The sequence below is a fragment of the Benincasa hispida genome, chromosome 9, assembly GCF_027475165.1.
Source record: "Benincasa hispida cultivar pf3 chromosome 9, pf3_genome.v1.1, whole genome shotgun sequence".
NCBI lineage: Eukaryota > Viridiplantae > Streptophyta > Magnoliopsida > Cucurbitales > Cucurbitaceae > Benincasa > Benincasa hispida.
Window position 1 is genome coordinate 70175723 of NC_143486.1, and position 72089 is coordinate 70247811.

A 72089-nucleotide genomic window follows, 5' to 3' on the forward strand; every position below is an offset into this window, starting at 1 on the left:
TAATTAATTAAATTTTTTAATTATATTAATCAACATTCATTAACTGTGAGTCGCTCTATTAAAGACCCACAACTACACGGTTCGCACTGTAAATTTTTTCTTTATGTCTATGGATATAACCATTACAAGTAAGTCGATCCTTCATGAATTGCTTATAATTACAGCTAGGTCAAATTACGGTTTTATCCCTATAATTACCTCTTACTCCTTACGTCTCATTAATCATCTAATGAACAATTTGTTTATGGTCATATCATAAACAAAATCCCTCTCACGCCAATGAGAGAGAGGGCCTCATTGTTCAAGACTTGGAGTCAACACTTAAGGAAGCAATTCATCTACTTACCTTAAAAGCGGGAATGAGTGAGTTTCATCTTGTATAGCTATGTTGCCAGCTCCCTACTTGGATAAGTCCCCCAAATGGTAGACTTATTGAGTGGGCAGAGCCACTCTCACCCACACAAATCAAAAGACTATCTTTATAGATAGGAGTCCATAACTCACTTAAGATTGAGATCGAGTTACACATGATCATCCTATAAAATATCAATTTCTTTAGCCAATGGTGTTACAAAGAGAGATTTAATATTTCATGGTTCAGTCTTATACAAACTCTTTGTATAGGATACCTCTACTTGTATGTCTTCACTTAAACGATTTGGATCATATCATTTGTAATGATTACAAAGTGGGTTGTATCCGTAGTGTCATCAAGATAAGGTACACCCAACCTTATCCGTATATCACAAACCATTTAAGTTATTATTTGAACATTATCTACTTGCACAGTGGACTTCTCACGATGTCGTGGACAGTGAACCATCCACGTTGTCACGATCTGAACACTTCATCAAACCATTCAATCGATAGGAGCGACGGGTGGTGTGTACAAAGGGCAGGAGCGTTGTCAACGCGAGCTAATGACTCACACTTACTAGGAATTCTTCGTTGAAGACCAACAATTGTAATAATCTATTCCCATCACAATGAAATTTCAAGATTCCCCAGGCCTGTCGGCCAAGTCTATAGACTCATGGAATACACCAATGTAGTGATGGAATAAAAAAGCATACAACGGAAGCAATTGGAATAAATAACCACTCTAATTACACTTAATTTGAGTTCTAAAAGCATGCAAAACTGATTTTCAAGATAGAAGGGTTTCCAGAATATATACCTTTGAAGAATCCTCCAAATTCGAGCTGCACTCCACGAATTTGATCTTCAAATCAGTAGTAGACCATTAAGAGTGTCTTCTCTACTATTCTCAGTCTTGGATTTGAGTGGTGGAACTCAAAATTTAAGTTAATTGTGAAGGGAAATGTAGAGGGTCTTAGCAGAAACTATTTTCTATAGAAATTTTGAATTTCCAACAAGCATCAAACTCTTTCATTTTGTTGAGATTCTTAACTAATCTCTTAATCCTGTTGAGATTTATGTGACCGAGTCTCCAGTACCAAAGAAATTTGTCGTTTCTTATTTTGAGTTTTAGCTGGTTTAAACATCTCTATGTTCAAGATGACTTTTGCCTCAGTTGGTTTTAACATGTACAAGTTATTTTCTAGTTTTGTAGACCAAATTTTGGTATCTTTTGAAGTAATGAATACTTCATTATTTTCAAAAGAAACTTTGTACTTTTGTTCTAGCAAACATGAGACAGATATTAAATTCCTTTTCATAGAAGGAATGTAATAAACATTTTCAAGCAAAATGTATCTATCTCTTATGAATAACTTCATATCTCCCACTACTTTAGCTTAAACAACCTCTCCGGTCCCTACCTTAAAGGTTGCTTCACCTTTTGTAAGCTGTCTCTAGGAACTAGTTTCCTAAAAGAAAGTATAGATATGATTAATGGTACCTGAATCTACTATCCAGGTCTTTTTATCATTTTCAACTAAGCACGTCTCGATGACAAGCAAATCATATTTACTTTGTCATGCTACTTTCGTATTCTCATCTATATTGTTTAAGATCTTTTGATTTGTCAACGAGTTGGGAGATAGAGGACTTTCCTCTATTAAAACAAAATTTGAATCATCATTTGTTAGTATATTCACTGTTAACTAAACTGAAAGCGTGTAATCTTGAAAAATTCGACATGCTGAAATTTTAAACGAATTGTAATTAGTAAATTTCAATTAAATACAATTTCATTTTAGCAAAAAGTAATAATGTACCCAAATTTCATTATTTATTTGCAACGATACTATAGTGAATTAGAATAAGTGCTACCGAGGGGCAAACAAATACTCCTTCACTAAAGCAAGACATTCTTGACTAAATACTATCTCCAGAATAACTCTTATTCCTATAGTTATTTAGTTACTGTTTTTTGTCAGAACTTACTAACACTTAGTAACTCTGTAAGTGTAACCCTCGATTTTTCAGACTTTAGAGGTCGGCCCTAACGATGCTACCGAATTGGAGAGTCAAGGTTGGGAATGGACCTAAGAAATCCTATCTATTTCTGGAGTTTGAGTTGTTCTGAATCCTATATTACAACCCTTCAAGGGGATACCGTGGTTAGCGACTAGTTAATGCCGCCTAAAAATGATAACAGGCGCAACATAAGAATCTCATAGTCCAAACTAATGGAAGAGACTGCAGGACACGTTGACACATATCCTTCACTCACTTACTATGAACTACTTCCCCAATTCACCTTGATCTTGACCTATGCAAACACTTTTCGAATGGAGATCAAGCATGAATCTCACGGTGTGAACTTTTAGGGACGTGAGAGTTAAAATCAATATATCGTATATATTTAATTTTACTATGAATTACTTCCCCTATTCACCTTGATATTGACTCATATAAACACTTTTCAAATGGAGGTCACTCCCAGGGTGACACGAAGTGAAGCATGAATCTCACGATGTGAACTCTTAGGGATGTGAGAGCTAAGAACAACATATCGCATATGTTATTAATCTCCCACTGAAGTGTTGTAACAATATATCATATATGTTTATTAATCTCCCACTGAAGTGTTCTACTTATTCGGGTATACTTGTACTTAGGGTTATTCCGGCTAATTAAACAACCTAAGTTTATGTGGTTTATTCAAGTATAACGTTTATAAATGGATTTAACCTACGATGTCTAGGTGATAAATCGATTTTATTACCTCACATCGCTCATGCATGCTCATAAAATCGGTTAACAATGCTCAATTATTCGGTCATAATCCCCATGTAGAAGATCTTTCGTAGACCGTCAACTTAAATACCTCCAGCCTTAGACAGGATTATATACCGGTTGATTTTATAACCGTGTTTTATTAGATAACAACCTATTTTAACTATTAAAACAAGTGGTTAATCTATGTGAGCATGCAACTTATCTTTGTTATGGATTTTAATGTCTAATCCAATTTTATAACAACTTATAAAATAATAGATGTGCTTTGCATCCATAACATACATCAAAGGTATTCAAACTTTAATATAATATTTATATTAAATTTTAGAAACCATAAGCATGCAAACTATATATTATAACTATTTATAACATATATCCAATGCATGTAACATGCTCCTGTTGGGGTTTATGCCCTAAATCTCGTAGGGTTCTGTAGTTTATAAACACTTGTATGAACAAACATTGTGTGATGTATAATATATGATATTTTATTCACTTTAGTCTACGAAATATAAGATATTTTAGTTGCATTACCATAAATCAATAAACTAAGATCCTTGGTTATCGTTGTAACTTAAGCATGTATATGGAGACATACAAGTGGATCGTGCTTTAAGTGATAACCTAAATGGTCTGTAGTATATGGATAAAGGAGGGATACCTTATCCTGGTGACATTACGAGTGTGACCCGCTTTGTAGGTGTTACAAATGTTGTAAAGTACTACAAATAATCTGATCCTGATCATTCATGTATTAGACATGTGAGCGTGGATACTCTATACAAAAGAGTTTATATAAGACCAAACCACGAAATGTTTAGTCTCGTTATATAACGTCGTTCATAATTGAGACTTTCATTTCACTAGGATGACCATAGGTAACATGACCTTAATCCTGAGTGAGTTGTGAACTCTTGCCTATGAGGGCGGTCCTTTGATTTGTATGGGTGAGAGTGGTCAGATCGCCAACTCAACAAGCCTACCATTTTGGGGATTCGTTTGATTGAGGAGTTGGGAACTCAACTACACGAGATAGAATTCACTCCCTCCCCGAAGCAGGGGTAAATAGATAAATTACTCCCTTATGGGCTGATTTCGGGGCTTGAACAATGTGACGTCACACCTTCTCTTAGCCCAAGAAGAGTTTAATTATAGTGGGACTATGATGTATTGTTCATTAGAGGAATCAGTGGTACTTAAGAAGTTAGATGTAACTACAGGAGAAAATGGTAAATTGGCCCAGTTGTACTTACGAGCGATTTGTGAAAAGTCATCATACTGTTGATTGGTTATATCCAATAGACACAGAAATATATATGTAGTGCGAAGAGTGCAGTTGTCGATCTTTAGTGGAGTGCCCGACGGTTAATGGATGGTGGATATCGCGATTAAAGAATTTAGTTAGTTATTCACGTAAGGTTGGAGCTTCAAGTTAAAGGTCCCCTTGGTAGCTCAATGAATTCAAGTTGAGAATCAGTTTTTGGGTTAGTTTGAAATGTTCAAATTAACAAGAGGGAATTTGATTATATATGATATAATTAAATTAATTCAATTATATATGATATAATTGAAATGATATATTTGATACATTATTTGATTGGAGGAATTAATATAAATATGATTTATATTAAATGTCATAAAAGAGAAAAAGAACTATGGTTTATATGTTGCATATGATGCAATATTAAAACTATAGGTTAAATACAATATGATAAGTTAGTTATTGTATTTATTTATAATTTATTAATTATGAGATAATTAATTTTCTTTTTCTCCAAGAACCGACCTTAGTGGGTGGTTTTAGACGGTTTATGGAAATTGTGGGATAAAGATGAAAAATGGTTTTTCATTATTCATTCCAAGAGAAGTAAGTTATCAGATAAATTTTGAGAGATTAAACGATCGTATCGAGTTCACTATATGATAGTGCCTTTTACTACCAATCGAGTGTCGAGTCTATGCGATAGACTTCCAATTGCTACACGGTTGTTCTGTCCAATACTCGATCGTTTACTCCTTCCATTCTTCCTTCCCTCTATTCAAAATCATACATAGCTTACAACTTCTGGATTCTCACACCGAGAATACCAAGGTAATCTTATGGTGGTGTCGAGTTCTGTTCAAGGATCGAGGATCGAGTTTTACTCACTGGTGATCGAGGAAGTTCCAATTTCTCGTTGTGTTCATGACTGGTCGAGGGAAATATTTGAAGAAAGGGTTATTCAAAGGTATTGTTTTCTCGATCCCTTGCATTTACTTTGAAGCATGCTGTAATTTATGTTGGGTTTTATGTCCTAAAACTCGTAGTTTATAAAGTTAAACATATTCGATTATCAATAAAGTTGTTATTGAATCTATTAATTGCATTCATAAAGTCTAAATCCAATAAACTATTTTCTGCAGAAATTTTGAATTTTTAGCAAGCATCAAACGCTTCCATTCTATAATGAAGTATTGATGTATCTAATGCATGCAAGCAATCAGCCATAATGCTGATTGACACTTCAATTTGACCTTGCAAATGGGCTAGGTGTTATATTAGAAAGAATCCACTTCAAAACAAAGCAATTTGGAACTTTCCACTATCAAATTTAATTTTCTAATTTTCTAAATAATAATCTTCAATTGCTCTTTGATGAATTCAAAATTAATCAAATATAAAATCTCAATTTCTCAAAATTGAATTTGAAAATTTGAAAATTGAAAATAAATTTGATTTTTATTAATTAAACAAATTTAATTAATTAAACAATAATTTAATATCAAATATTAAATTAATCAAACACCTAATTTCAAATATGAATCCTATTCCTGTAATCAATATTTAAATATTTTAAACTCTTCAATTTCTTTTAATTTCGACAAAATTAAACGTTAATTATATTCGAATATAATTATCCAAACCCTAATTGAAAATCAGAATACTTCAAATTGAAAACCCTAAATTCAATTTGAACATTTCAAATTGAAAATCTTAAATTTGATTTTGAACATTTCAAAATCACTCAATTCACTCATCCAAAGTGTTAAAGTTTTATGAGCTAGTAGAAGGACCTTATGGACGTACAGATCATACTCCAACGATTTGAGTTTAATTTAGTTAAACTCTTTAGACCTAATTAATCAATAGTCGTTAACTATCGAGTCACACCACTATAACTCGATAGCTACACTCTCTTCACTGTAGATATACTTCTGTCTACTTAATTTAACCATAATCAGTAAGTCGACCATTCACAGGTTGTTTGTAATAACAGTTTTGTCAAATGTTGTTATACCCTCGAAATTACATCTTTCTCCTTAAATCTCACCGATCCTCTAATGAACAATTGGTTTGTGATCCAATCAGTAAGCCAAATCCATCTCGGATCAATGAGAGGGTCGGACCCCTTGTTCAAGACCTGTATTCAATATTTAAAAGAACAACCTTTCTCCTATCCCTAATTTGGGTAGGTGTGAATTCCGTTTTACAATCTATGTCCCCAACTATCTACTCGATCTTACTCCTGAAATGGGAGGTTTATTGAACTGAGGCTATTAAGCCAACTCTCACCTATGCAAATCTAAGGATAATCCTGAATATACAGGAGTTCATAGTTAGTTCAAGATTAAGATCGAGTTACCTAGATCATTTATTCGAAACAGTCAATCTTAAACAATAGACAACGTTTATAAAGTAAGAGTGACTCATTTCTTGGTTCGATCTTATACAAACTCATTGTATAGGACGCCCCCACTTCTCATGTCTCCATATGAACGATTCAGGATCACATCGTTTGTGTTATCTACAAAGCAGACCGCATCTAATAGTGTTACCAAAATAAAGTATTCAACCTTATTCATATACTATAGACCGTTTTAGCTATCTACTCGAACTTGATCCATCTTTATGTCACTACATAATGTTCAAGTATTCATATAATAATCATGAATGAATTTAGTCTTTATAAGTGCAATTTATATGTTCAACAACAATTTTGTTGAATAAACGTCAATAACATCTTTATTGATAATAGAAAATGTTTAAAATCATAAAAGTTTTAAGACATACAACTCAACATGTAGTGCACGTGCGATCCAGAACATCTAAAAACATCACAAACCTGTTATTACCTCAAACTTCCTTGGCAACATAAAACAATGATTCTAATAAGAAATCAAAATTTTTTTGCCACCTCCAACCATATAATTATTATTTTATAATATTTAATAATAAAATATTCATAAAATATCATTGATTATTTGAAAAACTATGAAACCTGTGATGTACACTATTTTGACCACGTACTATTCAAATTACATTAAATAATGTTGGATCTTATTTATTAGATTAAGTTACGCAATCTAAATATCAAATAAAATAGCTTCTTATTTTATTAGAAGTTATTTTATTAAATAAATAATTTATTTACTCATTACAAAAAAAAAAAAAAGTGTACAAATTAAATTCCATTCATATATTTCAATTACAACAAAATTTTAACATTGAAAACTCAATTCAAAAAATACAAAAGGCACTTCCAAGACGGGCCTTTTTACCCAAAAGATTGAAGGTTTGATTTCCATCTCCATCATTATTATACTAAAAAACACCAAATGAGGTATGCACAGTTGAATAAACTAAACAATATATATATAGCCATAAATAAATCTTAACCTAATTTAATTACATTGATGACTCAAAAGCTGACTTTGGAGTATACAATAATATATTGTTGCAAGTTGCAAATACAAGGGAAATATATATATTTTTTATTTAAATACAAGAAACAGACATTATGACTTGGCAAAATGTAGACCCAACCAATCTCTGAAGGTGATGACAAGATAAGAAAAGAATTTAATTCTCAAAACATTTCATTTACAAAGTGGAGTGCCACATTCCTCTGCCTACTCTTGCCTCTCAAAGCTGTAATAATTTACTAAAAGGAGATTCAGGATAATATATATATTCTACATATAACATTACCTATTTAGCTTACAATAAATAGCCTCATTCTGGAGCACGAAAAAATGTCCAACAAATATAATTACATGTACACAAAACATAGGAATAACTGCGAACTCCCGGAACAATTTAACCAGTATTTCGAAGTGATTAAGCGAATCTGACTTTTCTTCTAAGTCACCTCAAGCAGTATCCCAAGCAAAAACAAGCTCCATCTTACCGGAACTACCAAAGCAATTGATGTTGAACCAAGTAAATGATTGCAGAGAAGTCGCTAGAGACTACACGATGAAGGCCGAACGAAAAAACCTATTCGATTGAGCTGATTACATGTATTGTGCCAACCACTGCTTACACATATCAAGCACGGGGAGGGCGTTTGCGTGCAATGCCTGAAAGAGAAACGGACAGCTCAACTTGAGTTACTGTTTCTAAATCAAGCATCCAAAGCGCTATAATCTTCACATTGGTCAACATTCACATTAACATCACAAGGAAAAACAAAAGACGTGACGTTAAATTCATGTGAGTGTGTGAGAACAAGAAAAGGTGGTTGGTATAGTAATACAGACATCATTGCCACTAAGCCATATAGTCGATCAATTTACTTACCATAATGTATATATTGAATAATTTCTCTCTTTTTCCTTTGTCCCAAATCTATCTCAAACAATAAACAAATTCAATGCATTTAAAGAACTCACGTTTAAATAATAATAAAATCAAACAAGAATTATCAGGTTGCATGAATTAACAATTTTAAAAACCGGCAACATATATATATATATGTCATATCATGCTTGAACGACAGGTGGTGTTTGGTTTAAATTTTAACGAGTGGTAAAAAGTGTTCAGACGAATTACATACACTTTTTAAAGATTTCAATGGTCGAAACTGGCTTGAGAAATTAATTTTAAAAACAGATAAAAAAGACACCTGGTACTTTTAGAGAGAGTATATAAAGTTTCTTCAACGTATATAAAGGGTAGGAAGGAAAGTAAGGTAAGAAAAATAATGGTCATCAGATTCCTGGCCGAGATCAAACTAAAACTCAGTTCAAATTAGAATTCCTTAATAGATGTGCTCAAGATGCCTGACCTGATGAGCTACATACTCAACATCAGCAACACTTCCACTTCGTGAAGCGATTTGGAAAGCACTTTTGAGACGGCCGCAGACCACACAAGCCAAAACTTTTCTGTATGTACGAGATGAGTGCCATAAGGATTTGAAGCAATTGTATGGATTATGAAAATTCAAAATAATGCATGATGAGAAACATAATAACTTCTTCAATGGTTCATATCATCGATCATTCTTGTGAAAATCATACTATAATTGAGGATGAATTATTATCATCTCCACTCCCAGCATCGATGACAGAATGAATGCAGGAAATTTAACAAAGTAATGGACTCAAAATTTTATTAAAGTGAATTCTTCGGCCCTTAGTATAGGCAGAAAGTCAATGTGGTAATAGAAAATTGTTGAGTAATTACTTTACAAGCTCAATAAAGCTTACAAATCCATTTATCATATGTGGTTACTGTACTCCTGCCATCTAGATTTTTCATGGGAATATAAATTATCTTAACGTACAGAGAAACCTCCCTCAAAATTCTAATAGTTGTTCTCTAGTCCCACCCAATATACAATATGCCAATCTCCTTTCCTCTGTCCCTTTTCGAGCTACTTCCTAACAAAGTCCTATTTGTGGGGGGGAACTTCGGTGCAAAAAGGATGTCTCTGTGAGACTAGGATGCCTCTGTGGGTTAACAGGGCAGTCTTTGAAACATAAACCCAACATTCGAACGTGCATGGCATGGCTCTTGGGCCATAATCCAACAGAGCCTTCATTTGGTCGATATGGAATGAAGAAATTTGCAGAATTTTCAAGACAAGGAGAAGCCTTTTGATTCCCCTTTTCTGATTCTCTATCCTTCTTGGCTACATCCCAAGTGAAAAGATCTCCCCTCTAACAATTATATTATGAACTCTCTTCTTTTCAATTCCTTTGGATGGAGTTTTGTCCCCTTTTTTTGTAATGTCATGCTAATAATGAAATTCTCTAATAAAAAGAAAATTATAAATTCATAAAGTGGTCATGACAGTTTTTTTACACACGGACACATATCGGAATGAAGAGCAAAATGATTACCTGTGACTGCTAGTCAGCATATCTATGAGACGGTCTGGCCGCTCCTTGTGTTTGTTAGCATATACATTTATCGCTGCTCCCAAAACCTACCATTCCAAGAACAAGTATAATTAAAACATACACATTCTCCAATATGTTACACAGTAGAACAAAAGTACAATTTCGTTACCTGGTCCCAATCGCCATCCTCAATGGTGCCTTTGATATTTCTGAAGAACTCTGTCAACTGACCACCTTTCTTCCTCTCAGCAAGCGATGCAGCAACACCAGCATATATATCAACAGCTGGAGGTGGCAAGACGGTGTTCAAGTTTTGTTTTTTTTTTCTTTTTTTTTTTTTTGGAAACACAATTATAGCACAATCTTAATAATTAGAAAAGAAAAAGTTGCCCAGCCTACACAATGCAATTACTACCTGGAAGACCAAACTGATATATAATCTGGAAGGCCAAATCAAAGTTTTTCTCCACAAGGGTCTCAGCAATCTTACATCTTCTCCTGAAAAAGCAAAACAGCAATTGAATTTCTTCATTTGCTTCTTGTGAGCTATACGACTCCACAAAGTATTTAAAGCACATCGTCCTTTATCTTCTTAGAAGTCAGAACACACCTTGCTTGAGTAAAATGATAGAAAAAAGGACAAGGGTCTCAGCATGGGACTCTAATCTTAATCTCTAGATATTATGATCCACACTTTGCAATAAGATTTTACTTCTTTTTTATTTATTATTTATTTTTAAAGGGGAAAAAACCATTCCCAAGTTGGAAATAATATATTTCTGCATGAAAAGATCAAGAGTCATGTGGTTACTGGCTTACTGCATTTTAGTATAATGAAAATAAAACCTTGTTGATGAAAGTAATAAAACCTGAATGTTTCAGGATCATTTGGATTTCCAAAGAGTGAATGTTTCCATTGTGGTCCATCTGAATCATTGAATGACTTCACAACTTCCACCTAAAAATGTCAAAAACCCACAAGAAGATTTTAAGAATTGCTTGTACAAATTACACCTCCACCAATGACTTGGCACAGAGAAACATTATATACTGCTGCTAAAACAAAGTCCACGTGATCTTAACTTTTAACTAGTATCATAACGAACAAACATCCATCTTTTATCTGCTTTTGGATAAGGAATCTATCTATATGTATTTGACCATTATGTATGGGCTCCCCCTCCTCTTATGTTCATCTTTTGTTACCACCGGGGTTGTCTTCTCCTCCTTTTACTTTGGGATTCTTTGTAACTTTAATGCTTCTCCCTTTTGTACCTCTTTGGATAATTTCATTCATCAATGAAGTGTTTTTTATAGGAGACCAGCAATTTCTTCTTTAATAACAACCAAAGAATCTCATGATTTTTCTCACGAAGTAAAAGTGCGAGAACTGTTGAGGATGAAATATATTTAATTTTTCCGAACTTGAATGCAAATATTGAGTGAGAAATACAGAGTTGAGTTTTCCAATGAATAAATTTTTTATGTTGATTGTTAACCACTGACCAAACAAATTATCACAAGTTATTTGAGAATTTATCCATTCATATTGCCCTAATGCTACACTTAAAACTATGCTTTAGCATTATACGACAGAAGAAAGACAATAACATCCACTTTAGATGGCAGACATTACTTGGATTGAAATCCTGGCAGAAAACCTGACAAGTCCTTCTTCAGAGAGCTTCTCAGAGGCACTTTTCACTCTAACTCCCTTTACCATAGGCTTAGTAGAATCTCCACCTTTATGTCGTGCTGATAGTGCCTCATCAAAGTGCATCTGTATTTAAAATGGCAATTGAATAACAAAGCTAAAATTAGTTTTGCATTTTTATGCGTGGTTTAGTTTCAGAAGAATTATGTCAAAATTCAAGCCAACAAATTTCCATCACCACCAACCTAATACAAAAAATTTCCATTTTCTATACTATGATAGCTATCAATTTCTATACAGTAATCTTTAGTTTATTTGAGATTTACAGACTTGGAATGCTCAAATTCTAAATAAGCGTTGTCATTCTAACCATCAATTGAATATTTACAGGTCAGTTTAACATACAGAATGGGCACATCATGCTTCCGTTTCAATAAAATGCCAATATGATTTCACACATCCAACCTCACTCAACCTTCAACTGCCCATCAAGTCATTAAAGATCGTATCCTAGCTTCCTACGCAACTTATCTATCCAATAATGTACTGTAGAGCTATGGAGTGGAAAAATCAAACCTGTCTATCAATATGCATTACTGGTTTGGGAACCAAAATTCCATTAAGTTAATGTGATCTAAAGGTGCTTGTAGTTTAAGAAGCACGGATACGAGACACGGACACGGCAACACGTCATTTTTTTAAGACACAGACACGGCAATGACACATTTATTTCAACATACATTTCTTAAAACATATATCATTTTTAAACAAGAAGGAATTTCAAAGTCAATGGGTTTTTCAATAATGTGCTTAAAAAATATGAAATGAATGTTTGAATAGATACCGAACATGTTCAAGAAAATAATGTTTGAATAGATACCGAACATGTTCAAGTATATGTGTCAAGTATATGTAGGCAAGATTAATATAGTTTGCCTAAACGAAACAACCACAATATGTATCAAGTATATGTAGGCAAGATTAATTCAGCCCTTTTGCTGCTGCATTAATATAATTACATAATTTATGGAAGGAAATAAAATAGACATTCTTTCCCTATTTTGAGTTCCGATGATGATTTCAAAGTTGCTAAATATAAAATGACTCAAACACAATCAAGAGGCCCTCAACCCAACACCAAAGCAAAGAAGATCCAACATTAGAATAAGGTCGAACAAGTAGCATGAGCAGGAAATAAAATTCAGATATACCTTTGCATGTTCTAAATGCTTGACTGCTTCCTCTGGTGAGTAAGAATTCATAAACAACTGGATACAGCAAAGCCCAGCAGCAACATGATCCTGTTTTAATACCTGTAACATAAAGAGAAACAATAAGAAATTTGAAGACAAGCTGAAAGGGGGGGAAAAAGCTAAAAGACAAGCTCACTAATCGATTTATCTCTAGTTTCGTTGTTTTTAATGATGGTTGGTCACTTTTCTCCTTCAAGATGGTGCGAGTTTAGAAAACACATTCAAAACTTAAATCGATTTCAATTTCGGGAGCAACAGGTTTATGGTTAACGAGTATGATAACTTAAGTCATTCTTCAGTCAACTTATCAAGATAGTAACTTCATTGTTCTTTTTGTCCCACCGCCAGTATTTGAGTACTATACTAGATAGTTCAGCAAGGTCAGCACATATAAAATTGCAAACTACTGTTATGCTCCATTACGTGCCATTAGCTACCAATTTGTATACAATCAATAGGAAGGCACCAAGTAAATGAACTGAAATAGCTTAGTAAACACCACATTAACCCAATCCCTCAAAATTAAAGTCTTGCAAAGGGAAACAGGGTACCTGAAACACGTATAAATAATTAAAATGTTTGTGTGTTTCACAGAAGTTACAAATACGAGCAAGTGCTGCTGCCATATATTGGTTCACCGATCCATCCTGTGGTTTAGTAGATGATAACTTTGCTGAAATCACCTCCTCAAGAATAGACATCGCACCATAACCAATACAAAGGTCACACAGATCATCAATGGTCCCATAATCGGTTGCCAGTGAATCAGATCTTTGAGGTGAAGATGAGGTGACAGTTCCCACACTTGTGGGTTGAGGAGGTGCAGGGACAGAATCTAGAGGAAAAAACAGCATGCAGGCATCTCTGTAATGTCCATGCTTAAACATAAAGCCAAGCAACATTTGACATGCGTACTGCAAAGAACAAAAGCACATATCAATGACCCCATCTTATTTCAAATATATCTAACTCAAAATGATATGTCATAGAAAAGTACAAATTTGAAAAAAAAAATGCAAAGAAATAGTCATTCAATGAGACATTCTTTTCAGAGGCGCATTGGAGAATCTTGATCATATTCTTTGGAGATGCTTCATGCCATTATGTTATGGCTGATTAGGGTTCACTTTTCGGAGTGGTTTGGCGCTTCTTTCGCTCATAACCAAGATTGTTGAACAATGGTTGAGGAGGTTGGGTTGTCCCCTCCCTTTCAAGACAAGAGCAGAGTTCGCTTGCAAGCTTGATATACTAACCACAAGAGTGCAAACCACAGCCAAAAAGGATGAGGGATACCTAAGCCTAATTACAGAAGGATTAAAAAAGGAATGACCCCCGATCTTAAAATTCTAAAAATACTAATAAAATAGTAACAATAATAATATTATTATTATTTTAAAAAAAAAAGAAAAAAAAAAACACTAAAATTAGAGATCTTATCTAAGAAAAGTCTTCTATTTGTTTACTTCCAGAGAGCCCAAATGAAAGCTTAGATAGAAGGCCCTTCACTTTTGTGGGGTATTTGACTTGAGAGAAACCATAGCATTTTTAGAGGGGCTAAGGGGTCTTGGGAAGTAATTTGCGATAACGCTAGATTCAACCCTCTTTATGGGTGTTTTCTTCCAAGGCTTTTTATAATTATTAGCTAGGCCTTCTTTCTTTTTATTGGAGACCCATCGGTAGGTTTTGGCTCTTTTTTGTTGGACCTTTTCTTCCATGCTCTTTTATATTCTTTCATATCTTTATATAAGTTCCATTTCTTACAATAACGGTAAGGGAAGAAATGAAACAAATGAATTTGGTTGTTTAAGCATTTAATGAGATGTGAAGAAATGAAACTTGGTTCTTTTATCTTTTTTGGAAAAAGCAAAGGAAACAAGCTATAAAATTCGAGAAATAAGAAACATCCATATACAAAAGAAAAAAATGCTAATCAATAAACATATTAGGTCATTCACTGCCAATATTGTGAGCTTTCTGTTCCCATATTGTGCATCGTACAGTGAAAACAGATGTCCTGTCCTAATGTCAAATCTTTCCTGCTTCAAATCATTATTAAAATACAAAAAGTCAGGGTGTGCTGACCCCCTATAAGCTAATTTTTCCTCCGCATGCTATACTTGACAGACGGTGGCAGTAACAATTAGAAACAATATCAGGGAAAGAAGCATTGCACACAGCAGTCATAGTGCCAAGCATTACAGACAAGCTAAAACATGTATACAAAAAGATTTGGCTTACTTCTTGCATGTAACTAAGACATTCAGTAAACCGGATGCTGTCCAAATTACTACGAGGTCCATCGTCTAACTCTAAACCATAAGGTGAACCATCGTTTGCAGACTCTATAAACCATCGGGATCTTTCTGACCGTGGAAAAGTTGATGGCATATGTAGAACATTGAGATAAGAATCTGCAGAAAGTGAATCATCTAATATTGTTGGCGCGCTTTTAGCCAAATGCTCGTACCTGGAATTTAACTTCTATCAGTTATTTCAACAACACATTTTTTATATTTATGCTCAAGAAAAAGGCTCAATTATAAATCTACTGCATCAAAGCAACTACGTCATGTAATCAATACATGTTCCATTGAAATAATATATAGAATAGCATTGTTTTACAACATACACTTCATGTGTCAAACGAACAAGTTCTAGTACTAGAGATGGCGGGGAAGAAGTGAAAGTGAAGACAGTAAAAATGGATGTACCAACATATATTGACAACCAACTGAATGAAACAGAAAGTATTAGGGGAAGAGGAAACTGGGAAATAAAAATTGAAAGACGTACAGGTTCTTCTTTTTATTGATCAAAGAAAGGTTTTTCCAAAAAGAATCAAATTTCATTAGATTGCACAGCAGACATCTAAAATCTTATATTGTATTTCATAAATATTCAGCTGAGAACCGTAAAGATATCTCATCAACTAGCCTGACATTTTTGGTATCCAAGGAAACACTAATCAGCTACAAGAATCAATGGTCAGAGATGGCTGCCACTTGCACAAGCAAAATACATGAGATGAATGGAAAAATACTACGGGTTGTTTGGACACTATTTCCAATATAGTTGCATTTTTCCATATTTTCGTCTATTGAGTTATCACAAATGATTTTTTTTTTTAAAAAAAACAAAATGTAGTTCCAAAAAATAAGAAGTTTGATGGCAGTGAATTCAGTTTGCTTAATGATATTAGACACATTTACTAGTCATTCTTTAACTAAAATTTCTAATTTCAAATTTCAAATTATTAAAAAAAAAAAAAAAGTATATTTTTCAGGCAGTGTTCCATACTAGTACAACCCCTTAATGCAGAAGAACGGCATCCTATTTATCTTCCATTACAATCTTCTTCTCGTTTTAAAAAAAATTATAATAGAATCATCAGCCTTTTATTTTCTACTCCTCAAATTCTAGCAAAAGGGCCACGGAAGAAAAGGAAGAAAAAGAACATTGTAAGTAAAATATTGTCTTACATTGATCGAACAGTAGCAACCTCCACAGGGGGACCTCCTTCAATAGTGTTGATAATATCTTGTACAAAAGCCATGGAATCACCCTTGTACAACTGAAAAGCTTGCCTGAGAAACATTGATGACAATACAGAAATAAGGTTACCTGAAAATTTGCTATGAACCAGATGGAAACGAATGGTTATTTAAAACTGAGACAACTTTTTAGATTACTCCACAAAACAGAAGGTCCTTTAAAGAGATAAAGTAAATACTTGAATTTCACACGTGCTTGCACATAGTGCTCCATCCGTATCAAAGCGTGGCCCCATGCATTCCAAACAGGGAAAACATCAATCTGAGAGATAAACAAAAACAGAAGTTTATATTTCACATCGTTGCAAAAGGCAATGGCTATGGCACAATATCAAATTCATATTACCTTGCACTTTTTGCATGTATATACAGCCATGCTATATCTCTCTTCCAGAATCAACCTATCACGGAGACGAGCAGATGACTCCACATCAGCAATATCATCAAGAGATGCAGCAATTCCTGACCCCAAGAGGCTTTGAAGTAACTGAGCACGAACTAGCCAAGTGTCGGCCTGAGAATGAGCATAAGAAATCTTGTCTGTTGACTGACTACCCAGACTCGAGCTGCCAGCATCTGAAGACGTGTCATCAAGATCCCTACTTTTTTCAGAATTACTTGATAAGTCAGTACCACCAACAAGCTTTCTCAACAAAGATTTAGCATAGAGTAGCCCCTGAACACAGAGAAAAGATCCTTTTATTAATCACCCCCATTAAGTTATAATGTGATTTACAGAGGAAAATATCCAAAATTGCAATTGTTTAGGAGAGCTCTACCAAAAGCAAAAGATATGTTTAGAGAGCCACAACATCATCAGATCATGGCAAGGACATGACAAAAAACAAACCTGTACAATAGTCTCTGTAGCATGATATGCACGACCAATTATTTCCATTGATGCATTCTCAGGCAATCGCTGAGAGCTCAATACATTCTTCATCTGGTTGATACACAAGTCCATGGCACTTTTGGCGGATGTTAATTCATCAGAACAGAGAGAAAGCAACGCCTACAAATAAAAGAATCAAAATATACTGAGATGTGCAGCAGAGCATACACACAGGGAATTTCAATTTCTACCACCAAATTTGTCATGGATAAGTAAAAACAATACTGACAATATCCAAGAAAAAAGGTCAATAACCCTACCTACAATTCACTGAAGAATGTAAATATCAAGATTCTAATAACTATTTGAGTAAAAATTTGTCCTTGGCCTATTTTTAGTCTAAGAATATTATTAGGTTTCTGCAGTTTGTTGGCTAATTTGACAAGAAATATGTGAAGGCATTTTTTTTTTTTTCAACTAAAGCTAAAGATGCTGAAGCTGCTTGGGTTCAAATCGACTATTCTACCTATAGTGTTTTTTTTTCCCCGTTTTTTGGGTAAAAGAAATATAACCAAACATAACTTTTCATTGATAAAATGAAAAGAGACTAATGCGTAAGGATACAATAATCTTCAAAAGGAAAGAGAAAATGATACAATAATCTTCAAAAGGAAAGAGAAAATGCTAGAAAACAAAAGGAGAAATACTGATGAAATACAAAGAGGAGAAGACAACAAAAAGCACACACTTAAACCTAACAAACCAGCTCCAAAAAGGAAATCAAAACAAGAAAGCACATAAACTATAGTTCCTCTAAGAATATCAAATCTTTAGATTTTGACTTTGTTTTCTTTTTTCTTTTTGCTCATTCCAATCGAATGGAATCTCCTTAAGCAATCTAGTACTTTTTTCAGGATGCATTATCCTCCTAATATTTTATAATTACTTTTCGTTCTTTTTATAGGAAATATAGAAACCTTTATCCATGACCTATTAATTTCAATAAAATATTTGTTCTCCAGAGATGCATAAAAAAGTAAAAAGAAAAAGTGCTCCTTAACCACTCCCCCCAGCCCCCACACAATCAAACCTCATAAAACCAGCTTCAGGTTGTACACGTATGACAAACAAAGATGCTATGACCTAACGATATTTGAGCAGTAACCTTTATCTTCTATAATGAACCCAATTTTCCTTATCAAGCTCACTGTCATACCTTAAAAAGAGTAAAGTCAGGGGCACTTTCATATCTATGAGATCCACGAACAGCTTCATCCTTTTCTGCATCACCTGTTAGCATCCACTCCTCAGAAATTGAAACAGACGGAAGTCTTTCTTGACCATCCGTGGAATATGATGATACCCGATCCTCTTGAATTCCAGTCATTGCCTCCCAAGCAACTCTTTCAGATGGTGCGAGTCCAGAACTCTTCCTTTTTCTGTAAAGCTCTTTTGGAGCAGTCTTCTCCCCAGTATTATTTCGAGGAGCCCATGAAAATGCTCTACGAGCCTCTTTCTGGAAATTACTTAGGCTTGTAGTGAAGGATGACCTTGCAGACACTCCTGATCTTGGTTTCGGTTTAGGTCTTGTGCCTGAGATGGATACACGATGTTCTCTGGGTGGAGAGTTGATATTGACAACCATAGCTTTAGTGGCATAAGTAATGATGACATTGTTGTCTCTCAAGGAAGGAAATTCTTTTATAATCTGCACATGGATAGATCATCAGATTTTATCTCAGAGAAACATAAAAGAGATGTCTTTGAATGCTTAACTCAGCATTCCACCAGATGAATACAATTTACAGCCTCTGGGATGTTAGGAAAGAATGAAGAGTACTAAAAGTCAAGGGTTGTAATACCAAAGAAGCAGATTGCAATTGCTTCCTCATCAGCAAAACCTCCAGTATCAAATGAGGATGCTCATGTAATGATGAACATCTTTGCTGCCATGGAAGTGGCAAGGCAGCCAACACACGAAGACCTAAGGCCCAGGAGTTAAGTCGAGATACCTCAACTTCGGACAGATTTCCTTCTCTACGCTTCAGGAAAAAGTGAACCTTTGGAAAAAATGGAAAGGAAATGATATTTAAGGGCCAAAAATGGAAAGTAAATTTGGATAAATAGATCTAGCCAAAGTTTTAACTGTTAGACTAGGATACAATTATTACCAGAAGTTGCTTTGAGCGAAGATTGGGTAGTAATTGCATTGCACCCATAGCCACAGGCAATGCATCATCTGAATCACTTAGTGAAGAAAGAAAGCGTGAAGCTTCTGCTGGACCTCCACCATTGAGCGGGTCAGCAGTCAGAAGCTTCACAAGTTGTCTTCCCTTTAGTTCTCGGCGTAAATCTATAGATAGTCCAGCACTTTCAGCTACCTCTAAAGCAGCAAAAACAGCTCCTTTCCCAGCTAATCTAAGAGCCAAGCCCTCAGGATCCTCCTTACACTCTACTTCAACCTGTTGTCCAAGAGAACAGCATAACGGTGAATCTCGATACAAAATCCTAGAAGAAAAATGACTTTAGAATCTTTCCCCACTCAAAATGTAAGTTTCTTAAAACATATATTTGTGACCTCTTGCCAGCTGCTAAAGTGATCGTCAGCACTTAATATATGGCCATACTTCTGCAAAGCTTGTCTGACTTGCATGACCTACATTTCCCATTTGATTAATCCAAAAAGCAGAAAGGAAACAGTTTTGGCTATCAGGAAGAGTAATCCACAAATAACAAGCAACAAAGGCCAAAACAGACTTAAAATTTAAGAGTCACACTTGATTTTTAAGAGAATCGGATTGAGGCAGGTGGCAGCTGCACATAGTAAGAACATTCAAAGCAGCATCCAGCTCCCACCTATGCATATACCTGGAATGAAAATTCAGAATTAGAAATAAAATATTTCCGCTCCCAAAGCATTTTGAGCATGTATAAAAGGAGGACTGAAAAACATGCTGCACTATCATGAGCATATTTCTTTAAATTAATAATTTGTCCCAGAAAGCAGTCAGAAGTTCATGTTCTCATTGGGCAACTATAACAAACAAAATAATAAGAATGATGATATGAAACCATTCTCGTATTTACTAGAGAAATCAAAAAGCAGAAAGCGTGCAAGTTAAGCTAAAACACCTTAATTCTAGAGATCAGCTAGAGTTTACGACCAAAGGGAGAAAATTTTCTATGGCATCACATACTTGAGGGCAAGTCTAGCTGCTAATTGTTTATCCTTCAACCGTAGACAATACTGCCAGCTAGTACTCCAGACACCAGGATTTCCATGATGTTGAGATTGTCTAAAAATTGAATCTCTCTCTTCATCACGTTCAATCAGTAGTTTAAGCAACCAATCAGACGCTCCATTACGAAGAAATCGATCAGAAATAGCAAGAGCATCCATTAACTGGCCATCATCAATTAATCTGTTCTAAAAAATGCCACTTTGTTAGAATCTAAAAACCAAATTTTGATTATGATAAATGAAAGAGCAATGTCGTAAAAAATTCAATGATCAGTATAACTTCATTGGTAGGCGTTCTACTAACCATACAACTAATGATTTCATAATTCAGTAAAGTTGAACAGTGAAATTCTTAGAAGCAAATTTCCAGATTAAATAACAAACCAAACATGAGCCACGACGTGTATTTTTTTTTTTCTTAAGAATATTACATCACATGTTAGGTAGAAGAATTTGAACCCACAGAATCTTAGAGGAAGCAGAGATTCATTAAATGTTGAGCTATGCTAGGTTCGCACCATGTGTGTCTCGTATTAGGAACATAGATACTGGTTTTCTATCTTTTTTTCTTCTATTTCTGGTAAGATATGCAATTTATTTGGAATTGATCAACAAATGATAATGCATCTGCAGAAGACTGCCCCATGTGTACTTCTCTTCCCACATGCATCTGCAGAAGAACTGAGAAACATAAAAGAAACATGAACACCTTTTAAAAGAATGCTATTACGGAAAAATGGGGAAGAACACCTTCTAAATGGTGGTAGTATGGAAACCTGAGGATGGTCACTAGCCTAAACCGCCCCTCCAATCACTTATCATAGAAAGGATACACGTCTGTAATTATCATCCTATGTATTTTTTGGAGAGAGCAGATCTTTATAAGGCTCATAATGCATATAGTAGTATTTTCTGTGTTAAATAAAGGGAAATCGCTACTGATTCCTATCAAACGCCTCTTAAAAGTGCTATTATAGTTCTTCAAAAAAAAAAATGATCTTACGGACCATTTGGAAAGGAATAAACATCTTACGGACCATTTGGAAAAGACAGCCGCCTTCTTTTTAAACGAAAACAAAAATTTCATTGATATAATGAAAAGAGACTAATGCTCCAAAATACAAAACCTCCAATCAAAAGACAAAAATAAGTGACAAACACAACTAATGAAGAACAAAAGCCAAAAAAGAGAGAACTTCAACTAAGAAGCACAAAAATTTAGAGAGCCCCCATATAAGAATCTTGGCCCAAGGAATTGGGGGGAGTGGAGTGGAACCTCATTTGACCCAAGGAGTTGGGTCGCACAAAAAAAAAAAATCAATTTTAAGCCTTATTAACTCCTTATATCATGGACCCATAAATTCACAACTCCCTAAACTTCACAACTCTGTTCTTTGCCCTAAACACCACTTAAGAGACAAATCGAACCAAACCAAAGGGAAACATCAAATCAAAATACTGACAAATTGCACCGCAAAAGACCAAAAAGCTCTGGAGAAGCCCTTATGAGAGGGAAACGAGACCCTAAGCAAAGGGGAGTTTAAGAATCTCTCATAGAAGGAAAAGAAAAACAAAAAGGGACAAAAAAACCCTCAAACAATCCAGAAAAATGCAAATAGCTCTACTCTAAACGAACAGGGAACTTCTACTTTTCCATTGCTCACACTTACCCATGATTGTTCATCATCATCGAAACAAGATAAAACTTTAATAGAAGAAGGGGAATGGGATACCCAATTAACAAATTGAACATCTAATCCAAGGAGAGAAAAAAATAGATTGCTTAAAGAACTTGTCAAGACTCATTGACTGATGCCATTTAGAAGCGTCTGATGAAGAAATCAAAAGATGAGTACAAGACTTCTTTTAATGTTACTAATCCGAGCGACGAGTACAAAACTCTTCTAAAGCATTAGAGTCTCTCTCTTCGGAATCAAGTCCACTGGAAATTTCTTTCTTTCGAGAATAATACAAAGAGAACGCTTTCATAAATCTTGGCTTCACCACCCTGCTAGAACTTTGTTAGGCCACTGATAATTCATCAATATAGGAGGGGTAGAAATGTCAATATAGAAGGTTGTGAGGGAATGTTATTGATTGGTCAATGGTGGGAGAGAGAGAGAATGTTGAGGTGTAGGGAAGTGTGGAGGGATAGCCCATTTTCTTTATTTGAGTTTTGGTTGAGTATTCTCACAGTGAGAAAGGAGTCTATATTGCCTTAGGGCAATTTTCCATTCAATAATACTAATCTTGTAACAAATTGGTATAAGAGCATGTCAAATTGGGAAAATTGACTAAGAATTTTGAAGAACCAGTAGATGCCATTGATTGTTAGATTGAAGTGATTAAAGAGGGATTGAAGAAAATGCCTTAGGTTGAAGGAATGCTGGTTAATGAGACCCCTAGGATTGCTATCTGTGGAAGGCACGTTGGAGGGAATTCAAGGCTCATTGAACAATCTTGAAGAAACAGTAGCGAGGCTCGTGAGAAGAATGGATGCAATGGTGGCACCGGCCCAAGTTGAAGAAGAAGTTCCGACATTCGATCAAAATTGGGGAAAGAGAGAGAGGTGCTTTATTTATAGGGACAATGCTTACAAATATTCTGAATAACATCTAACTAACTATTTTTAAATTAACTCTTATTCTTAACCAAGTATTACATCCTTTTCTTAATAAATTCATTTAGTATACTTTGACGATATCTTGATTTATAGCAGGAATTTTGAGGAGCACTTACAGCACCTTCACAAATTGTTTCAAGCATTGGGAGCAGAAAAATTATATATCAATCACAGGAAGTGCCTCTTTCTTGTGAAAGAAATTTCTCTCCTCGGCTTTCTAATAGGCCACGATCAAATCAGAATTGATCCAAAGGAAATTGAAGCTGTCACCCAATGGCCCACCCCTGTTCTGTGAAAGATGTTCAAGCATTCCTTGGCTCGGCCTTATAAAAAATTTCAGCTCTATGACAGCATCCTTGACTGATTGTTTGAAGAAAGAGAGCTTTATTTGGGGCCCAAAACAATAAGACAGCTTTGAAAGCACCAAGGAAAAGCTGAGCAGCAGCCCTGTTTTGAGACTACCAGACTTCTCAACACCTTTCGAAGTAGTAGTGGATGCTTGTACGGCATTAGAGCTATCCTATCTCAACAAGGGCACTCAATTGAGTATTTTAGTGAGAAACTCAGTCTTTCTAAGGCAGAAATGGTGTACATATGAGCAGGAACTATACGCTCTTGTTCGTGCTCTCAAACAATGGGAGCATTATCTTCTATCCAAGGAGCTTCTCACTCAAATACTTACAATCTCAAAAGAATATAAGTCATATGCCTACTCGGTGGATTTCATTCATACTAAGATTTGAATTCATGATCAAGCATCAATCAGACGAGGAGAATAAGGTTGTTGATGCTCTTAGTCGAAAAAGTCTAATTCTAACTACACAAGCTATAGAGATGAAAGGAATTTAAGACAAAAGAGCAAGCTAAATTGGCCGAGTGTCGGAGATGAAAATTCTAAATTTTTCCGTCCTTTCTTGGATGCAAAGAAAAAAAGGAATCTTAATTCACAATTGATAAACGATCAAGGAGTATCAACACACTCCTTTAAGGACATTGAAGACTTAATATTGGGATTCTACTCCTCTTTGTACTCCAAATCTCCAGGTTTTAGAGGTATCCCTCTCAATTTGCAATGGCCTAAGGTTACCCGTAACCAGAATCTCATGCTGTTAGCCAGATTCAATCCCGATGAAATCAGATTTTCTTTGAAGTCGTTGGGAAAAAAAAAAGGCACCCGAACCTAACGGATTTACAGCAGAATTTTGTATTAAATTTTGGGATTATTTCAAAGATAACTTCATGGACTTATTTGAGGAATTTTATAGAAATGGAAAGCTAAACTCTTGTGTAACCAAGAATTTTATCAGCTTGATTCAGGAAAAAAAAAAAAAAAAGGATGTTGCTTTGGCAAGAGATTTTAGACCAATCAGTTTAACTACATTGACATACAAAATTGTAGCAAAAGTATTAGCTGAGCGCTTAAAGAAAGTCATGCCAAGTATAATTGCTACTATGCAAAGCGCTTTCATTGAAGGAAGACAAATTCTAGACCCGGTTCTCATAGCCAATGAAGTGGTAGAAAATTACCGTTCTAAGAAGAAAAAGGAGTGGATTTTAAAACTTGATCTAGAGAAAGCATTTGATCGTGTAGATTAGGCCTTTCTTGAAAAAATTCTTGTTAAAAAGAAGTTTGATTCACAAAATCAATGGGCTTTGTATCTAACCCAAAATATTAAATCTTCATAAATGGAAGGCCAAAGGGAAGAATCAAAGCTTCAAGGGGCATAAGACAAGGTGACCCTCTCTCACCTTTTTCTTTTTCTACTAGTCAGTGAGGTATTAAGCGCATTTTTGGACAGGCTTCATGAAAAGGGAAAATTTGAAGGTTTTATTGTGGGAAAAGATAAAGTTCATGTATCCATCCTTCAATTCGCCGATGATACATTAATCTTTTGCAAAAATGATGATGAGATGTTAGAAAATTTAAGAAAAACAATTGAGTTCTTTAAGTGGTGCTCAAGGAAAAAGGTAAATTGGGAAAAATCTCCCTTATGTGGCATAAATATTGATGATAACAAGCTGTTTTCAGTGGCGTCCAGACTGAGTTACAAGGTCGTTCACCTTCCTTTTATGTACCTTGGTCTACCTTTAGGAGGCTACCCTAAACTGGTTAAATTTTGGCAACCAGTGATTGATAAAATTCAAGGAAAATTGGATAAGTGGAAGAGATACGACATTTCCAGAGGAGGTTGTCCCACTCTTTGTAAGTCAGTCCTATCGCACATCCCTACTTATTATATATCTATCTTCTTGATGCCAGAAAAGGTGATCCTAATTGTAGAAAGACTAATGAGGAATTTCTTTTGGGAAGGACATTGAGGAGGTAAATTGAACCATTTAGTTAAATGGGACATAGCTACCCGAATGCAAGAAAATGGTGGGCTTGGTATTAGAGGTCTGAAAATTAAGAATCTAAGGTGGGGGCCAAACATGAGATGGTATATCATGGGTTGGTATATCATCTCAGTGTTTGGAGGCTCATTATCCTATCTCACCGATTTTAATTGTTTGTGGGCCTATTTTCGGAACGTGTTTCATATCTCACCATCATTTTCCTTCCATGTATCGTACATCATCTCAGTGCTTGAACATACTTGATCATACTCGATCATTCATACTCGAGCATGCTTGATCATACTCGATCATGCTTGATCATGCTCGATCATACTCGATTAAGCTTGAACATACTCGATCATACTCAATCGTTCATACTCGATCATGCTCGATCATACTCGATCATGCTTGAACATGCTCAATCATTCTTGAACATACTCGATCATACTTGATCACGCTTGAACATACTCGATCATACCCGATCGTTCATACTCGATCATCCTTGATCGTTCACACTCGATCATGGTTGATCATACTCGACCGTTCACACTCGATCATGGTTGATCATACTCGACCGTTCATACTCGATCATGCTTGAACATACTCGATCATACCCAATCATACTCGATCATACCCGATCATACTCGATCATACTCGTGTATTTTGCACGTTTTCAATATTATGCATTATTAGTTACCTCATTTATTAAACTGCCCACCAACTTTAGTAATGACTATTCTGATTGTTTGTTGATTTTATTAATGACTGTTCTGATTGTTTGCTGATTTTATTCCACTTGTGTATTTCCACTACCCATTCAACCACTTCATTAATGACTCAACCAATTAATTAATTGGATTTGAGTCCATTCGTGATGTAAACTTAATATTTTGAGGTTGGTCACACTTTTTTTTAATATTTGTTGAGGCTGTTATTAATGTTCAACAACCACCCCTCTCCCTTCACTTTTCCTATATAACAACATTGGTCTTTCTCTATTTGCTGAGAGCCTCCATTGTCCAAGATTTATTTTGTCAATCCTGCACACCTCAAAATATTAAGTTTCAACATAGACATATGAACTCAAACATAACAACTCTGCACATCAAACACAGACATATCAACTCAGACATAACAATTCTGCACACCCAAACACAAACATCAGAACTCTCTAGACATCAGAACTCCCCACATCCTATATCATCTTAGCATCCCGAACAGCCCCTAAGTCTTTTGGCTAAGTGGGGGTGGAAACTTATCAACGAAGAGAATTCTGTTAGGAATCAAGGTAGTATGGGATGCCTTTGTCCCACATTGATTAGAATGGGATGATCAATGTGGTACTTAAGTGGCTTGGCTCTCCCACCCCAATAGCTAGCTTTTGAGATGTGGTTCTCCAAGGTGCTTAAGTACCTAACAATGGTATCAGAGCCAGTTGTCGACGTTCCGGAGTGGAACCGGCGGAGGGTTCTGACCGGGTGTGGCCGAGTGAAGTACCATCGGAGTAGCCGCCAGGACGTCGGCTTTCTGGGGATGGGGTATTGTTAGGAACCAAGGTAGTATGGGATGCCTTTGTCCCACATTGGTTAGAATGAGATGACCAATGTGGTACTTAAGTGGCTTGGCTCTCCTACCCCGATAGCTAGCTTTTGAGATGTGGTTCTCCAAGGTGCTTAAGTACCTAACAAATTCCTTATGGAGCCAAGTTGTTAAAAGTATCCATGGTAGAAAGCTTGTTTGGATGGCATCCCAATGGAAAAGCTAATTGCAGCCTTCGTAGTTCTTGGATTAACATATCAAGAACATGGTTAAAAGTTGAATCATTGGCGGCCTACAAAATTGGCAATGGTAAACGGACTGCTTTCTGGCACGATCCTTGGTTGGATAAAATACCTCTAAAAACTTCCTATCCAAGACTATACAATATTTCTTTAAAACCAAACAGTGCTGTCCATGAATATTGGGATTTTGCACTTGACTCTTGGTCCATTGACTTTCGAAGACTACTCAAGGAAGAAGAAATAGATGATTTTCAACTCCTTACTAATCTGCCATCTACAAAATCACTCACTTCGAATCCAGATAAAAGATTTTGGGAATTAGAAGCAAATGGCACTTTTTCGGTAAAATCCCTTGTCAAACATCTCTCCTTGGCCTCTCCTATAGGAAAACAGTTGGAATTGGCACTGTGGAAAACTAAAAGCCCACGAAGGATAAAGATCACGATTTGGATAATGTTATATGGGCTTCTCAATTGTGCAGCCATATTGCAATTGAAACTCTCCTCTCACAGTTTATCTCCACAAGTTTGTTCTCTTTGCTTGGCAGATTCTGAAGACTTGCCGCACTTGGTCTTCAGCTGGGCGCATGCAGAAAATTGTAGGCTACAATTGTTCGATTGTTTCAATCTTAGTTGGGCTTTCGGTAATGTTTTTAAAGATAATGTTCTCCAACTTCTGACCGGTCCTAAGCTCAAAGTGAAACCGAGATTAATTTGGATTAACGCAGTTAAAGCCTTGTTATCTGAGTTGTGGTTTGAAAGAAACCAAAGAGTCTTTCATCTGAGTTGTGGTTTCATGACAAAGCCTCCCCTTGGTCGTTCATATCTGAGACAACCCGTTTTAATGATTCATCATGGTGTTCTCTTTCCAAAGCTTTTGATGATTTCTCCATACAAGACATCATCCTTAATTGGAATGCCTTTATCTTTCCTTCTTCGTAATATCTAGATGGATGTGGCTAGATTTTCCATTGGTTGTATTTAGACTTTACGTCTTTGTGTAGCTTTCGACTTTCATTGTAATACTTTAGCTCCATTCTGGTCCCAAGTTAATTTTGGGAATTTGTTCTTGGTTTGTTTCTTTTTTTTGGGTGTGATGAGAGTGCTAAGGGAGTGTCAACCTAGTTGAGATGTCCTACTGATTTGCTTTGTCTCTTTGTATATTTCCTTTCGCTTTGTACTGTCTATTCATTATCTTAATGAAGATGCTTGTTTCCTTTAAAAAAAAACTACACTATCTACAGAAGTGACTGCATTTTCTCACCTAACAGAATTGTATGAAGATGATCGAGACTTTGTTGATATTTGGTACAAGTGCACTCACTTTCTGAATGCTAAAGACTTACATATTGTGGACAACTTCTTATTCAAAGGAGAGCAATTGTGTACCCCTTACACATCTCCTTGAGAAGCCCTCCTGAAAGAAGCACATTCCGGAGGCCTAGCATGGCATTTTGGCCAAGACAAAACATTTGAATTAGTATCCAAACGGTTCTATTGGCCACAACTTTGAAAAGATGTCAATGATTTTGTTAGGTGTGCTGTTTGCTAGAAAGCCAAAGGAACTTCTACAAATGTTGGACTATATACTCTATTACCAATCCCTACAACCATTTGGGAAGACCTATATGTTGATTTCATTCTCAGTTTACCTAAAACACAAAGAGGATATGATGCAGTCATGGTGGTAGTGGATCATTTCAGCAAAATGGTCCATTTTCTAGCATGCAAGAAAACGAGTGATGCAGTCTATATTGCTAACATCTTCTTTAGAGAGGTAGTTCGACTCATGAAGTACCTAAATCAATCATCTCAGATAGGGACATAAAATTCCTCAATCATTTTTGGCATATTTTATGGAAGAAGTTTGACACTAGCTTGAAGTTTATCACTTCACATCCGCAAACTGACGACCAAACAGAAGTCACCAATAGAACATTGGGAAATCTTGTACGATGCTTAAGTGGATCAAGACCGAAGCAATAAGATTTGTCCCTTGCTCAGGCAGAGTTTGCCTTTAATAACATGAAAAATAGATCAATGGGAAGATGCCCCTTCGAAGTAGTATACACTCCTCCTAGACTCACAATTGACCTTGCCAACTTACCTTCTTCTGTGCATATTAGTCTTGAAGCTGAAAATATGATTGAAAGAATAGAAAAATTGCATCGAGAAGTACATGACCATTTAGAAAGGACCACAAAGTCTTACAAGGAAACTAAAGACAAATCAAGAAGAGAAGTCAATTTCAAAGAGGGAGACCTTGGAATCATCCACTTGCGCAAGACAAGATTTCCAATTGGACCATACAACAAACTGAAAGACAGACAATTGGGGCTTTTTAAAATCCTACAAAGATGTGGTTCTAATGCTTATCGCATTGAGCTACCAACTGACCTTCACATCAATCAGTTTTCAATGTAGCAGATTTGAAACCTTATTTTGCCCTTGATGAATTCCAGCTAACTTCCTGATAGCCTCAAGGTTGAGTGTGAATTTTAGGGGGGTGGAATATGGTGTATTGAGAAGTATTTGTAAAGAAGTTAGAATAAGAGTTAGTTTAAAAATAATTAGTTATATGTTAGTTGTTATCCAACATATTTGTAAGTATTTTCCCTATAAATAAAGCACCTCTCTCTCTTTTGAGAAGAGACTTGATTTGATTAAAAAAACTAAAGTTTGGTTTACACCATGTTAGCTATGACATCGGTTGAGTTAACAGCTTCTCGGTGAGGAAGCACGACTTTAGGAGAGCACGAAACGACTTCGCCGTTGAAGGCGGAGGAGTCTAGAGAAACAATGCACCGCGCCGATGAAATATTGAAGTTCCCAATTAAGTAACGATTGGAGGAAGGAGCAAAACGACCCGACCAAGTTCAAGAAGGTGGAGATGTCAGTCTTCACAGGTCAGGAACTTGAACCATGACTTTTTTTAGCGGAAAGGTACTTCCAAATCCATAAACTCTCTAAGATTGAAAAATTAAATGTAGCAGTGATTAGTATCGATGGAGCGGCCCTCGATTGGTATCGTTCGAAAGAATGGGGGGAACCTTTTTCCGACTAGAAGGATTTGAAAATGATGCTGCTGGTTCAATTCTGGTCGACTTGAAAGGGGACGTTATGTGGTCAATTCTTGGTGATTAAGTAGGAGAGGATAGTGGAAACTTATTGGAGTTTGTCGACAAAATGGTGGCTCCTTTTAACACAATTTGTCAAACAAACTAGTGGAAGCTTATTTGGAGGAGATGTTCCTAAAAAGGCTTGATCCAGTGGTTAAGGTTAAACAGGATTGTTAGGAACTAGTTGGTTGCCCAGATGATGAGATTGGCCCAAAAAGTAAAAGAACGTAAGATGGTCTGCAAATAGGCAAGGGAGAAAAGCCCAGGCCCAAGGGACCATGCCGAAGTTGAATATACTTAATTCAAGTCGCGAATTGACCAAGTCCCCTGAGGTGTTTTCAATGAGAACTATTACATTGAGAGCAAGTTCAGCTCAGGGAGGGAAACATGTGGTCCAACACAACAATTATAAGACGTGGAATCTCGGGCAATGAAGGAAAAGTTGTTATGCTTTCATTGCGAAGAGAAGTTTACCCTTGGTCATTGCTGCAAGGTGAAGGATACTCGTGAACTCAGGGTCTTTGTGGTACACCCTAACGCTGGGGAGTCTGAGTTGTTTGATGAAATGAACAAAGAAGAGTGCTTGGCAGAGCTACAATCGGTTGAAGTTGAGAATGTGATGGCGACAGGGGCAGTGGTAGAATTATCTTTGAATTCAACTGCAGGCTTATCGACCTAGGCACCATTAAACTGAGGGGAACAATCAAGGGAAGGGAGGAGTAATTTTGATAGATTGTGAAGCCACTCACAATTTTATTGCCCAAAAGATCGTTGATGAGCTATGTTTGTCGTTAACAGAGACAGACAATTATGGCATTATAATGAGAATAGGAAGAGTTGTGAAGGGGAAAAGCGTGTGTAAGGGGCTAGTATTGAAAATAGGGGAACTAACCATCATCGAAAGCTTCCTTCCATTGCAGTTGAAGAGGGGGAGATGGTTCTCGAAATGCAATGGTTGTTCACTCTCGAAATTACAAAGGTTATTGGAAAAGGGTGGCGATGAGAACTAAAATATGGGATACCACATTGACATTAAAAGGGGATCCCAACCTTACAAAAACTCAGGTGACGTTAAAGCGAATGGCCAGATCGTGGGAAAGTGAGGATTAGGGATTTCTAATGGAATGTAAATCCTAAAGGGTGGAAGAACAAGGGGACGAAGAAGTTAATAGATGGAGATGGTGATTCCTCATTAACACGTTGGTTTAGGGAATGAAACTAAGGGGCAAACCCATCGTGAAAGATACAACAGAAACCAAGAGGCGACAAAAGAAGAGAAACAGAAAAGGGGAGTTTTCCCCTGTTAATGTGAGACCTTAAAGGTATGGCCATTCCCAGAAAAAGGAAACTGAAAATATGGTGGATGAGATGTTAATAGTGAAGATCATTCAGCCCAGCACAAGCCCTGTTTTGCTCATTGGGAAGAATGATGGACGGTGGAGATTTTGTGTGCACTACAGAGCCTTAAATAGTAACAATTCCAAATAACTTTCCCATTCCAGTAGTTGAGGAGTTATTTTTGATGAATTATTTGGGGCTCAAGTTTTCTCTAAGGTTGACCTAAAATCAAGATACCACCAAATCAAAGTTCATTCCAAGGATATCAATAAGACAGTTTTCCAGACATATGGCATCATGAGTTCTTAGTTATGTCGTTCAGTTTGACTAATGTCCTAGCCACTTTCCAGTCCTTAATGAATCAAAATTTCCATCCTTATTTGAGGAAGTTTGTGCTGGTTTTTTTTTTTATGACATTCCCATCTATAGTGAGAGTATGGAAGAGCATTTGCATCACTTGATAATCGTGTTCAATGTGCTGAGGAAGAGTGAGCTTTATGCAAACAAGAATAAGTGTCAATTCTCTAGTAACAAGGTTGAGTACCTTGGGCATTTGGTTTCAGGAATTGAGTGGAGGCTGATTTGAAAAGCTGAAGGCAATGCTTGGTCATGTTAAGGACGTGAGAGCATTCTTAGGCCTCACAGGTTACTACCGAAAGTTCATTGAATGATATGGAAGTTTAGCAACACCATTGAGAAGTTAAAAATCGTGTTAGCCTTATCCGACTTCGATTGACCATTTGTGATAGAGACAAATGCATCAGGCACGGGGCTAAGAGTAGTCTTATCCTGAAAGCAACATCCCATCGCTTTCTTCAGTCATAGTCCCTCAAAGAAGGCTCGAGCCAAGCCTATTTTTGAAAGAAAGTTAATGGCAATGGTTATGGCAATTCAAAATACTTGTGTTGTGGATCAACTCAGTATTTATGACCCAAAAAAAAACATCCATTCACGGCCAGAGATGTAGCTGAGGTCTTCATCCAAGAGGTAGTCCGATTACATGGCTTCCCAAACTCCATAGTCTCTCTAATAGAAATAAGATATTCTTGAGTCACTTTTGGAAGGAATTATTCTTGTTTGTATGGTTCATTTGGACCATGATTGAGGTCAGTATACCATCCACAGATAGATGGACAAACCGAAGTTGTGATAAGAATGCTAAGACATATCTAAGATGCTTTCATGGGAAAAAGCAAAAGCAGTGGATTAAGTGGTTATCATGGGATGGTATTGGTATGATACAACGTACCACATCTCCATAGGGGTTAATGCTTCGAGGCCGTGTATGGACAAGCTCCACCATCCCTATCTTTCTATGGAGACAACAAGACAACCAATGCGACTTTGGACCAATAGCTACGTGATAGAGATGTGGCATTGATAGCTTTGAAAGAGCATTTGCAAATTGTGAAAGAAAGGATGAAATAAATGGTTGATAAGAAACGATGGGAGCTCGAATTTGTTAAGGGTGATTGAGTGTTTCTTAAAGCTCAAACAATATCACCAAGTATCTTTAGCAAAACATCAGAATGAGAAGCTTTCTCCAAAGTACTTTGGACCTTATCAGGTAGAGGCATGCATCGGGTTGGTGGCTTATAAACTTAAGTTACCCGAGTCTGCATCCATTCACCCCATATTCCATGTATCCCAGTTGAAGAGCATTAGGACAGCACCACAAGCTCCAAACAAAACCCCCCTATGTTCTTTTTTTTTTTTTAGAAATAACTACTTCATTGGGAAAAAAATGAAACAATACAAGCATGGGCATAAAAATTAAAAAAAAAAAAACACCAAGCCCACAAAAAGAGGCCCAGCTACAAGAAGGGACTCCAGCTATGCAAAAGAATGCCTATGGAGTAGTTACAAAAGGTCTTCGAAATCAAAGCCCACAAATAAACATGATAGCAAACTAGAACCAAATCTCACTAAGGTCCCTTCCTTCCTTCCCTCTAAAGATCTAACTATCCCCACAAGGTCCATAACATCGCACCCACTCCAACGGCCAAAAAAAGCAACCCTTCTCCTCCTGCAGTAGATTGAGGAGGAACTCCTCGATCATACTCCAAGTAGTTCTATGTCATGCCAACGAAAAACCAAATGTCTGGAAAAACAACTCCCAAACAGAATAAGCACACTCACACTGTCAAAGGAGATGATCCAAGTCTTCCTCCGCCTTCTAACAAAGAGAAACCCCCTATGTTGACAGATGATTTTGGATGGGTGGCTCAACGTAAAGAGATTTTTACTTATCAAAAGAACTCTGATATAGGGAAAGAAAGAAGGAAGGACTTCATGAACATGAAGAAATATAGGAAGAAGTCCAAGATTTCAAGAACCAATTTCACATTGCAACCTTGAGAACAAGGTTGATTTTCAGGCTGCAAGTAATGTTAGGCCACCAAAATTCATCAATATAGGAGGAGTAGAAATGTTATTATAGAAGGTTGTTTGAGCATAGGAGTGAAGGATGTGAGGAAATGTTACTGATTGGTCGGTGGGGACCATTGGGAGGGTGAGAATGTTGAGGTGTAGGGGAGCGTAGAGAGTATATCAGTTTATGGGGATAGTTTGTTTTCTTCATCTGAATTCTTTTTTCTGAGTTTTGGGATATATATTTTCTTAGCTTGTTTTCTTCATCTGATTTATTTTTTCTGAGTTTTGGGATATATATTTTCTTAGCTTGTTTTCTGAGTCTTGGGATATATATTTTCTTTATCCAAGTTTTGTCTTATAATATTCAAGAGGATGTGAATATGCTTCTTATTGGCATCTTTTTAAGAAGGAGAAAGTGATTATGTGGACTTCAATCATCAAATCTTACTTTTGGCTCATATGGATCAAACGGAATCATTGTATCTTTCACAATAGAGAAACGAAGTTCACAAACTTTTTTATCACCTTTTGTATACATCCCTTTCTTGGTATAAATTCACTTCCTTTTTCTGTGATCACAAGCTAACATCTCTTATATCCTGATGGTTTGATGGAATAGCATTATGTAATCTCTAAAGGCACTTGATGCCCTTTTGTAATTTCATACTATCACAATCTCTCTAGCTTTACCATAATTCCTTTCCTTTCCTTACAGTCCCATTTCTCAATGAGTTCATTAGCCACAAGTAGCATGTCAATGATCTATCTCTTCTTGACAAAAGTCAATTGATTTTCTGTAATAGTTTGTGGTAGCACCCTTTTCAACCTCTCTATAAAAACCTAGCAACTATTTTGTACAGCTCAGTCAATAATCTCTCACACTCTTGGCATCAACTCTCTTAAGAATTAAGCAAATGTATGTCACAAACATGCTTGCGTTAATGGTCGGATTGTAGAATATGAATGTGTGCATTAATGGTCGGATTTTGGAATGTATGTATGTGTATGTATATATATATATATATATATATATATATATATAGCGGGCTCTTAGAGTATATCCAAGGTTTTCTGAACAACCATTTTGTAACTTCTTCTGCCACAGAGATTTGTTGGTGCCAAGCTCACTTATAGCTCAAGAAGTGTAAGACACTTAGTTTGACTGGCGTGTTGGACACTTTGGAAACTCCGTCATTTGTTAAACATATATCAGATACTTGTTAGTTCAATCAGATGTATTAGACACTGATTGTACAAAGTCAAAGCAGATAAAATATTTGTTATAATGCATCGAACAGCCAAACACAAAATAATACAGACATCAATCTACTAACATGTTGAACACATAAATTGCCAACAAAAGGAAATTCAAGATTACTAACAAAGAAGGAGAATGATTTACAATACCGCTCAACAGCTTTCTGATAGGGTTCTTCATTTTCCCAATCGAACGAAAGGAAAGTTGTTGTATCAAGTTCATGAATATCGGATTTTGAGGAATGGCACCAACCATCTTGAAATGTACCATCCTGCACATTTACACCTGGTAAAGGCACTGAAGGTTTACTGCTACTAACGATTTCATCAAACTCAGACTCAGTATCACTGTCATGCTCAAGAAGTCTCTTCATGGAAGCCCTCGTGTCAGGCTTAAAACCAGCATCATCAACATCCTGTTTTGCTGTTATAGCAAACTCTGAAACTCGTTGAAGATTGGTTTGCAATTGTATCCACCGGTTTAAAGTTGGAAACCTACTTTAAAGTTAAACAAATAATAAACACAAATGGGGAAAAGTGAGAGTAAAATTGTAAAATAAATGATATAAGAAATAATAACCTCTCAGATTGATCAAGAGCAAACTCAAAAAAGAGCCTGTCAGCATCAGGCACCTGCTGTAAGCCATCATTTGAGGAGCTTGAAATAGGGTTGCTACCACTGTATAATATACTACTCCCAAAAACGCATGCCAAGATAGCCCTTACTGGAGATATTTTAACCAAATGTTTTACAATATCCAACTGTAAAGGATAAAGAGGAACTCCAGTCATTGCCAATGAACTTCTAGCACATCTTAATTTTGCCTCCTTTGTTGAAGGTGAGAGCAGTCTATTCCCAGAACTACCTTTTTCACAAGATGGAACAACTGGAATGCATGCCCATCCACAACCAGATCGTGGGGGATAAACAGGTGGCACACATGCTGAAATCACTTCATGAACAAAATCTGCATTCATTATTTCAGCAACTTTACCAGCTGCATCAGTGCTTCCTCGATCAAAAACAAGTCGAGTTATAAGCTGCATTGTACAAAGCGAGAATAAGAAAACAATTTTCATCCAAGATCATTCATCTGTGCAAAAATTCTGGATCATTAAGCACATAACATGCCTTTTCTAAGCCTCCTTCAGACTACAATGTATGTTTTCCTCGATGCCATAGCTTTAGTCCTAGTAAAATTGACAATTAAGAAGACTGATGACCTTTAGGATCCTATGCAACTTTCAGCAATTTTGCTCCAAGGTTTCTAATAGAAAAGGACCTCTACTTCATAATAAAGAAAATAATGCAATGTCTGATCCACTAAATTTTGCTATATCTAGTCTTGAACAAAAAACTAGACAATTATGTCTCCTAAGTGATTCTACAATCATTCTGAGAACCATGTCATTCAGTAGCTAACAACTATAATAATGAAAAGATTGTGCCAAATAAGCATGCAAGAGGAAAGAAGAAAAAGGAAACTTACATCTTTAGGCCACTCATACACAAGTGAGAAATAGTTGAAATCGTGAGTTGTATCGGTTCCATCCACAATGTCACCTACTGCAGCAATATGGAGTATGAATTGGGATAGATATGTTGAGGGTTTGGTACTTAACGGACCAAATAGCATCTTCCCAGCTTCTTTCACATCATAACCAACTGCTTGCATGCTGCTATCTCCAGCTATAGAACTCAAATGTGTCTGATTTACAGCTCTAAGCCCAAGACCAAAAACCCCATCCTTGTTCAAATTAGAAAGAACCTTCCGGTTTGCAGACTGGTTTTCCCCACTTTTGAGAAAATGGTGTTCCAGTTCATCAGTGACAGCTCTTGCCAAGTTATGAAGCTTACCTTAGGTTTCATAAGACAGGAATGGACAATGAAATCACGGGTACAGGTAAGGAAAAAACAAGAACACTAACAAATTAATCGATGAAGAAATACATACCACTCAGAAATTGTCGCTTTCCTTGGTGGGCATCTTCAATCATTTGATGTAGCATACCAAGAGCACGTTCCCTTTGCCCTTGGCGTTGTGAGTCCTCTGCTGAAGAAATAATAATCTCACCGGACATAATAGACTGAAGGCATGGAGAATTTTCCTAGAAGATATCACGGAGGAGAGTGTACTTAAGTCTACTGTAGTAAAATTGCAATGGGTAGCAAAAAACATGTGGGTGTTTGTAAATCTAGCAATGGTTATTCTAAATTTGCAAATATAGCAAAAATAATTAATTTGATTTCTGTATTTTTTTTTTATTATTCCAATTTCACCCTCCTTTATTATCATTAGCATGCATATCTGATATACTCTACATTTGGCATATCGGTCAAATAATATACTTTATATTTGGCATTTATACAACTGATGAACCATGATTTTAATTGTGTTACAGTGGATGTTATTTGTTTGATTATGGTGAATATTATATCTTTTTTTTTTATACAAAAAAAAAATCTTTTCATTGATAAAATGGAAAGAGACTAATGCCTAAAGGATACAAACTCCACAAGGGATTGAATGAAAACAGTAAAAGTAATAAGTGAAAAATTACAAATGAAAGATAAATACATTTCGGTTTAGACATAAATCTTGTTCCCTGATTTCATTTTATCAAATAAAAGTCTCTCTTTAAAAAAGTGCATAAATCTTGAATAGAATAAATAGTAAAATGTTTAGAAAGAGATCAAGTAGAAGTCTTAAGACGACGAGCTAAAAGGATCTAACCAAGTCAAAAGTTTTGTCTCTTTCGCATCATTCCAGTTATTTCACTTCAATTGGAGTTTTTATTTTGAGCATTAGTTTCTTTCATATCTTAAAAAGTTTTGAGTCTTGTTTAACAAAAAAACACCTTGCCAAGTCAAGTTCATGGAACAGAAAATAATAAACTCGACAAATAAAATATAAATAAATAATCACCTGTTCCAAAAATTCATGTAAACGCTTAAGAATGCGCCTTGAAACCGAGATGATTCCCACTTCAAGGACCTGATCCCAATAATTGGACCCAGACTTCGGAGGCGCACCTGGATATATCTCAGATAGCATAGTTTGAGCCTACAAAAGATGCAAAACAAAAGTAAATCATTTAACTGGTAGGGAGAAAATATTTACAACTTCAAGAGAATCTGAAGAGGGAAATGAACAAAGAAAGAAAATCTCTTGGTACATATTCTTTTTTGTTCAAGAGCTTAGATATTGAAGAAAACCCTCTCAGACATTTGTTTCTTATAAAAAGAAAGGGAGAGAGGATTTACACCGGCAGCTTTTTAACCAAACTCTCTGTACTCTGCAGTAGTTGGCAGAATCTATTGGAAGTGCCTTTGGCTGTAAATATCCTTTCCTCCCCATCCTTTGTAATTGTTTCTTCTTTTTTTTCAAATAGCAGATAGGCTTAAATGTATTAGGTAGGATGCCGGGGAAAAAAAAAAAAAAAAAAAAAAAAGGAGGAGAGAGAGAGAGACAACAACCTAAAGGCAGGCTGTAAGGATGAGGGATCCCTAAGAAAAAGAGGAGGAATCAAATAGAAGGCCTCCAATCTAAAGAGAGAAGATGAATTCACCTAGAAGGACAAGTATGACATAAGATGAAAACCAAATATTATTTTGTGGAAGCATTTTCTCAGTAGGAATCAGAAGGATTATCCATGGTTTATTTATAGAGTAGAAAGAGGTTTTGAAGGCTGTGAACTTATCCACCTTACAGCTCCCTTCCGCAGTTTCTTCTTCCTCTTTTCTTCTGAGATATTCCTGTGCTTGCTGATAATTGATCTCTATCTCCATAAACGGGGTTGAGATTTTAATTGGCACTTTAGCTCGTTTCTGTCAGCTACCTTCTTTGTCTTCTTCTATTGTTCTTAGTTAATAAAAGTTCTGTTTTTCCTCTAGGTAAGAAGTGTAAATGTTTTGTGCACTAAAAAAAAGAAAAAACACCTTTCCGCAAATCAATCTTCCAGATCCCTTGTAATGACCCCCACCTGAAGTGGACTTCCATATTGCACTATCTACATATCAAACTCAAAATATAAAAGCATCTTTTCATTAATGTGATTGCTCATTAATGAAAAGCATCTTTGTTAGAAGACAGTTGTGGCCGAGCTCAAGCCCCTGCTCTTTCCAAGAGAGGTACACCATACCTTCCTTCAGATTCTTCTCAGAAAAGGAAGTCTGAATTAGGTCTCCTAGCTAGTCTTCCAAGTAATACTCGTCACAAAAAGTAAGATTAAGATTCAGACTCAGATGAAGAATCAATAGTAAGTGCTAGTAGTGAAGAGCTTGAAAATTCTAAAATAGAGGAATTACGAGATGAGGAAGAGACAGTTGATGGGTTTGATATTGATATTTGTCAACTATTTCAACCAGAGGAAGCTCAGCAAGACTGATGTTTCTTTATTTACTCCTCTCAATAAGGAAGATATTCCCAAGCATCTGCATTCAATAATCGATGCTTGTGGTATCGTTCTTGGTTGAGTTTTGGTTATAGTTGTTTGTGAGATTTTGTGGTCTGTATCTTGCTTTATCTTCTTCTTTAAAGTCCTGTCATGGAACTCAAGAGATCTTGGAGGTCTTTCTAGTTGGAAGGTGTTTTTATGTTGCTTGATAATTTATTCTGGTCTTGGAAGTGACTTCAAATTTTATTCTCTGTAAGATGGCTAGTTCGAGAGGATTTATCTTGTTTTTCTGGAAGCTTCAAATGGGAGGGTCTGGTCTGTTGTTGATTGTCTGATTGTTTTAGCCTTGGGTTGTCTGTCAAAGTCCTTGGATGCTCCTTTTCAAGACTTCTTGTTCTTTTGTACATGGTTGCCCAGAAAGATTGGTTGGCTCTGTTTATGGGGAGGCATCTTCAATGGCAGATTTCTAGTCAATCTGGTTTAGAGTTCAGCTTCACGCTTCATCGGCTTTCATCTGCTTTCAAAGTTCTTTGGCACTGCAGTTTTCAAGCTTGTTGTTTGGAAAAGTTTGTCCCCTGGTTGTCTGTTTTTAGTTTAGTCTCATTTGTTTCTAAGGATTTGTCCTTTGTCTTTGTATTTGTATTTTGTTTCTCTCTATGTATTCTTTCTTTTAATGTTTCAATGTACTCTGAGCTTTTGACTCATTTCATGAAAAAGTCTTGTTTCCGTTTCAAAAAAAATTAATGTGATTGCTCATATCAAATTGATACTTCCAACTCAAGTTGAACTATTGACTAAAAGAAATAAATGACAAATTCTAGCCAGACAAAGTTTAACGAGCATACTAGCAACATATTGCAATTCCTTTTCCATTTTTCAAGCTATTTCATTCAAACTTGCAAAATTCACAGATTTATGGTAACATTTAAAAACTTTCTTTAATCGAATCAAAACGACGAAGGGTTGAATCTCAGTGGATTGTGGCGACAAGGCCACTCCACCACTTATTATACCTTGTCGCATATTTAGGTCATCAGCACATTCAAACTTGTAAGACCAGAAAAATAAGAAATAATGTGTGTTTAAAACAAGTAAGAGCAATGCCTGATCAAGAAGCTGCAAGGATATCCTCTTACTTCGTACAGAAGTTGTTGCAATGTCGATACATAGAAGAATCTGGCAAGGAAATCAAATATCAATAAGCTTATCATTACAATGGGATGATATTGATAATAACTTTGAACCTCATATCTTTTTCTTCTCAATTAAACCACAAGCCTTGGTGTGAAAAGGGAGAGGGTTAAAGAAGCACGTACTACAGGCAAGGGACCTAATTGGGAACATAATGAGGAAAAATCAATCTCTTGTACTGCAGAAATCCCATCAGCAGCACGGGACATGACATCTTCCACCTGGGGAAAAAATGTAGAATATTTTGAGACAGCACTATCAAAACAAGGATAGTACCAAATTAAGTCACATAAATGTCAATACAATAAATGAAGGAATGTTTGTTGCTGCTTTTCGACCTCTCCAGAAAATGGTTCAATAATCTCTATTCAGGTGCGTGTTAAGTTTTTTTGTGGCCAGTTTTAAATTATTTAAAAGCAGCTAAAGGATTACTTCTTCTTCTTCTTTTTTTTTTTTTTTTTTTATAGGAAACGAACGTGTATATTTCCAATAAAAGAGAACAACCTAAGTGCATCTCTTAGATGATAAGGACCACTCGATTAAAAAAATAGAAATACTGCAAACATTAAGCATGAAACAAGGTAGCATCAAATATTTAGATTCACCATCAAAATATATTTGATGAAAAGTATAACATAAGCAACAGAAAATAAACACCACACTCCTGCACTATGAATAGCACTGGCCTAATAAAAGCAAAATACATGAAAGCATGCAGAACATATAATGAACAAACAAGATATAGTTACATTTGCAGATTGCGGCATAGACTTGGTTAGTTCTTTTCTAGCTAAAGCACATGCCACAGTTCAAAATGTAAAACCAGTAAAACCAGACATTATGCATTGACTAGGTGGTTCATACAGATACTCTTCTGATGGCATTATCAACCCACTCAGCTAGTTCAAGCGTGGCTTTATCTTCTGCCGATAATGAAAATCTATGAACTGCCTCCTCTCCTAAGTCATATTTTGCTTTCTGCATACATCTGTAAATACAAGGAGTCCACGTCAGTCAGAGATGCTTAATTACTAGACACCCCAATTGTGGGTGAGCAAGAAAAATTGAATATCCTCAAATAACTAGAAACATTAAGTGCGTAACATTATAAATCTCCTACCACTAACCACATCTAACTTCGAAACTTTTCTTGTTTCTCTCATGGCAAAATACGTCAAAATGATGAATTGATTTAGAAGCCTTTCTTTTAAAAAAAAATGGAAACGAGCCTCTTCATTAATAAAATGAAATGAGACTAATGCTCAAAGTACAAGAGAATTATACAAAGGGCAAGAGATCCTAAGGATTAGGAGGCGCACCTAGGCATCTCAATTAGGTTGACACCCCCTTAGCGCCCTCGTCATATCCATACAAAACCAACATAACATAGTGATAAAACAAAGAACAACAAGGTCCCAAAACAAATCACTAACCGATACACAATAATACAAAAGAAGAAGAAGAAGGTTATGCCAAATAATACAAGATTGAGACAAAAACTACTAAAAATCTAGGAAGATGAAGGCTTGCCAATGTAAACATAAATCCTGTAAGGAGAAATCTTCGAAAGTCTTGCATAAGGTGCACCAGGATGAAGCATTTCTTCGCGCTAAATCATACTACCGATCCATCCAACCTGCTTCTTTATCATGGAATACTCTTTGGTTTCTTTCAAACCGCATCTCAGCAAGTAAAGCCTTAACCATATTACCCCAAGTTAACCTCAGGCGCTTCTTAAGTGAAGGGCCCATTAAAATTTGCTGAACGTTACTTTTGAAAATATCTCCAAACACCCAAGCAATATTAAAAATGGAGAAAAATTTCCACCAACATCTTGCTGAATATGAGCAATTGAAAAATAGGTGCTGCAAATCTTCACCATCCTTGTTACACAAAGGGCAAATAGAAGGCAACAAACAGAACAAGGGGAACTTTCTTTGCATGACTGAGGAACAATTTAGAAGGCCAAACATCATTATCCAGATTTGAATATTAACTCTCCTCGGACTTTTAGTCCTCCACAAAGCCTTGTATAGGCGTTTATCCAAAGGGGATGAAGGGGAGAGATGAGTAGTGAGAGATTTAACTGAGAAAATACCTGAAGCTTCTAGGGACCATGTTCTTGTATCAGAGTTTTCCAAAATTCTCTTACCTGAAATTAGAGTTAACAAATCCTAGAACTCTATTATCTCATCATCTTTAAGCAACCGACGAAAAACAATAGACGAAGAAGCCAGCATATGATCCCAATGAGACACTATAGATCCCTTCGATAACAAATCAATCCTAGAAAGTCTCGGATACCGAATATTTAGAGGGAGTGTATCTACCCATAGGTCGGTCCAAAAAGCAATTCTAGCACCAAGGCCAAGTTTGAAAGGAGCCAAAGCTTTCATTTTGAACCAAAATCTCGAAATGCTAATCCAAGGGCTTCTCAAGCTATTCCCAACCTTCCCAACCGTGTGCCAATTAAAGAGGCCTTTTCCATGAATGCTTCTGACCACCTGCCTTCACTGACAGAAAATAAAGGTTCAAGTCACTATGGCATTTGACCCAATCTTTAGAGGTTTTATTTTTCTAAAAAGGGATGCCAACATGAGCATAACTTAGCAATTAAGAAATCTATTCCTTCCAAGGTCGAAGATACAAATCCTCACCCCCACATTTATATACCAAAAAGAGATAGACGAGGAAATGTATTTAAAAAGGAGCTACAAACCATCTTAGGTTGGCCTAGTGCTCAATAAGCCCATGAGCATAAAGGACTTAGAGGGAATGGATCCGATCATGTTGGGCACCTACGTAGGATTCAATATATAATGTGTTTTTTGGGCAACCAAATATTGCAGGTTTAGATTGATTGTCCTATGAGATCAATCAAGGTGCATGGTGCATGCAAGTCGGCCCGAACACTCACAGATATAAGAAATTTAAAAAGAGAGAGAGAGAAATAGCTACAAAAGAATAGGTTGGGATAGAATCAACCCCTACCCAAAGGAACTATGAGTTTTCTCATTGTTAATATTCCTATAGTCACGTGTATACTTTCATTTTTTTTTTTTATCAATGAAAGTTGTGGTTTTCATTGGTAAAATAAAAATAAAAATAATTATAATAATAATAATAATAACAATCCTATAGTCAAACAAGAATTTTTATGGCTTGAACACCACCAATGTATGCTGCAACTATTACAAAAAGAAAAAAAAAATCTGTTCTTTGATAATAAACATTCCATTCAACATATAAAGTTAGAGAAAAATTAAACGACTTCCCGGACCCAAGATTACAAAAAAGTTCTCCAATAAATAAAAGAGAAGTAATGCTATAATTACAAAAGACTGGTGCTAATTTACACCATTTCAGAGCCAAAAAAGAGATTTAAAAATTATTATTATTATTATCAATCAAACATACATTACATACATATATATGTGTTTATGTATGCATGTGTGTATATATATATGTATGTGTGTGTATAAATATCAAAGCCTCGTTCTTTGTCCTTTAGGGTGCGATAATTCTGTTCATCCATATAGACTACGGAAGAGCTCAAGAAAACTACAACCACAAAGTCCTATTTTCCTCCTAATACAAATGTCCAATGCCCATCAAGAATGAGAGCAACTAACTGTTGAGGATCGCCTGGAAGGACAATATGCCAACCAAACGAGAAGCTAATCATGTTCCAATAAGACATGAAACATGGTTTCCCTCCTTCCAAAGATGTCAAAGGAGGCCACCGCATATTTCCTCAACGTCTTAGCCTTGCCTTCACAATGCCAACCGCTTAAGACTTCCACAAGCCAATCACCCACATGTCTAGGGAGGCATAAAGACAAACCAAACTCATTTAAGATTCAAAAGAAAACGAAAAAAACATCCACCGAAACCAAAAGAGCAATGAAAGAATAGGTGATCTAAGCATTCATTCATCAGTGACAAAAATTCATATCGAGGGGGACAAAGCCCAATTTGAGAACTCCTTTTGGATGTTCTCCTGCATGTTGAGGCTTCCATAAGGCAAAAACCACAAAAGCATTTTCACTCCTTCAAAAATTTTGGATTTCCAATCAACTTGAGGGGAGTTCAACTTCATTGGCGAATAATTAACCCGGCGGAAAGGTTGACTTTGAGATTTTTTTTTTTTTTTATTGGATAACATTTTCTTGAGGCAATACCAATGTACACGGACGTGCAACCTTCAGTACTAACAACTCTGCCTTGACACCAGCTTCAGTGCACACTTCACATGAAGGGACATCATTACTTCAAGAAACGATCTTACACCCAAATTTACAAAACCATCAGGGGTGCAATTAAGCCACTTGTCCTGAGCAAGCTCGCAATTGTTTTTTCGTTGAGAGATATTGAGAAATTCTTGAAAGCAGCTGGTATGACTTGGTACTGGGACCCTGTATCCCCCATCTGATTTTCCAACTGCAGAATAAGAGCAGAAATGTTGGATATTCCATCTTGAGCAGATGGATCTTGTGCAATTGCTTCAACAATGGCTTTAATAAAAGGCAATCTGTGGAACTGAATACTTTGTTCCCAGTTTGGATTGCTCGTCAGAAACATTATTGACCAAGCCATAGTAAACGTGACCATCATATTGGTTTCTGCAGCCTCTCAACTCAAACCGAGCAAAAGAAAGTGCTTTATTTATTGTCAGGAGGTAACTATTAAAAAGCTGCTGGTCATTATCTGGAGTCTTTCCAGTGATCCGCATAAACAGCAAATGAAAAGTACAAAAGGGTCAAGGATCTGAAAGAACTCTGCCATGGTTGGTAACTTGGCACCTAGATGAACCGAATTGAGTTTCTCTAAAAGAGCCTACTAGCTTCCCGATTCTCGGTCAAACATACCTCTCCACACCCCAAATCCCAAACTTCTTGGTCTAGATTCCAACAATCTCAAACGGTGCCTCTTTTTTAAGACAATTGAATGAGGAGGAGGAGGAGAAGAAGAAGAAGAAGATTCTTTTGCCATTATTGACTTTGAGTCTTAAGAATTGAATAAACAAATCCCTACCTTCAATAATAACTAACCACAGCTTACACCCTTTTTCTTTTAGATGATTTTGGTAGTCCCGGTAAGAACCCAATCCACTGCGTCTAGCAATAACTCTCATCCACAAGGTTTCCTTATACATGAACTGCATCAGTTCAGGAGAAGGGCATTGTTCTTTTGTTTGAGAGAACCCACCCCAAGGCCACCACACATGATGGGGGAGAGAAGACCAACACCATTCAACTAAATGCATACGGGGCGTAGCCCTCATTCTAGATGAAATCTCTCATATAAATTTCTTCGTACCCTTTATAGCTTTCATGGGAGGTCTAAGAAGGATGAAATAAAAGATTAGAAGACTATTCCAAACCAAATATGCAAAGGGCTAATCTATGACTTTTAGAAGGAGGAGGTCTCTCCAATCCGTTCATCGCTTTAAATTTACCCACCAAAGGCTCCCAAAATACGATAGCTTGGTAGTTCCCGCATCGGGGGAAGGCGAGATGGGAAAAATTAAACCTTTCCATTTTGTAGAATATCCGGACAACGTTACTTTCTTACTCAAATATCAATCCTGCTAATCAGACAGTGGTCAACAGAACTGAAATACCAATAATTCAAACGAATGACTGTTGTAAAGCTCACAGGATCCCAAACTAGTAAACGTGGATTTTATTAACAATAGAGACCATTCCAGTGTTACTGAAAGAATATAGCAGACAAACTAGGAAATGTGGGATCATTGGTCAAGCAACTTTTCGGTTTTCTCCTCAAGAATTAAATGAGGGTCAAGCAATTTTTCGGTTTTCCCCTCAAAGAATTAAATGAATAGAAAAGAAGACAACACGATAATTGCAAAACGAAGAAAGATACAAGCAAGCAAGTGCAAGCAAATTACCCAACAGGAACCACAGCAAGACAAGCATGTCATAAACAAGAATGTTAGATCCTGGGAAATTCGTGAAAAAAGAGCTACAGAATTTACAGGTTAAGCAGTTTGGAAGGAGCTGCACGCAGAATAGTCAATGCTTCTTTCCATCTCCACTGGCGTTCAGACAACGGTAGCAGATGCTGCAAGATTGACAATCGCCATTCCCACTCTTCTATGAAACGTGTAGCAATGGAGACTCTCCACTCCAAAGCCTTTCTTCCCCCCATACCGGCACCATAGTTAGATAGATCATCAATTGGGATCACATCTGAAGGAAGACTATGACGCAATATATCAAATAGCACTGTTATGAACGATATAACCATTTTATTTCTCCCTTCAAATGCAGTCAAATCAGGTTGCTCTGATGGATTGGAATAGGGTGATGGGGAACGGCTCCCAGGTGAATTGCAATGTGTCATATTGAGGGACAGATCATTCATGTGCAAAAGTGAGATAATGACGCTCACCATGAGTATCTACAACACACAAAAAACAAAAAAAGCAAAAAAAAAACATTTATTTGAACATTTATTTTTTTAAAAAAAATAATAGAAAAGAAAAAACGAAAACATAAGCACGGTCATTTAATTTCTATGGCCACTACAACCCACAAGCGTTGAATTTAGAAGAATCTTTCACGAGTTAACTCTATGTAGTTCGAAAAGAATCAACTGAGATAAATTTCTGCTTCTGAGGGAATTATTGCTTGTACACTTAATGCACTTAAAATTAGAAATTTGGAACAATATCAAGGTTGGACTACTGATACAAATAGCTATTATGGAGAGAGTTTTATAAAAGGCAAACCACAAGGAAACAACCTTTCGTGCAGTATTATCTATCGACTCCAAATGCTTGGAAAGATCATTCAAATGACAGAATGCAACTTGATGATGATCTCTTTCAGCTGTCAAGCCCTTCTCCATTGATCCTAGTGCAAGAACAGCTGATTCTAGGGCATAACGCATGTGCATGAGTTCAATATCTTGGATCCTATCCAAAAACAGAAAACAAAAAGCAGTTTGAAATGCAAAGAACATTTGGAGAAAATAATGCCATTAACCAAAAAGAAAAGATCATATCTGGTCTTGTTGCGATGTCAGTCCTTTTCAGAGGATAATTTTTTTTTAAGGAGTCCTCTACGGAGGAATATAGAATTAGTGACATATAGTTGACATTGGAGCTATGGTGATCAAAACAATTGTATATCCTTGGTGTCAAATCACATATCCTCCAGACGACATATCACAAGAATATAACTTAATTTTATCAAATCCAGAACCCTACAGCATCAAGCACATACCTTACATGACGACAAATTACAAAAAATATAACTCCTTTTTTTAGAAATATGTATGTTAGAACTTTAAAACTTAAGTTTACATCTTGGACCCACAAAGTAGCCCCAGTATCCTACCTCCTTTCTGCAGTAATGCTAGAAGAAATTGGCTGCATTTTAATCAGCTCAAGCGCATCCTTAAATCTGATGCCTGGAACAACATCAAACAACACCTGCATAAAAGATTCTTTAAACACATAACGTCATGATCCAAAATAAAATATATAAATAAATAATTTTATAAAAATAAAATTATATATTAAAAAAAAATCATTAAATGTTTAGTTCAGTTTTAAGAAACCAAATAGAAAACACCATATGCTGAAGACAATTCTAAATTACCAAAAGCCTAATATTACAAATCACGTAAACGTCAACTCGAGAAAATCATGCCCATACTTATGCAATTGAATGAAAGAAAGTTGATTTCTAGTAGGAACACAATTGTAAACTTCCGACTTGATGTCTCAAAAGCCATGGAAGAAACACTCACCCGAAGAGGACTCTGAACAGATAGCCTTTCTAGTACAAAGTTCTCAACAAAGAGGTCTGAATCAGTGTCTATTCTGCTACAGACTATCTGCCCTTTTCCAGACTGCAATAATGAGAATTTTGAACTCCATGGTCGACCAGAGTTGACACATGCAACAAATGTGGCAAGATCAAGATGGTAACATAAAGTGTCACAAAGATGTTCCACACAAGATATCTGCAAGAAACAGAGCATCGTATGTCATCTCATGGACATCTTTCATCATCATACACTACCCAGAAAGGGCATCATAAAAGCATTTTCATGGAAGAAAACTCACATCTTCTGACTGACATTTAACCTCAGAGGATGTATCATGCAGTAATTCAGGTGACTTGCTAATCCACAGTAGTTGCATCAACTCCCTTCGTTCTTTTAGTTGACCCGACAATAAATCCCAACCCATTGCAGCTACCAAAGGCCGAAGGCGAGGACACAATAAGAGTACCTAAGAAAGAAAAGTTTCCTAAACCAAGTAAGATCCAAAGACAATGAGTTAAAGGCTTTTGAATTCCATTAGAAGCAAACCGAGGCACGAACATTGTTAGCTTCTTGAAGCTCTGTCCTCTTCACTGCAGACAGAGCAGCATCCATTATACATTCCAGCACATGCGATCCAGAAACACGAGCATAATGGTACAAGTCACTCATGCACGAAAAGATTGCCTTTGTTAGGTATGCCGTCTTCTCATCCAAGTTAATTTCAGGTTTTAATTCCGTGACATAAATTAGAAATCGTTGTATTGGGAGTGGAATTTGATTGTTATCAAGCACTCTGTGTATCTCAATCTCTTCAGCTAGCACCTCATCTTGAATAATCTGTGACAAAAAAACATTTATTCTACCTGTCACCTTAAATACAGTGCCTTGCTAAAAATATTGTTGTACCATTTAGAGCTTTCCTGGTTGGGAAAGATAAAGGGCTCATATGCAAGTGAGTGCGCGCACAAATTACTTGTATCATTTCTACGATGTGTCTGGAATTTGATGAAAGTGCTTCTTCATAAACTGAAAGCAATCTTCCTCGCATAACCTCGTAGTCACCTTCATATGCCTTCTTTTGCGCCAAAATCATCTTCAGGAGGTCTTGGAAAACCTTGCTATATATGAGTTGAATAAACATGCGGATAAATACCCACAAGCAACAAAAAAAAAAGCATGAAAAAAACTATTGACAGCAAAGGAAAAACAAAATGGGACAACGAACAATTCAATTGAAAAACGAAATACCAGAAACCTGCTATTATGGTATTTGTTTATCTCTTTTACTTTAGAAACTAAGTTAAGAATCAGACTTAGTTCGACATACCGGTATTCCTCTTCGTCCACCCCGCGCTCAACATGCAGAAAACGAATACGAGAAACTGCACCATTTACATCCTCGTTCTTCAAGCACTCTTTCAAATGGTTCAAATGTGTTTTCTGAACGCACCTTTGTATTGAAGCAAAACACTTGACATCTTCCTCCTCGTTCAACGCCAGTATTCCATCGTTGTTGCTCCGCACTGTTATTGCCAAACTCGGGCCATAACACTCGGAACTCCCGATCTGTCTCTGTATATTCGAACACAAGGCATCAAAAGCATCTGCATGTTCACCAATTACTCTACTCAGACACGTTAATTCTTCTTCATCAACCGACCCCAACGTCGCCGGCCTAGCTTCACTTTGCTTATCGTCAACTTCAGCATTGGCGCCTTCTACCTTCAACCTTTTCACTCCCAATTCCAATACCTTATCCAGAACCTGTACACAAACACCCATTTCCACCGGCACATCCTTCACCTTTCCCTCTTCAACACCCAACAAATCACCCCGTTCCCCGACAGTCTCGATTGCGGTCGAAACTTCTTCTTCTTCTTCTCCCTCTTTGTTTACGCTCTCCAATTCGAGCTTCTTCCTCGCACTTCCCACTATACGGTCGATCAAATTCTGGACTAATAACAAAAATTCCGCTCGTAACCGCAGTGTTTCGTGGTCGAAACCCCATAACGATGAAGCGTTATCAAATTGAATCAACTCAAGAGTCGTTAAGTACGTTAACAAAGACGGTGATGAACAAGAGGGCGACCAAGTGACATTGTCGAATCGCCCAGATCGAGAAACGATCGTCTGCAGTATAGAAAGAGCAAATTCTGGATTCCTAACTCTAAGAGCAACGATTATGGCACGGAGAGGCTCGAACTGAGCAAGATAGAGATGATTTGCAGCCAATCGTGACAAAATTTCAGTTTCTTTGTCCTCCATAGCTTAAATCCAGCAAAAACCCAGTCGCATAATGTTGAATCCGAGTAAAATTCGTCGAGAAAATTGGCTTGACGAATTGGGAAACATTAACAGAAAACGAGAAATTGAATTGGATGAATATATAAGTCGCGTGAAGAGGAAAATGGCGATGTCTATGGAGGTGGGACTGTTTGATTCTCGGGAAAGTGAAGCGGAAGAATGAGGAGAAAGTTGCATCGGCTAAATGGCTGTGAACGGTGGAAAGGGTAAAAAGGGAAAAAGGGCGTTGGCGCTGCTACAAGCGCCAATTATCGCGGCGCGCTAGTGGCTGTGGCGCCCGGCCTGGCGCGCTTTTGTTTGGTTTTTCGTAGAAAAAAAAGTTTTCAAAAAATAGAAAAATAATATTTACATAAAATAACAAAATTTAATATGAGTAATAGAGGTTGATAAAAGTTTATCGATAACAGATATGCATCACCGACCGATAAAAGTCTATTGATATCTATAAATTTTTTTATTATTTTTATAAATAGTTTGATATTTTTATATAGATACAAATTTTCAAAAAAAATCTTATTTGAGTGTTTAAATTTTTGTTCAATTTTCTTTTTGTTAGCTGATAATTTTTCTAAGATATTTGGTTAGGATTTTTTTATTTATTTTTCCAATTAAACCTAACTAAGCTATTTAATGTGTTGTACATTTATTCAAAAGTTGTTTGTATCCCAGATGTAGAGTAGGAAGTTGAGCTTTTTTTTTTCAATAGTATATGTAGTAAAAGAAAAGTTATTAAAATTATAGTTTTGAAACATATCTAAGGTCTGGAGATTTACAAATGTAATTTTTAAATTGAGTTTACCTCAATGATAATTGGTATGGTTTTTTTTTTAAAAGTCAAATATTCTATCCTCAATTATGTCATTATTGTACTAAAAAAAATGCGATTTTTTAAAATTTATGGTAACATGTGAAACTACGTTCTATTATTTTTTTCACGATATCGTGAATTGCATAAATTTTCTTTATGTCAAGCTTGAAACATCAATAGGTGAATACAAAATTTTTATACTTCAAAACCAATAAACAGCTTCTTAATGTTGATGACGCGTAAATAAAATGACAAACAGAAATGTAATATTTTATCTATTAATTTAGATTTTTAAAGTGTATACAATTTCAATACAAAATCGATCAAGTATTTAAAATTAAATACACGACAATTGAAGTTTACAGCCAACGATACATACATAAACTTACATTTTATAAAAATAAGTTTACAATATAGTAAACTAAAGTTTATATTTAATAATTAGCCAGACTCAATGATTCAAATTCTCAGAACAATCTCGTAATTAAAAAATTAATAGTCAAATAAATTAATGACTGTCTAAAAATAAAAAGAAAAAAATTAAAGACATATTTCACACAAAATTTGAAATTTAAGTGTCGTTCGCCAATATTGTACTTCATGATTTTACATTTCATTATTGAATGAACGAGGTACTCATTATTTCATTTTATTATTCCACAACATTTATAAACATTTAAAAATTTGTGTAAACAAATTTAGAAACAAAGAAGTCGATTTTATCGATTCCATTATTTATTTACATTTTTTCAAAAAACATACATTAAAGTGTTATTTTATCATTTGTATGACTTATTAAGCATAACAAATATCTAGCACATAAATATAACACGTGCTTTTTTATATTTAGTTTTTTTTATTAAAAAAATCATTGAGATCTTCATGGTTTACTAAATTATTTAAGAAATACTTGGTATGCATTTCTAAGTGTTTAAAATAAGCATTTAAAAAAATTTGAGTGTAGACAACTACTAAAAAATAAATGTATTTTTTATAATTTTTATCAAAAGTGTTTAAATAAAAAATGAGTTTTTCTATAAAAAAAAATATTTTTTTTTATCAAGTCAATCCAAAAGGGCCATTAGAGAGAAATGATTTAATCTTTGGTGATCATCTTCACAAAATTTAATTAGTCTAAGCTTGTAAAAATTAATCTAAATACAAAAGAAAAAAAACTAAATTTGATACTGTTAGATAATATATAATTAAATTTACCTTCACTCATAAATTTAAGTTTTTAGGTCAATTGGTAATTTAAAATGGTATCAGATGATCCAAAAAAGTCATGTGTTCAAGTCACTAAAAAAAGATTAAACTCGTAATTATATCTAATTTTTTTACCAAGCTCCCGAAAGCAAAGGAGGAAAAAAAACTTTTTTTTTACCGCATTATATATGCAATATAAGAAATTTTAACCTAAATGGAAACAAGCCGGTAAAATTGGATAACAAATTGAGAAAGGGCCAAAAAAAAAAGATTTGGGTAAATTTTTTTGTTCCGCCGTATCAATCATTCATTCGGCATCACTTTCCCGATAATCAAACTGCTCCCAAGGGTAATTTATTTTATTTTTTGGCGGGTAAAGTTCATAAAAAAAAATTATATGAAATTTCAGGCGGATCTGATTTTTACTCTTTCTTTTTTTCGGATCAGTAGAAGTAGAACTTACCAAGTTTTTGCATATGTAAAAAAATTATATTTCTCTTAGAATCACTGTCATGGTCGTCGGTCACTGGCGGTGACGACGTTCACAGGAGAGGATGAGTGGTTGGCAAAAGAAGAGAATGTCGATGATTCAGTGGCGTCGATCGATTTAGACATAAATTTTGAAACCGAGGTTTCGAAGTTACGAGGTCAATGGGAGTTGGCATCGGTTTTGAACTTCTTGAATGTGAGTTTGTTTTTCGTTTACACCATCTATATATTGGATTGAAATTTCATTTAGAATGTGTGTTAGATATTGTATTGGTGGTGGATTGAAAATTTTTATTGATTTATTTGTTCTTTTGTCATGGAGATTTTCGAGCCAGTAATTGGGAAAAGCTTGAAGATATTGGCGGAAGTGATTGAAAAGGGTTTAATAGAGCCTGAGAGTTCATTAGCTGAACTCCACATTGCACTTTTGAAGGTTAAAGATTTTTATTCCTTCATTTATTTGAATGTACTTGCTCATCAATTTTCATCACTTAATGGTTGTTTGTGCGTGTGTATGTGTTACGAGTCGATAATTGAACGCACCTTTGTTTTTATTGGCCTCATTTGTATTTGTTTTTTGAAGTTGTAAATAAAAGTTTAAAGGACACAAATGTAAATAGCATTTGTTTACTTCGTTGTTATATTCAATGCCCAGTTATCACTTAGATGTGAAAATCCATCTGTTGTGATGCTTTCTATATAGTTTGTGGGATTATAGAGCCTTTTATTTACTGATGTGTTGTTTATGTTAACAGGGCATATCACTTGTAAGTAAAATGTTAAATGGTTCTAATACATGGGTGATTATACTTAATAAGAAGCTTGTCCCATGGTGGCCTTGGGTAAGTTACAGTTCATAGGTCATGCTTGGTTTAGTCTTATGTTTTCACCGATGTCAGTAGCATAAGAAAAGCAGGTGTATAAATTTCAGGTTGTTGAAGGGGAGATCCTAATAAAGGCTTTTAAAGGGTGGTTATAATAGTTACAAATTATGTGCATAACATATCTATAGTAGTTTGAAAATTTATTGATTATTTATTTGTTCCATTTTTCTTTTCTACAGAGAGGAGATATCAAATTACAAGAAACTTGATCCTACAAGACACTTGCTGCTTCAAGCTCTATGTGAAATTCGAGCAGATGGACTACTTTGCATCTTTCTTCAGTTTCACTGCATACTTTATGACCCTTCATTATTCTTATTACCATCATGTTTCAGATCTTCGATTAACATTATCTAATTTTATTTGGTCCATGTTTCTTATTAAATGAATTTGAGTGAACTATTTTGGATTTTTTTTCCTAATAAAAGATTTTGTTCCGTAGATTTTTATGGCCCTTATGTTTTTCTCTTTATTCATCTAACACATGTCATAATATTTCACACTAAGAGGTCTTTATCAACCAAAAAGATAGATTTGGTGGAGATGGAAATATAATTTCTTATCGGTAATTTCTTGAAGTTAGTTGTCTACATCAAATTTCTGAAATCTGATTATCAATTGTATTGGTAATTCTTACTGTGATTTTAGGTATGATGGGAATCCATTTGTTGGTTATAGACTATAAGGGAAGTTATCAAATGTGATACAAAGATAAAAGGTAATCAGAAGGGAAGTATGGCCCTTCCAATGTTTAGCACTCAATGGGAAACAATGGCTACAAATCTCGAGGAATTTCATAAAGTTAAAGTATGTTGGCAGTCCCTTTTGTTTCCGAATTGAGTTAATTTAAAAGGGACTTAGAAATCGTAATGACTTCTTTCCTGTTAATGGTAGGACAACTTTTTATGCAGAAAAATCACCTGTGAAGTTGCTGTTGGAAGGAAAATTGAATCTGATGCCATTCAAGGTTATTGTTGCCAAATCATCATGGTTTTGGGTTTTATTATTATGTATTGTATTGCCAATTTGCTAGTACTATGTAAAAGTCGTAGATTGATATTCTGATTGGAGATCAACTAGGTGTGCTTTTGTTGTTTTTTTAGTGGATATAAAGCTTCTGCTTTGTATGCTGCAAAAGAAGGAGAAGTCATTGAAACGCAAGCATAGGGAGGACAAGCTCTTGAATGACTTTAACAAGTCCTGTATAATTGGAGTTACACGCACTTGTTACATTCATGCACCCGTGAACTATACATTCGATGTAGAATAAAGTTCCCTTTACTTTTCTCCTGGTTATTTAAACTAACTGCTTTTGAAATCTTCAGACATTTCTAGTAACCAATATACTGTTGTTGTCACTCTTTTGTCTTAGTTGCGGTAATAGTACAATGAACAGGTTTGGCATGTTGGAACTATTCCTACGTCATATTTAGTGATTAGAGTCGGAGTTAGGAGAATATTTTTGTCCCCTATATTGTATGTAGGTCAAGATGATTGAGTTGGAGTTGAATTATAATTTTGTTCTACTAATCTCTCTTGATATTTGATCAACATTCTGGCCTTTGTTGATGGATTTACATTATTTGGGATTGAATTTTTGCTGAAATTTGATCCACTTGCATATCTCAATGTTATATTCTTGAATCTTGACCACCTCCCAATAAAGTGTTGATTTGTGGAATGTTGTGCAGAGAAGTACAATTGAGCAATAGATCCATATGGCTATCTAGGTGAACATTTTTCTTCTATCTCGCTCTTTTTTTCTCATAAACTAAAGGAAGAAAGAAAACATATTGCTTTGTTTGTAGATTTAGTGCCTTTTACAATTATTTTATAACCAAAGAATGTGCTGATTATGTTATGTAATTCTAAGGAATAAGACACTACTACAGTATCATAATGATAATAATAATAAGTAAACTAATAAAACACTAGGTTTTTGGTGATTTTGTAACAATATCATTGTGAAGTTTCATGGTCATTTTTTCTGGTATAGTAGTGTAGTTTTGATAGTTTGAAGAAACATAATTTATAATTCCAAATAGCTTTCCATCTATTTGGTCTGTAAGGATGAATCATAACTACGTTGGTTTAGGTTATGTACTTGATGGCATAAGAAGCCCTTGTGAAGGTAACTTAACGGAATTATAATTCATTACAGACATTAAGGACTATAAACTTATAGATTATGTTAAATTAATATTTTCATCTATACTTTAACACCTCTTTCACCTGGAAGCTTGAAAATTTGTAGAAAATCTAACAAGTGAAGTTCAATATTAATTGAGAAAGAACTACATCATATGAAATCAAACACGACCTCTAATACTATGTTAAATCATCAATCACCCAATAAGCTTAAGTTTATGGGTCGTAGTAAAACTTGTCCTATCAATACTTCAACAAAAAAATATTTGTTTTTTCTTTTGGATAGATGAAACTCTGTGGAGCATTTGATTCAGATATTGATATAATTCGAAATGAAAAATAGTCAATGTCATATGGTATAAAGGACCGATCATATAATCATATTCCCTCGTTGGTGGTGGGAAGTTGCCATATGTACTTGGCGGCGCAGAATTTAGTTGTATTTATGCTGAGTGTAGTGCTCAAATGTGCGATCTATTATAATCTATTAAGTGGAGATACCTACTCTTAAAAAATATTCAAATAACTTTGTTGACACTACGGTCAAATTACTTAGTCTAAGCATGCCACCAAGTAGGCAAATTTGGGCCTCAATATTTATATATCATTTTCCTTGAGGTAGGTGAGTTGTAGTGTTGCATTTCAGAACGTTTGGATGTTGGTTACTGCCTCTCATAGTCTATGTGGGAGGCTTGTTGCACAACTATTCTTTTGTAAATTAATTGCTTTCAACAGCAGGAACAATAGGGACCAATAGCAAGTAGTTCGGTGGTAGAAACTCAATCTTGTAGTTTGTATCTTGGAATCCAAAGACATTTTCTGGATGTTGAAATATGGTGCATTAGTCATAAGGGCATATTTGTCTTTTCTTTTATGCCCACTAAAATTAGGGCTTCCCTCATTCTATTTACATATGAGGTTGGGGTCTCTTGTATGTATGACATTAAAATAATAAAAACTTATCCATCGTGGTTTTTTCTCCCTGTATTAGGGTTTTTTCATGTAAATCTTGTGTTATCTCTGTTCTCTTTTTACTTTTAATATGGTGGTGATGAAACTCTAACCCCGATAGAAGAAATTTAGTCATCAGACGTGGTTGGTGATGGAGCAATAGCCGACACAACTAATATGGTCATGATTCAAGCGGTCATGGACCAGTATCTACGGACAATCTTGAACCAAGCACAGCAACAGTCGACTGAGGAGCAGCTGCCGATAGTCCTCAACCTTACAGCCGTTGGAGTCGTGTCGTCGAGCAGCCACAACCCAACCTTCGAGCAGTTGCGGACAACCTAGACGGCAGCGGTCCAAACTCAGTTATTGCGTCGTTTTTTGCACAGCTACAACAGGGGCCGGGCGGGTTTGCTCCAACGACCGGGTCGGGTCAGTTGATCGCGTATCTGTCCAGCAACTAGCCGATCTGGTCCAAGCAACTCCCGCGCCAGTCGATTGCGGTTCCTCCCGAGCCATTCTCGCATCAGTCAGTCGCATATCCTTCAGTCGCAGCAGTACCTGGTCATGCATCTTTCAGCAACAGTGTCGAGGTGTTTGGATAACACCCGATTAAAGCCTCTGACCAGGTTTTTGGTTCCTTCCAACAACAGGGGTCCCTCCAGAATGTGTATCCGGTTCAGCCTTGATATCAAGTGGGTGACTCTATGGGTGAGAATTCCATTCCCATATTCTATGGGTAGAAACAGTCGAGATTAGAGACCCATGGGGAATTCCAACAGTAATTGGCAAGTCTCCAACAACAGATAGCGATTCTTGGGGCAAAACTGAATGGTCATGAGTCTTCAAGTCTTCCAATCTATTTAGAAAACTCAGTAACAGTGTTTTCTACTCTACCTACTGCTAATTTGTTAACTGATACTGTTAACTGGTAGTTTGGGAAACTCTGCAGGAATGATCACAGGAGAGAAGTTGAATGGCCAAAATTACTTCTCTTTATCCCAAACAATTAAAATGGTCCTTAAAGGGCACCTTAGATTTTGGTACTTAATCGTAGAAATACCACAACTGAGCTCTGGGGATCCCCAAGAGCGGGTCTGGAAGGCAGAAGATTCTTTACTTCGTTCGATGTTGATAAGTAGCATGGAACCTCAAATTGGGAAACCTCTACTATATTTAGCAATTGCACGAGATATTTGAAATGTGGTCCGTAGTAGGGGTATATATGGGTTGGGTTGGGTTGGGTTGAAGGTATTTTTAATTCGGGTTGGTTTGATTGGCAACCCAAATAACCCAAATAAAGTTTCCAACCCAACCCAACTCAACCCTTAAAATTTGGGTTGGGTTAGGTTGGGTTGTCAAGTTATAACTTATTTTTTATTTTTAATGAAAAATATGTAAATTTATATACAACACATGACTAATAACTAAAATCTCGTAACATTAAGATGCTAAATACCAAATATCTATGATATTTATTGTAAACATTAAACAAAGACAAATATCATAACAATTTTAAAAGAAAAATATTAAAAATTAAAAAATTAATCAATACAAAGAAATCAAACTTTAAACAAAGATATATATATATATATATATATATAATTCGAGTTGGGTTGGGTCAACCCAAATTTTTTCTAGCCAATTCACAACCCAACCCAATAAAAATAGAAAAATTCAACCCAACCCAACCCAAGAACAAAACTAACCCAACCCAACCCTTACATTTTGGGTTGGGTAGTCCAGGTTGTTCGGGTTGTCGAGTTATTTGAACACCCCTAGTCCGTAGGTTATATTCTAGAAGGCAAAATGCATTTTGCTTGTATACTTTACGTAAACAGGTTCATGAGTTGATTCTAGTACATGCGATGAGAAATAGAGGCATGCGTTTCATCATTGAAATCATAATTGGTACGGAAAAAATGCGGTGACTAACTAAAGTAATCAACATTTAATGATTACGCCAACTAAAGAGGATGCAATGATAAAATTATTAAAGTTAAAAATGAGATACGAGGATGCAAATTTTGGAATAAACAAAGTCAAAGAAAGGTACAACCCCCAAATTTCTCTGTTGCCCGCATCATCTGTGATCGCGTCCTTCTTTGCGGCGAGCCGATTTCTTTGATTGCAATGGCTGAACGAAATAGTCGCATTTTTCAGTTATTGCGTAGCTCCACCACAATCGTTTACCACGATCGTTGCTAAAAACATTGAGAGGGTAAAAAATAATAAAGACAAAGTTCATTTTTTTTTTTTAAAAGAATGTGTAAAAAAAATATAACAAGGATAAAGGATATAAAAGGTATAATGAGTTCATGAAATGAAGATTTAAAAAGATACTTCAAAAAGATTGTGTCCCTGATGAGTTTGAATCTTATGATTGCGTAGGGACTGCCCACTTTTTCTTTAGTCGGAATTCCTCAGTTCCGAGAGGTTTTCACGCGATGCAAATCTTTTCTATGATATATCTTGACCTCTTTGCCCGTTGACTTTGAATGCGTTGGTCCCGTCCTCATTGGATAACTCAACCGCTCCATGCGGGAATACCTCTTTGATTATAAATGGACCAAACCATCGTGATTTTAATTTTCCGGGAAAAATTCGTAGCCCAAAATTGTACAACAAGACCTTCTATCCAACTTTGAGATTCTTCTCGTATAGTTGTTTGTCATGCCAACGTTTTGCGCGCTCCTTGTAGATTTTGGCATTTTCATATGCTTGAATTCGTCAAGTTCAATCAACAGAAGTTTCCTTGCTTCCCCTGCGGTTTTCAAATCAAAATTGAGCTCTTTCACTGCCCACATTGCTTTATGCTCCAACTCAAGCGGTAGGTGGCATGCCTTTCCAAACACCAGCGCATACAGGGACATGCTTATAGGTATTTTATAGACGGTTCTGTATGCCCACAAGGCATCGTTCAGCTTCATTGCTCAATCTTTGCGTGAAGGCTTCACCACCTTCTCTAAGATCAACTTGATTTCCCTATTGGATATTTTAGCTTGGCTGTTTGTCTGTGGATAGTATGCGGTGACGACCTTATGGTGGATATTATATTTGAGCAGCAATTTGTTGATGTTGTTATTAACAAAGTGGGAGCCTTTATCACTTAATATGGCACGTGGGGTGCCAAAACGAGTGAAGATATTTTTCCGCAAGAACTTAGAGACTACCGCTTCATGAAGAGAAGCTGCCCGAGCTCATCCCTGATCAATGTTAACCTTAGTGTGGTTCGAGCTGGGGGCTCGAACACATACATGTGGTTTGGGTCACACGACCAGTGTTGATTTATTCCATAACAATGATGATATATTGTTACTGAATTTTAAATTGAACCATGTAACCCTGCATTTAGCCACTAGACTTTTTTTCACCTACGGTTTCAGTGATATTAACTTCCAGCAACTTTTGCCATCAAAGCCAAAAGCATAATATACAAGGAATTCTCATAACAAGCACACATCCAATACGGTACCTAACTACACCAACCTTTCGGTTCCAATATATGCCCACAATAAAATGACAATACAATAATATAGCTGAAAAAACCATGATATAAAACCCAACAAAAAGGGTCTTACGAAGTTGAATTTACGAGTTGAACTACTCTCTGCTTGTAACCATGGCATTGCTCTACCAAGTCAACAACGACATCCTGCTTGATATCCTGCACGAAACGAAGTCACAAATCAAATTGGTTATAAGTATTCATCAAAAAAATAAAATTGATAAAGGAAGGAATTACGGATGTCCCCGAAGGGACATAACAATTAAGGAATTATAATGCATAAAAAGCTGAATATATACATATGTGAATCGTTTATTATCAAAGGTAACATTAGAAACTTTATTATTCACAAATTACATTATGATTTTTTTTTTAATAACCGGCAGTTGGAGCTTCGCTCCCTATAACCGGGAAATTACATTATCGTATTGTTACTCAAAACCACCATTAGCACACAGTTTCATTACAACATTAATCTAACGTTTTGTCAAATCAATAACTTACCCATTTGAAAACATAATCGACGGCCAATAAAATGTATTTGTGACCATTTGATGGTGGAAATGGTCTCATGAAGTCTATGCCCCAGACGTCGAATAACTCCAATTCTAAGATGATATTCATAGGCATCGCATTCTTCCATGAAATGTTTCTCGTGCGTTGGCACCGGTCGCATTTCATTGAATAGTCTCTTGCGTCCTTAAATAAAGTTGGCAAAAAATATCCACTTTGTAACACCTTTGCTACTGTGCATTGACCTCCAAAATGTCTACCATACGATGAGTCATGGCATTGGGATAATATGCGCTGGTGAGCAGCTTCTGGTATGCATAGGCGCAAAATCTGGTCTGACCTACTTTTGTAAAGATTTGGCTCATCCCAATAATATGATTTACATTCGTGTCTGAGCTACCTCTTTTGGTGGGTTGTGTAGTTCTCAGGAAATTGTTCACAAACCAGAAAATTGACCACGTCTGCATACCATGGCAACTCTTCAATTTTAAACAGATGTTTATCTAGAAAAGTTGCGTTCACCTTCGATTGGTTGCGGTCGACTTCAGGATTTTCTAATCTTGACAGGTGGTTCGTAACCTGGTTCTCTATCACCTTATGATCAATGATTTTCATGTTGAATTCTTGAAGGATCAGAACCCAACGAATCAGCCTCGGCTTTGAATCTTTCTTTGTCATTAAGTATTTGATTGTCGAGTGGTCGGTGTGCACGATCACTTTGGATCCTAGCAAGTAAGCTCTGAATTTCTACAGCGCAAAGATCACCCCAAGAAGTTCTTTTTCAGTGGTAGTGTAATTTGTTTGGGCAAGGTTCAAGGTTCTACTCTCATATGTGATGGGGTGTAGCATTGTTTTCTTCTTTTGTTCTAGCACCGCCCCCATCGCATAACCGCTAGCGTCGCACATTAGTTCAAAGAGTTGTATCCAGTCCGGTGCGATCAACACATGTGTGGTTATCAATGTGTTTTTCGGTATCTTGAATGCGTTGAGGCATTGTTCATCAAAGTTAAACATTCTCTCGGCCTCCAGCAACGCACTCAATGGTTGAGTAATCTTCGAAAATTCCTTCATAAAACGTCAATAAAATCCTACATGCCCCAGGAAGCTCCTGACAGCCTTCACATTTGCTGAAGGTGGGAGCTTTTCAATGGCCTCAATCTTCGCCTTATCCACCTCCAGCTCATCCTTGGAGACTTTGTGCCCGAGCACAATACCTTCCTTCACCATGAAGTGGCACTTCTCCCAATTCAACACAAGGTTCGTCTCTTCACATCTTCTCAGTATCTTCTCCAAATTGTTTAGACAGACTTCATATGTTTGCCCATACACCGAGAAATTTTCCATAAAAATTTCCAGAGTCTACAAGATACTCAGAGAAGATGACCATCATACACCTCTAGAACATGCTCGGCGCATTGCATAATTCGAACGACATGCGTCGAAAAGCAAATGTTCCATAGAGGTATGTGAATGTGGCTTTCTCTTGGTCTTCAGGAGCAATCATGATTTGGTTGTAGCCTGCATATCCGTCCAGAAAGCAGAAGTAATCATTTTCTACTAGGCGGTCTAGCATCTGGTCAATAAAAGGCAAGGGAAAATGATCCTTCTTCATCGCCGCATTCAGTTTGCAGTAGTCCATGCAGATCCACCAGCCAGTGATGGTCCTTATTATTTGCATTTGGGACTACCGTCATCCCTCCCTTCTTGGACACACGTTACACGGGGCTGACCCACGTGCTATTGGCGATTGGATAAATAATGCTTGCGTCCAAGCATTTGATTATCTCTTTTTTCATGACCTCCTTCATCGCAGGGTTTAGTCTGCATTGATGTTCGATCGATCCTTTTTTATTTTCCTTGAGACGTATCCTGTGCATGCAATATGCGGGGTAGCGGTCAACCTATTGCTTTTATGTATTTTTTCAGGATGCTTAGCAGCGCATGCTCTTGTTCTTCTTGAAGTGCAGAGGAAATTATTACTGGTAGAGTTTTATTTTGCCCCAGAAAAGCATACTTCAGGTGGTTTGGCAAGGTTTTCAATTCCATAATAGGTGTGTTTTTCTCTCTTCATTCATCGTCAGTTTTTCTTCTTTGGTTGTTATTTCCACGATCGCATTGCAGCTTACCACAGATGTGGTCGCATCCACTCCTTCATCTTCATCTTCAGACTTTTCTTCTTCGTTATAAATGGGTTCATTGTCAGATCTGTTAGGTCTTCTTTTTCCGGATACTTCATGGCCTTAATTATGTCAAACCTGAGCTTCTTTTCGTTCACACTCAGCGTGATCTCTCCCTTGTACACGTCAAGCTGAGCGCGACCAGTGGATAAAAATGGTCGTCCCAAAATGATGGGTACATTCTTGTCCGCTTCATAATCGAGGATGATGACGTATCCTGTGCATGCAATATGCGGGGTAGCGGTCAACCTATTGCTTTTATGCGGGGTAGCGGTCAACCTATTGCTTTTATGTATTTTTTCAGGATGCTCAGCAGCGCATGCTCTTGTTCTTCTTGAAGTGTAGAGGAAATTATTACTGGTAGAGTTTCATTTTGCCCCAGAAAAGCATACTTCAGGTGGTTTGGCAAGGTTTTCAATTCCATAATAGGTGTGTTTTTCTCTCTTCATTCTTCGTCAGTTTTTCTTCTTTGGTTGTTATTTCCACGATCGCATTGCAGCTTACCACAGATGTGGTCGCATCCATTCCTTCATCTTCATCTTCAGACTTTTCTTCTTCGTTATAAATGGGTTCATTGTCAGATCTGTTAGGTCTTCTTTTTCCGGATACTTCATGGCCTTAATAATGTCAAACCTGAGCTTCTTTTCGTTCACACTCAGCGTGATCTCTCCCTTGTACACGTCAAGCTGAGCGCGACCAGTGGATAAAAATGGTCGTCCCAAAATGATGGGTACATTCTTGTCCGCTTCATAATCGAGGATGATGAAGTCTGTCGGTAAGATAAATTTGTCAATCGAAACTAGGACATCATTCACCTTCCCTTCTGGATGAACTAGGGACCTATCCGCCAACTGGAGAGTCATCGTCGTGGGCACTAGCTACCCCACATTCAACTGTTTAAAAATTGAAAGGGGCATTAGGTTGATACTAGCCCCAAGATGCAAAGTGCTTGACCTATGTATATCCCGCCAATTGATCAGGGTATCGTGAAACTTTCGGGGTTGCGCATTTTCAGTGGAATAATGGTTTTTTACCTTTGCGTTAACGCTACCATTGCGAACTTACCTGTGTTTCTTTTCTTCGTCACCATTCCTTCAGAAACTTCGTATATTTTGGCATTTGTTCAATCGCTTCAGTGAAAGGGATGTTGATATGTAACTGTTTCAGCATGTCCATGAAGCGATGATACTACACTTCATCATTTTTTTTCTTCTTAAGTCTCTGAGGAAATGGTGGCAGCTGTACACGGTTCCCTGTTCCATAGGCTTAGAAGTGGACGAACCTTCTGGTTCTACCGTCTCCTGTTCTTCTGTTTCCTCTTGAGTCACCGGGGTCTGGGGTTCCATCGCGACTGGAGCAGTTCTACTCAGCTCCTTTTTCTCTTCCATTTCTGTCTTTCCTCTTCGCAAAGTCACAACTTGACATTGTTCCTTTCCCGTATTCCCTGAGTTGCGCAGGTGCTCAATTGAACTTGGCAACGCCCCTTGCGGTCTACTTTTAAGCTCGCCCACAATCTGTCCTATCTGAATTTCGAGATTGTGGATTGAAGTCACCTGATTCTAGAGTACTGTTTCATTCTTCTCAATATATTGCTTTAGTAAGCTCTCCAGAGATGAAGATTACGGCGCTTGTGAGCTGCTAACTTGATTTTGCGATTGACCATTTGTTCGGGGGAAAAATCCTGACGGCCTTTCTTTTTACGCCATGGGTTGAAAGTTTTGTTATTGATTTTTCACGTAAAATTGGGATGGTTTCTCCACCTAGGGTTGTAAGTATTGGAGAAAGGATTATTCTTTATGAAATAAACAAATTGTGGATTCCTCGGACACTCTTCCATCGGATGGGCATCTCCGCAAGTGGCACAACTTGCGCTCATTTGATCGATTGCGTTGACTTGCCCTCTTTGCATTTCTAGGCTATTGATTTCGATGCCTTGTATGAGATTCATCATCGCATTTATTTGATTTTTTAGGGATGCGATGACCCCATTACTTGCGTCACCTTCTTTAATTCTAAGTCGTCGATCGCTTTCCCTCCGATCTCTGTGATCCTTCAAAATGCGATCAAGGATATTTTTAGCCTCGTCATATGTTTTTTCAAGCAGACCTCTAGTTGCTGCCGCATTGGCAGTCGTCTGCGATGCAGGGTTCAATCAGTGATAGAAAATTTCCATTTGGAGACAATAGGGTAAGCCATTATGCGGACAATCTCGCACTAATCTTTTAAACCTCGCCCAGACATCACTGAATGATTCGTCAATATCTTGTTCAAAATTTGTAATCAACTTCCTCCTTCTTGCGTTCTCTGTCGGGGAGAAGTACTTCTTCATGAACTTTTCAACTATTTGTTCCCAAGACGTGATCTCCCCTGGTTCGAAAGAATAGGCCCATTTCCTTGCTTGGTCGCACAGTGAAAATGGGAACAACGTTAGTCGAACCCCTTGGCTGAGATGTTTGGGAACACAAAAGTATTACAGATTTCAATAAAACTTCGAAGATGGGCGTGCGGATCCTCGCCACGCCTTCCACCAAACAGTCTGGTAGTCTGAATCATCTGCAGCATAACCGGTTTCATCTCGAACCTCGATCCATCCAAGGTTGGCCTCATGATTCCTGGTGAGAAATCATAGAGGTTGGGCGACGCATAGTTCTAGATGGGTCTATTGCGGTCGTGCCGAGAGAATGGGGTTTGTCATGATATTATTTACATTTAGTGCTCTGTTTGTTAGGATTTCTCTTGCCGTTGTCGGTAGTTGTTTCTTCTTATTCTTCGGAAATTTCTTTCAATCTCTGGGTCATAGTTGGGTTCAGGAACTTGTCCTTCGCTCATACGACACCCGCTTCTTCCCTTACCGAAGGAGAAGTAGTGCACAGAGATGGAAAGCTGCAAGGAAAATAAAAAATTTATTGTCAGCGCAACATGTAAAAACTTGATGCATTGTGAATGTGATGAAATAATGGTGTGAAATTGTTATGGTGAACTATGCGTTGCACATGCAAGTTTTCCTAGTAAAACCCAAGTATAAATCTTATTAGGTTTCCTAGTAAATCCAAGGTCGAACACGGGGACTACTAAGACAATATGCGGCAGTAAATTTTGATTAATTTGCGGTAGTAAAAATAAATAGTTGGTTGGTATGTTGTTTAAAGTATAAATCCTATGCAGCGGATTTGAGTAAAGAGTTAATGACAACGAAAGTTACAATGAGTATGCGGGAAAGGGGTTGAGAAGGGATTTAGCTAACACTTTCTAAGATTGCGTTCAAGTTATGCGATCATGCTACACACACACAACAACATGTCATTTCTCAATGCAAATGCCATAGTTCCTAATTTTATGACGCATACGATAATGTTTATAAAACTTATGTCTAAGCCTCTATTCTTGTCTATGGATGATGAATGATGCACACATACACAAGGCGACGCATGATAGCAAACAGAACTTATCTCTAAGTCTCTATCTCTCACTTATGCGATTCTAATATAACTTTCTCAAGCCTAGATTATAACCTGACTCTCTTAAGTCTAGGTTTTTTCTTTAGACTACTCTCTCAAGTATCTCTAAAGGGTGAAGGACGCATAAATAAGACAACATAGTCGTATAAAATGAAGATTTTAGGTCATGCTAACTAAGCACTTCTCAACCCATTCATAAATTTAGCTACTCATGTGAAATGTGAAGAGATTGAACAGATGTTGAGATGCAAATTCCATTTTATAAATAAGTCAGAATATAAAACAACAATGGAAGATAGGGATAAGAAGCCCGGTAGCATTGTCTTGCTTCTCGAGGCTTTTACACTGTGTTTTACTCTGCTCTACCTAAAAGAATGTTCTTGCTTTCGTAAGAGTTGGCCCTCTCTCTGTTTGCAGCACTTCCCGACAGTCTCTCGAGCTAACCAAGAATGATCTTTCGGCGTCTTCTCTCTTTGCTCGCCTCTGCCTTCTAAGTATATGAATTACAGACTAACGGCTATCTATGATCTATCTTATATGGCGAATTGTGTATATATCGAACTATCAAAATTGGAACTCGTTTAACAGTGGTGGTCTTCGGTATTTATAAAGCTTTAAGGTGAGGAATCTTTTCTCTCAAATGATTGTAATGATGGGAGGTCATTAAATCTCTGTCTGATGCGCCGATTAATGGTCACCGAAAAGTTAAATATACTTGCTACAGTGTGTCGTTAATGGCTTGTCAACTAAATTCGGATTCGACTGTCGTCAGCTTTCCATCCTATCATGATTTATTATGCTTTCACCTTGATGCACCGTCTTTATGCGGCCACTTTCTTGAGCATATCTTTGCGAAGGCATACGATCGCATAGTTTTGCGGTCGCAATCTTCTAATGCGCTCGGGCGCTGAGTTCCTTGGATCGTAATTTGCTTTGTGCCAATGCATTTTCCTGCACAGAATAAGTAAATTAGCTGCTTTAATACGATGGACGCATGCGATCGCAATGTTCTCAACTTAATGCTTTTGGACACGATTTTACATGTTTTTATCATCGCATACTCACATTGTTTTATATCTTTGCGTTGTAATAACGTGCATTTTTGCCCGTTATCAGTCCCCACGGAACTAAGTTTGCCCCATGAGCTCAAAAGTGTGTGTTTGTCGGGCATCCCCTTCATCGGCGAGGCTACAAATATTTCACCCACCTTCCAGAAAGTACTTTGTCACTATGGATGTCACGTTCCTTGAAGATGAACCATTCTTTCCCGTTAGTCGTATTCAGGGGAGACCACGAGTGAAAAGACTAACAATTCCACATACTCCCTACCTATTTGTTTCAATCTTTAGCCTAGTTCTACTGTTCCTGAACCCAGTTTGTATAGTCCCGAACCTGGTCCTAAAATTCTAGTGCCTAGTCGCGAACTTGGTCCTCATATTCCAGGGTCTGTCCTCCCTACTAGACAAATGCCCTGGATAACATACTATAGGAAGAATCTCATAAAGGAAACCCAGGAAATTCCTGTCGTTCCATCGAAAAGTGTCCAAGCATCGGAACCAGCTCAGGTTCAAGATCCTATTGTTTCAGATAAGATCTTTGAAGAAAAGTCTGGGCACATAGAAGATGGTGAAACGAACTCAAAGAATGTTAAAATTACATGAGGTAATTAGGTGCTGGAAGACACTCAGGAAGGTGAAAATTTGTCTCAGAAGTTTGATACAGGAGAAAGACTGACGAAAACTGGCAATTATGATACAACTCTTGATATGTCAATTGCTCTGAGGAAAGGAACCAGGTCATGTACAAAGTACCCTATGCACAATTTTATGGCCTATAGTAACTTGTCTCCTGTTTTTAAGGCTTTCGTTATTCAACTGGATGCCCTAGCCATACCTACCAGTGTGCATGCAGCCATGAAAGTTCCCGAGTGGAGAGCAACAGTAATGGAAGAAATGAGAGATCTCGATGCGAACCAAATTTGGGATTTAGTGGCTCTCCCTAGAGATCATAAGACAGTTGGTTGCAAATGGGTGTTCACAGTAAAGTATAAGTCTGAGGGAGCGCTCGAGAGATATAAGGCCAGGTTAGTTACTAAAGAGTTCACTCAAACGTATGGCATTGATTATTCAGAAATTTTTTCCCCAGTGGCTAAGCTCAACACAATCCGAGTTCTTCTGTTTGTTTTTATGAATAAGGATTGGTCTCTACATCAACTGGATGTAAAAAATACCTTCTTTAATGGTGAGTTAGAAGAAGAGGTTTACATGAGTCCTCCTCCAGGTTTCGAAGCTAAATTTTGGAACCATGTTTACAGACTCAGAAAGTCCTTATATAAGTTGAAACAATCTCCGAGAGCGTGGTTCGATAGTTCATAGTGTCTGTTAAATCCCAAGGGTTTGTTCAAGGGTATTCTGATCATACATTGTTCACCAAAAAATCACTTTTAGGGAAGATTATTGTTTTGGTGGTTTATGTCGATGATATCATTTTACTAGAGGATGATAGGCAGAAATTGTTAAACTAAAACAAAGGATGGCAGACGAATTTGAGATAAAAAAATCTTGGTAGTCTGAGGTATTTTCTCATGATGGAAGTGGCAAGATTGAAAGCAGGAATATTAGTGTCTCAACGGAAGTACACTCTGGACCTGCTAAAAGAGACAAGAATGACTAGATGCAAACCCATTGACACTTTTATTGAGGTCAATGGCAAACTGAAAAACATTACGGAAGGAGTTCTTGTAAATAAGGAGAGGTATCGACGCCTTGTAGGAAAACTGATTTTTCTGTCTCATACTAGGCCCGACATCTCTTGTGTTGTGAGTGTGATAAGTTAGTTCATGCATAATCCATATGAGGAACAAGTGGAAACAGTGACTCGAATTCTGAGATATTTGAAGTCTACCACAGGGAAGAGCTTAATTTTTAGAAAATACGACACACGGAGCATATAATGACTCAGATTGGACAGGTTAGTGACAGATAGAAAGTCAACCTTGAGATATTGTACCTTTATATGGGGAAACTTGATGACCTGACAAAGTAAAAAATAGGGTGTAGTTGCCAGAAGCAGTGTTGAGGCAGAGTATAGAGCTATGAGCCTAAAAGTGTGTGAAGAAATATGGTTACATAAAGTTTTGGCTAATCTTCACCATGACAGTCTGGGTCCTATAAAATTGTATTGTGATAATAAGACTGCCATCAGTATTGCCAACAATCCAGTATAACATGATAGAACCAAACACGTTGAAATTGACAAACACTTGAGAAGTTAGACCACGGGATTATCTATATTCCCTATGTCCCTTCAATCCAACAAGTTGCAGATGTTCTTACCAAATGATTGCCAAGACAGACGTTTGAAGCTTGTGTTAGCAAGTTGGGTTTTGTTGATATCTACGCCTCGACTTGAGGTGAGTGTTGAAATATGGTGCATTAGCCCTAAGGGCATATTTGTCTTTTCTTTTATGCCTACTAAAATTAGGCTTTCCCTCATTCTATTTATATCTTAGGTTGGGGTTTCTTATATGTATGACATTAAAATAATAAGAACTTCTCTATCGTGGTTTTTTCTCCCTATATTAGAGTTTCCCACGTAAACCTTGTGTTATCTCTTTTCTCCTTTACTTTCAATGCCGGACAATATCTTTTTGTTTTTGTTTTTGTTTTTAAGGAAACAGAAACCATGAAATAGATTACAAAAGACCTTGTTTGTTGAGTAATTACAATAAACACCTCCATTTCATGAGGGACGATAGACTATAATTACAAAAGGGAGAAGAACGTTTACTTCAAGTAAAAGCAAGAAAAGATGTAGATTCAGTAAAAGTGTGGATGCTTTGTTGCTTATCTGTAAAAATTCACACTTTTTTTTTTTCCAACCACAAGTTTCATTAGAAAGCACTTATAAAATTCTTCCATAAGATCTTCTCCTTGAAAGGATGGCCGATGAGGGACACGTTATTTTCTCTTTGCTTACTTTTTCAATTCTGTTGCATAAATTTTACCTATAAATTTTGTCTTCAGCATAACATGCTGCATTCTGTATGTACATTTAAACAACATAGTTATTATATTTCTACGTTCGATGTACTGTTCAGGAACGTGAAAAAAACCGATGATAAAGAGCAAGGGATGCATCACACGCACAGTAGAAAAAAGGAAATCAGAACAATGTCTCTGGAAATAGTGGTGAGAGCAGCAATAATGACACTAGAAGCAACACGAGCAAAGAAGCTGATCTTGATAGTGCTGATGATATCAATAAGGAATATGAGGACAAAGATGACGGTAACGACGATTCAGATTCAAATTACTCAAATGCAAAATAGAAGGATGAAATGGTACATTCCGAAAGAGAGACCGATGTTGAAAATCCCGCACTGGTGTGCAGTAAGAATCTGGATGGAAGCAATAACCATATGGGCAATGAAAATAGAAAGGTGGGTGCCAAAAGTAGGTTGAGACAAAGACCAGTTCTTAACTCTGCTCTTGATGCGGTTGTACCTGATTCAGATGATGATGAAAATTGATGAAAAGCAAACAAGATGTAGCACCTTAAAACTATTGTGCCAATCACTAAAACAAATGGGTAAGGCTTTTTTATGATTTATATGCTAATCAATGCAGATATTATTATCCTTCAA

At 36.5% G+C, this 72089-nt stretch overlaps 2 protein-coding genes, 1 long non-coding RNA gene, 1 other non-coding gene and 1 pseudogene across 4 annotated transcripts; 2 read left to right on the forward strand and 3 right to left on the reverse strand.

The window, feature by feature from the left end:
- Positions 1-7964: 7964 nt before the first annotated feature.
- On the reverse strand, positions 7965-51457 carry LOC120085832 (uncharacterized). Its single transcript, XM_039042042.2, has 36 exons — positions 50326-51457; positions 49972-50116; positions 49557-49835; positions 49297-49464; positions 48978-49193; positions 48563-48657; positions 47967-48138; positions 47197-47621; positions 42063-42186; positions 41324-41419; positions 41112-41183; positions 38537-38674; positions 37565-37718; positions 37100-37467; positions 36190-36650; positions 35760-36104; positions 20742-20966; positions 20322-20412; positions 20123-20200; positions 19716-20006; positions 19407-19604; positions 18761-19252; positions 17563-17724; positions 17059-17388; positions 16892-16974; positions 16641-16745; positions 15400-15628; positions 13713-14075; positions 13120-13221; positions 11891-12034; positions 11124-11212; positions 10670-10752; positions 10424-10539; positions 10255-10340; positions 9195-9294; positions 7965-8487 (listed from the first exon to the last, which is right to left on the reverse strand). Exons 1-36 carry the CDS (start codon positions 51261-51263, stop codon positions 8422-8424), a joined length of 7629 nt encoding a protein of 2542 aa, XP_038897970.1. The 5' UTR covers positions 51264-51457; the 3' UTR covers positions 7965-8421.
- Positions 38878-39450, reverse strand: LOC150034048 (uncharacterized). The gene is made up of 3 exons (XR_016531804.1): positions 39316-39450; positions 39088-39179; positions 38878-38986 (listed from the first exon to the last, which is right to left on the reverse strand). It is a non-coding gene; the product is annotated as an uncharacterized LOC150034048 (long non-coding RNA).
- LOC150034049 (uncharacterized) lies at positions 45067-46068 on the reverse strand (annotated as a pseudogene).
- On the forward strand, positions 51295-55959 carry LOC120086528 (DDT domain-containing protein DDR4-like). The gene is made up of 7 exons (XM_090317199.1): positions 51295-51423; positions 53819-54001; positions 54128-54238; positions 54561-54647; positions 55368-55496; positions 55584-55656; positions 55793-55959. Exons 1-7 carry the CDS (start codon positions 51295-51297, stop codon positions 55957-55959), a joined length of 879 nt encoding a protein of 292 aa, XP_090173325.1.
- Positions 55960-66175: 10216 nt separating this feature from the next.
- LOC120087362 (small nucleolar RNA R71) lies at positions 66176-66282 on the forward strand. Its single transcript, XR_005484500.1, has one exon. It is a non-coding gene; the product is annotated as a small nucleolar RNA R71 (small nucleolar RNA).
- Positions 66283-72089: the final 5807 nt, after the last annotated feature.

Coding starts and splice junctions, on each gene's coding strand:
- LOC120085832 (XM_039042042.2), bottom strand. CDS start 51,263: ATGGAGGACAAAGAAACTGAAATTTTGTCACGATTGGCTGCAAATCAT. Junction 19,605..19,715: donor TTCGCTCAAAGCAACTTCTG/GTAATAATTGTA, acceptor TTTTTTCCAAAG/GTTCACTTTTTCCTGAAGCG. Junction 10,540..10,669: donor ATATCAGTTTGGTCTTCCAG/GTAGTAATTGCA, acceptor TGCCACCTCCAG/CTGTTGATATATATGCTGGT.
- LOC120086528 (XM_090317199.1), top strand. CDS start 51,295: ATGTTGAATCCGAGTAAAATTCGTCGAGAAAATTGGCTTGACGAATTG. Junction 54,002..54,127: donor CGGTTTTGAACTTCTTGAAT/GTGAGTTTGTTT, acceptor TTTGTCATGGAG/ATTTTCGAGCCAGTAATTGG. Junction 55,657..55,792: donor TGAATCTGATGCCATTCAAG/GTTATTGTTGCC, acceptor TTGTTTTTTTAG/TGGATATAAAGCTTCTGCTT.